This window comes from Lynx canadensis, chromosome B2, assembly GCF_007474595.2.
Source record: "Lynx canadensis isolate LIC74 chromosome B2, mLynCan4.pri.v2, whole genome shotgun sequence".
Taxonomy (NCBI): Eukaryota; Metazoa; Chordata; class Mammalia; order Carnivora; family Felidae; genus Lynx; species Lynx canadensis.
The window spans coordinates 11,922,826-11,994,914 of NC_044307.1; the positions used below are offsets into that span (position 1 = coordinate 11,922,826).

Below are 72,089 nucleotides of genomic sequence, written 5' to 3' on the forward strand. Positions count from 1 at the left end.
GACTCAAAGGGTGATTTGTTCTTTCTGCATCTTTTGGCTTTTATCTCCTTTTTGTTGACTCAAGATTTCTTCCCATCAGAGAGAATAGAGATCATTCTAAACAAATGAGTAGCAGCCCTGAGAATGAGGTGACAAAAGGTGGCTATTTGGACTTTAAGACTGTCTATTTTATCTATTTGTTTGTTTATAATTATGGTAAAAAAAAAAAAAAAAACATATGTCACAGGGGTGCCTGGGTGGCTCAGTCAGTTCAGAGCCCATCACTTGATTTCTGCTCAGGTCATGATCTCAAAGTTCTGGTTCCGTGGGTTCGAGTCCCAGGTCGGGCTCTGCGAGCTCTCAGTGCATCACGTCCTTGGGATTCTCTCTCTCTCTCTCTCTCTGCCTCTGCCTCCCCACCCCTCTCAAAATAAATAAATAAACTTAAAAAAAAAGCCCTGCAGACCATCAAATACACTATCTCATCCATTTTAAAGTGTGCATCAGTGACAGCTATGTTCACATTGTGGTGCAACAGATCCCTGGAACTTTTTATCTTGCAAAGCTGAAACTCTACGCCCTTTGGACATCATCTCCCTACTGCCCCCCACCCCCGCCTTGGCCCCTGGCCACCACCATTCTGCTTTCTGCTTCTGTGAATTTGGCTACTCTAGATACTTCACGTAAGTGCAATCATATGGCCCTTGCCTTTTCACGACTGGCCCATTTCTCTTTGATAACATCCTCAAGGTTCACTCACGGGTTGCATGTGCCGGAATATCCTTCTTTCCTAAGACTGACGAGACTCATTTGATGCCTTGCTTTCTTTAGCCTACAAATATGCTCAAGGATTCCATCTCATCATAACGGAAATAACAAAAATAATACTTTCCTCTCTTTTCTCAGATAAAGCCTCAAACTTATGTCTTTCCTCTTTTTACTCATTGTCATCATAAAACCCCAACTGACCTGTATTCAGTCCTTTCCTCTGGATTGAAGCTCACCACTCTTCTAAAACTATTTCCTTGAAGAGTGTTAGAACTTTCTGGCATTAAAAAAATTAAGAGGGGGTGCCTGGGTGGCTCAGTCAGTTAAGCATCTGACTCTTGGTTTCGGCTCAGGTCATGACCTCATGGTCCGTGGGATCAAGTCCCGTATCAGGCTCTGCGCTGACAGTGCAGAGCCTGCTTGGGATTTTCTCTCTCTCCCTCTCTCGGTGCTTCCCCAATTGGCACTCTCTCTGTCTCTCTCAAAATAAATAAATAAACTTTTAAAAAATTAAGAAAAAGAAAGAAGTTCTTCTATATCATGATGCACTCGTGGGAAATCTACTTCTGTTTCTCGGCTTATATTTTCTTCCAGATGAAGTTCTTTGTCCATTCCCTAAAACTCCTTTCCTTTCACTTTCCTACTCTTTTAGTTTAGTTTTGTGTAGCTTTGTCTTTAGCCACAGAATCATCTGTAGAGCAGACAGAAATTCCTCATGCTTTAAACAGACAACTCTTCTCAGACGTCTAATTGCTCTTCTGCACTGTAATGGATTCTACTTGACAGGTTCCTTGCCTGATCGTGAGGCCAGGTTATTATGTCTTTCCAATTTTAAGGTAGGTGTCGCTTTCAGCTCGGTTTTTCTGTAGGCTGGAGGCAGGAAGAGACATGGAGACTGGGGCTGACATCGGAGCCAGGGCGCATGAGTGCTGAAAGTGTTTCGAGATTCTTTCCTATGTAACAGAGTCCGCTCGACCCACTCAGGGGGACAACCAACCTCAGTAAGGTTGAGCTCATCACCCCAACTCAACACAATGTCTTGGAGGGTGGGAAGCCCTCCTGTGTCTTTCTAGCATCTCTCAGGACCCCACCAGAGAGAAAGGCGTCTAATCTGGAAGACTTTTCCACAGTTTTTCTGGGAAAGCCTTTCCATGCCCTTGGTCTACTTCTCCACGGATTTGAAGGCATTAGTGAGAAGGCTCGAGATTTTGCTGACTCATTCGTGTTCTTTCCTCAGTAACACTTTTGGGGGAGGAGAGAGCTGTCAGGAGCCACATGGATTGTATCACTCCAGAATCGTGCGTTCCTCTGCCCCTGTCTCTTTTTCCAAGTGTAGGACATGAAGGGGTTTCTTTTTTTTTGTTTGTTTGAATACTCCTGGTAAGTTTTTATTGTTTCTTTTTAGCTTTTGCGGTTGTTTTCAATGTTTCCCTCATTGCTTTAGCAACAGTCTATGGGTTGGCTTTGTGCGGCCATCTGTGCCTTGAAGTCCAACAGCAGTGTCCTCATTATGAAATGTAATGATCTTTTCTTGGTACTCACCCCCCCCTCCACCTCCTCAGCATTTTAATGTAGCTGACTATGCCCTTATCTGACCCAGGTTATGTGACAGGCTCCTCCGTGGCCCTAGGATCTCTCTTTTTTGGATTCCTTCTCCCTAAAACAAGGCTGTCGGACCACTTGCCAGTTTTTAGTGCTAGTTGTACGTTAGAATCACCGAGGGGGCATTTGAGAAATACTTCAGTCCCAGGAAATCTAATTTATTTTCCTTGAGGTTGAACCTGAACCTGAACATTTAAGATTTTTTTTTAATGTTTATTTATTTTTGAGAGAGAGAGAGAGAGAGAGCATGAGAGGGGGAGGGGCAGAGAGAGAGGTTAGACACAGAATCGGAAGCAGGCTCCAGGCTCTGAGCTGTCAGCACAGAGCCTGATGCGGGGCTCCAACTCATGGACCTCGAGGTCATGACCTGAGCCAAAGTTGGAGGCTCAACCGACTGAGCCACCCAGGCACCCCTCGAACATGAACGTTAAAAAATAACTCTCTTCAGGGGATTCAGTGAGTGGCCAGAATTGAGAGCCACAGACGGGTCTCTGCATAGCGACAGCCCCCCCAACCCCCAGCTCTGATGCCGTAAGGCTGTCTTCCCCTAGAAAGAAGGCAAGTGGGGGGCGCCTGGGTGGCGCAGTCGGTTAAGCGTCCGACTTCAGCCAGGTCACGATCTCGCGGTCCGTGAGTTCGAGCCCCGCGTCAGGCTCTGGGCTGATGGCTCGGAGCCTGGAGCCTGTTTCCGATTCTGTGTCTCCCTCTCTCTCTGCCCCTCCCCCGTTCATGCTCTGTCTCTCTCTGTCCCAAAAATAAATAAACGTTGAAAAAAAAAATTAAAAAAAAAAAAGAAAGAAGGCAAGTGGCACTTGCCAGAAATCCCCCCAAAGTGCAAGAGGTTGAACAACGTTAGCAAGAGGGAAGATTCCATGAACGGAAAACACAAAGTACAGAGAAGACCTAAGTACAGCGGAGGAAGAAGAGCCCAAAACAGGATACTGATTCTGTTTGGTAAATCAGGAGCAGGATCTGGAAGTTACAATTTTAAAAAGCCACCCAATTTGGGTAGTTGGTGAGCTTTGAGAACTGGGTATCTGGAGATATCCTTTGCCTACCTCCTGCCGAACCTTCAGAAAGGTCTTTCTAATGCATCCTGTCCCGCTTAAACTCACGCCCCTGGCTTTTTCTTTTTTCGGGCCTGAGCTATTTGGAACAATCTGTGCAGATTCGATCTGTCTCTCCCAAACTGTTACTAGACAGGCAGCTGGACGCCTTAATACCATACAGATTTCCAAGCTCCGTGACCAGAAATTCTGAATTTCTGACTCCGAAATCTGAACTGGGGGCCAGAACTTGGGTTTTTACCAGGTTCCCAGGTGAGGCCGCGGCCGCTGGTCTGGCCTACACCTCGGGGAGCCCGGGACTGGAGCCATCACCCTACAACCCTGGGTGCGTTCACCCATCGCCTAAAACCCTTTCGTGTTTACGGGATCGAGCCCAACCGTGGAGCAGGGCACACAGACTCTTCAGTGCCTCGGGACGTCTCTCTCCCCTCGGCATCGCAGGCTCAGGCACAGCAAACATTTCCGTGTTCCGCCGCCCTGCCTGGTACTTTCACACGTTCAGGCTTTGCATATCCTTTCCTCTGCCTGAAGTCTTTCCCTCCTGCTTCTATATTCGGTGGACTCCCACTCATCAGTCAAGATTCTGCCTAAATGTCACTTTCTCCACGAAACCATCGCAGAGCCCGTCAGGAATACACTGCCTCTCCTCTCTCGTCTGTGCTCTGATTTGGAATCATCACCTCGCATTTTGATGATCTATTTGCACATCTCTCTGATGCCTTGTGAGCCCCTAGGAATCAAGCTCAATTTATTCTCTTTATCTTCATCTTAAGACCTAGCACAGCGGCCAGCACAAAATATACGCTAAGTGAACATTTGCCACAGGAAACGCTGGCTAGTCAAAGACAAACTATATAGCAAAGAGGCGGGTGACTTTTCCCTTAAGGCCTAAAAATACTAAAAACGAAAAGACAGATTCACTCATGAGATGGGGGGGTGGGCGTATCAGAAGGACCCGGAAAATGTTTTCAAGGCTGGACGTTATGGAAAACATGTAGAGTTCCTGAAAGAATTTCCTGAGACCATTGTCTTCTCTACCCGGGAATTAATGCCACTTTCCTTAATCCTTACTCTGCATTCCAGAAAGGTGTTAGCATTTCAAGTCTCATCAGTACTAAAGAGAGTTTGGGTGTGGTCTCACTCTTCTGAGCAAATATAACTGCAATTATCTCAGTGACAAAAAGTGAGAGAAACGACTTGGTAACACCCTTCACATTTGAAATGTAGGACACACTGCCATTTGTAGGATAGAGATCCAAGGTTCTTCCCTTTATTAAGATTAATGCCAGTATCTTAGGGCTTAAAGACACTTAAGTGGCCACAGAAGAAATTTAGTGTCATTCAAACAAAATGAATTACAGTCATCTATTCTCAGGTTTCTAAAATACTGGCTGGGCTGCGGGGGGGGGGGGGGGGGGGGGGTGGGGGGTGGGAACCCTGCATTTATAGATGATTGTAAGGATGAGGATATTTTTCTGTCGCTGGCTGGTATTTTATAAAGCATGCCACTGTGTTCAGCTTTGCAGAATTTATGCCGTTAGGAGTTATGCCTTCAGACAATAGCTGGCCCCAGGAAAGGGAACTGTGGGCAGAGCATTTGTTGGGAAATGATTTACGAAGACATGTGGGTTGGTTTGTTCTGAGTTTTAATCTTTCCTTTCAGGAAAGCCTTGACCTTGAAAGGACTTGCAGATCTGCCTGAGCTTGTACTTCGGAAGGGCAAAGTACTGTCAGTCATGAGTGGTAGGTGGTATTTATTTGTGTGTCCAGACACATTCTGGGATTCGACCACTAATGTGGTCCAGAATAATTATCTGTTCACTCGTCATTCAGCAAGCTTGTATGGAGGGCTGGTCCCGTGCCAGGTGCTCCTGTCGGCCCTGGGGAGACAACAGTGAACAAAGCAGACACAAGTCTCAGCCCACATGGACCTTACACTCTAGTTGGGGAGAGACAGGCAAGAAACCAGATGGGTATCTGTATGTGTATGGTGTGTGTGTGTGTGTGTGTGTGCTTAAATCATTATGGAGAAGAAGAAAGCTAGAAGCAGGCTAGAGAATTATGAGGGTAGCCAGCCTGTGATTTTCCACCACGGGTTCAGGGAAGACCTCATTGGTGGGGAGAGGGTGGCCGAGGGGCCCTGCCACTGCTGGGGGAGGATCCTTCTGGGCAGAGGAAACAGACACAACTGGTCTGAGATGGGACCAGGCCTGGGGTGCTGAGGAACTGAGAGGTGCTAGTGAGACTGGAGCAGAGTGAGTGGGGAACGTACTAGAAGATGAGGTCCAGAGAGCTTGGTGTAGGGTGGGGGCATCCTTGTATATGGCTTTGCAGGCCATTGTGATGACTTGGGCTTTTATTGGGTGTGAGATGGGAATTCTTGGCAATGTCAGTTAGGAAAAGGATGGGGGGGGGGGTGATGTGCCTGGGTGGTCCGGTCTGTTAAGCGCCCAACTCGTGATTTCCTCTTGGGTCATGATCTCACAGTTCATGAGTTCGAGCCCACCTGGGGCTCTGTGCTGGCAGCGTAGAGCCTGCTTGGAATTCTCTGTCACCCTCTCTCTGTCCTACTTGTGTGTTCTCTCTCCCCAAAATAAATACACTTTATTAAAAAAAAGAAAAGAAAAAGGGTAGGATCTCTTTTATGTTTTAACAGAGTCACGCTGGCTGCTGTCTTCAGAATAGATGGGAAGGAGACAAGGCAGCGGCTGGGGGATGAATTGGAAGGTCATGACAGCCGTCCCCGTGAGAGGTGGCTCTGGCTTGGAGAGGGACGTGGTACACAGATGGTGAGAAGTGGTCATACCCTGGATATATTCTGAAAGAAGAGCCAACAGGATCCCATACAATATATTCTGTATGGGACAGAAAGTGGGAGAGACAGAGAGAAGTCAAGCGTGACTCAAGGTTTGGGGCCCAAGCCATGGAGGTGGAGATGCCATTCATTGAGAGGCGAAGGGCTGTGAGGGAAGCAGAGAGAAGCTCTTATTTGGAACATGTTAAGTTGAGATGCTGATGAGACACTCAGGTGGAGCCTGGTCTTAGAGAAGACATTGGTGTTGGATAGAAGGTCAACAGTCATCTGCATGTAAGTGGTATTTGAAGCCACTGGATTGGATATCACCAACCATGATGTAGGTAAGAAAGAAAAGAAGCCCAAAGGAAAACGTCCTAGGTTGTTAAAGGGAAGGGATCAAGGATACAAGGAAGTCAAGGAACTGAGAAGTCAAGATGTGGGAAGGGTATCCACGCAGATATTGAAATTGCCAAGAATTGGGGCAAAAAGAATGTTGGAAATCCAGGAGTGAAAGAGTCAAGGGATAGACTATCCAAGATTTTGATTATTATGCAATCAAGTAGAATAAGCCAAAATGCTCTAAAACCCAGTAGATATTTAGGGTACTATTGAGAGGCATAATGGCTTCAATTAACTATCCTTCAGCGCCACCTGCTGGACACAGACCAAAGCAAATGGCTATAGGATGAAGCCTCTAAGGAAAGCCTTCCACGTGATTTTAATAAGTTTCATGACAGGTGCAGAAAAATGGAAAAGTCCTTCGGGCACTCTGATTAATTAGCTAATCACTTTGGCATTTCACCAGAGGTAATAAATTTCACAGAGTTTGGTTTCTGAAATATCTAGAGAAGAGATAAAAGAAAGAGGAAGGTCATACAAGGGAAGCCCAGGCACACAAAGGGATAAAAGAAAAGGAGGCAAGGATGAGACAGAAGGTGTCTATTCTACAATTTGGCCTTTGGGACGTGCAGTCGCCATTTTTTCACGTGTACATGTATTTCCCCCTACCCCACCCCACCCTAGTTTGTTAACATTTTCTGTAATCAGCAACCCCATTTTAAACATTACTGATGATATACCCACCCTGCCGTTGAGTCTAGTACAGGTCCAGGTGAAAAGTAAATGTTTAATATTCGCCAAAGATTGGAGTAAGTGGAACTCAAGAGTGAAGCTAGCTGCCCAGCCATGTGAACATGCTTAACATATTAAGCTGTACCCTCAAAAATGTTGAGATAGTAAGGTTTATATTATGTGTGTGTGTTTACCACAATTAAAAATTTTTAAAATTAAGAGCAGTACAAAGGATGCTTGTGCTGACGGAAATATCCTCTATCTTGCCTGTATCAATGCCAATATTGTGGTTGTGCTAGCGTATAACAGTTTTGCAAGATACATCGATACATTTCTTTAGTGTTTAACATGGTGCTAGCTTGGATTTTTATAATTTTTAGTTGAAAGCATCCTAACTATGAAATGACTTGGCTAGGGGTTTACTCCAGGAGTGGGAGTATTGGTCGGTATTGGCAACGATGCTGGTATAGTTTGTTCCATTAGTAGGGCAGAGGAGAGAAACACCATATCCATTTTGGCATATATTAAAGAGGCATTTGGGAAAAGTCAAACTACATTTGTGAGTGAGAGATTCTCTATCATCAAAGAATAAGAAAAAACGAATACAAAAATACAAGCTCTGTCAGAGGATGCAGAAACATTTGGGGAACAGAGCCACCTAACTGTGTTCATTTCTCTCCCTTTACTCCTACCCTCATGTCTATGGGTTTTCTAAGCCAAACAGCTATTGGAGTCTGTAGCAAGCTGGAGGAAGGCAAGGTCTTAGGTTTTGTTGGACTCTGGCAGAGAGAACTAGAATAAGACTGTCTCTCCCAAGGGCAGGACGATTGCCTGGAGACCAGGCATTTGACAGTGGTATATCCTGGGAAGGATGAAGCTTTTGGAGATAAAGGGAGCCAGCTGTGATGATCACCATCTGAGCTAAAAAGCATGCCTGGCTACTGGGGTTCTATAACGTTAAAAAGTTAATAGGATTATCTAATCCCTCTTTGCCCATGAGATTGGTAAGGTACACGGAGACCAGCGTCAGGGAACTCTCCCCCATGTACATACAACATTGGGGGTTGTGGCCTGACTTGTATCCGTGAACTCCCTAGAATGGAAACTGGTTTTCTTCCCTCTTCCTGTCACTGCTGCCTCCCAGGGTATTTAAACAATCTTACCTGGGTGCTCCCATTGGACATCCAACAAGAGTGATGGCAACAACAAATCCCACCTAAGGATGGTCTGCAGTCAAAGACAGAATGACAAGTTGTAACAAATAGAATACATGCCCAAGGAAATGAAGCTGCTGGAGAAGACAGACAACAATTTAGTAGGGGGAAAATAACATCACATTGAGGGAATCATTCACAACAGAGACAAGAAATGCTGAAGCTAAAAAAAAAAAAAAACAACACATAATTTATCAATTAAGCAATTCTAAAGATAAATACAAACTTTCTGTTAAGACCCAAATTAGTGGCAAGTCCAAGAAATATCTCAATGACAAGGGGGAGGGGGATAGATAGATAGATAGATAGATAAGAGACTTGGAGGACAGGCCTAAACACCTAATTCTATAATGGAGCTCTAGAAAAAGAGGCAATACTTTAAAAAATAATAAAAGAACATTTCTGTAAGTTAAACAAATATTGGTGGCCTATAGACTGAAAGAGAATACTGATTTCTAGACTGTGTGTATGAAAAAAGACACACACCTAGGAAAATGCCAATAAAATTCCTGAATTCAAAAAAGAAAGAAAATCATAAAATCTTCAGACAAAAAGACAAAATCACTTCCCAAAGGAAAAGAATCAGACTGGCCATGGACTTCTCATATGTCATGCTAGAAAATGAAAGACGGTAGGTTCAGATCTACAGACTTCTCAGAGAAAAGAACTACAAGCCACAATCCTATACCCGGCCAAGATATCCCATTTCACACGTCAAAGAAACTTGAAGGTATGCATGAATTCAGAGACTGTATCACTTAAGTGGCCCCAAAGGAGGAATTTTCTCAAGCAAATGTTCTCATCAGATCACAAACCTAAAGAGACATGAAGATAAGGCAAGAAGATGACAGGAAACCATCATGGGCAATGAAACTTGAGATATTTACATCTGTGATATATCTATATCTGAGAATCTGTATATAAGTATACAGATTCTGTATATTAAATCAAAAGTACTAAATTATCTCAAAAAAAAAAACAACACACACACACACACACACACACAAAAACAAAACAACCCTGGGAGTTAGAAGTAGTAACTAAAACCATTCTTAGACATTCAGCTTAAGAACAGATGAAGAACGGGAGAGGAGCCAAGATGGCGAAACAGCATGGAAGTTTTTTGTGTGTCTCACATCCATGAAATACAGCCAGACCAACACTAAACCATCCTACACACCTAGAAAGCTGATTGGAGGATTAACACAACAATCCGCACCACCTGAACCACAGAATTCAGCAGGTACGTGGTGCAGAGAGGTGAACTTGGGGAGCGAGAAGCCACGGAGGGCAGGGAGCTGCTTTTGCAGGCAGAGAGAGGATGGAGCCTGGGGGTGGGGGTAGAATACGGGAAAAGCACCCCTCCCCAAAAGCAGCTGGAGAGAAAGTGGAAAATTGGAAATAGCCAAAGGGACTAAACTAAAAAGGGAGAAAAGAGAAAGGAGAGGGTCTAAATTCCATTAAGACTGTAAACACGGAGAGCGCAAAGGCTGCAACTCCGCAGCTCGATACCTGGCGGTGCTCTGGTGGGAAGAGCGAATCCCCAGGAACAGAGTGGGGTCCGGGAGGTTCTCAGGCCACACGGGGAAAAGCAATTCCACTGCTGGAAGGACATTTGGTAGAGACTGTTGAGGCCACCTGGTCCCAGCAGACCCCAGAAAAGGGCCACATTCGCTGGTGCTGGAACAAGGTCCTTAAGGGTGAAGCCTGGTGCCAGATGTGTGTTGTGATTTTCCATAATTCCTGAAAAGCTGCAGCTACAGTATCTTGCAAACTTTTGCTGGGGCAGGCTGGCACCTGGCCGCAGTCTCGGGGCACCGGCTGCAGCAGGGTCCAGCAAGCGTTCCTGCATGCAGCCACCATTTGGCCATTGCTCGGTGAGACCCTCCCGCAGAGGGGCGGAACAGGTCAAAGCCACAGGCCTTCAGAAGTAAGGGGCCGGAAAACAGCCCCATCTGAGACAAAACTCGGGAGAGAGGTGCTGCCCGGGGCCTGGTCACGGAGAGTGAGAAAGCGGGGAGTGGATGTGAGCTGAAGACAGAGGACGGGTGCGTGATTGCTGATCAGGGAGAACAGAGTTCCAATACTAGAGAATGGGTAGCTGGGTGAACCCATTTTCACCGCTCCCGCCATGCACATACCCACCTATGAGCACCGCAACTATCCGCCCCAGTAGGCTAGTGGTGCCATCTAGTGGAGAATGGAGCCATTACACTGAACCCCGCCCAACTGGGCCAACCTCGCTCTTCAAGACCACAAGTCTCACCGCCAGCTTAGTTTATGGACTATAAAGCGCTACATAATCTGACTTCTAGGGGAAAACGAAGTAATTTCAGCCCTATTTCAATCTGTTAGCAGGTCCATCTATTCAATTTTCTTTCTTTTTTTCTTTTCTTTTACACTACTTTTCTTTTTCTTGAATACAGAAAGAAAACATTCATTTTTATTTTCAATTTTTAGTAAAAATATTTTTATTTAATTTTTTACTATATTTTTTACTTTTGTGTAATTTTTTTTCAAATTCTTACTTCCATCATTTTATTTTAGTCTACTTCAGTGTATTCACATTTTCAAATTTTCAAACGATTTCTTTTTCTTTTTTCTCTTTTTCATTTCTTTTCTTTTGCTTGAATGCAGAAAGAGAAAAACTTCATTTTTACTTTCAATTTCTATTAAAATATTTTTATTTATTTTTTTCTATATTTTTTGCTTTTATGTAAATTTTTTCAAATTCTATTTTACTTCCATCATTTTATTTTAGTCTTCTACATTGTACTCACTTTTTCAAATTTTCAAGCGATTTCTTTTTTTTCTCTTTTTTCTTTTTCATTTCTTTTCTTTTTCTTGAATACAGAAAGGGAAAACATCATTTTTATATTTAATTTTTATTAAAAATATTTTTCTTTAATTTTTTCTACTATATTCTTTACTTTTGTGTAAATTTTCTCAAATTCTATTTTACTCCAATCATCTCATTTTAGTCTACTTCAGTGTATTCATTTTTTCAAATTCTCAAACAATTTCCTCCCCCCCCCTTTTTTTCTCTAATCTGTCAAGCCATTTTCAACACCCAGACCAGAAACACACCTAAGATCTAGCATCATTTATTAGATTTGTGTGTTTAATTTTTTAATTTTAATTTTTTAAAATTTTCATTCTTTTTAAATTTTAATTATTCTACCTCATTAATTCCTTTTCTCCCTTCAAAATAACAAAATGAAGGCGTTCACCCCAAAAGAAAGAGCACGAAGAAACGACAGCCAGGGATTTAAGCAACACAGATACAAGCAAGATGTCTGAACCAGAATTTAGAATCACAATAATAATACTAGCTCGAGTCGAAAATAGATTAGAATCCTTTTCTGCAGAGATAAAAGAAGGAAAAACTCGTCAGGGTGAATAAAAAATGCTATAACTGAGCTGCAATCATGGATGGATGCAGTGGTGGCAAGGATGGATGAGGCAGAACAGAGAATCAGTGATAGAGAGGACAAACTTATAGAGAATAATGAAGCGGAAAAAAAGAGGGAGATTAAGGCACAAGAGCATAATTTAAGAATTAGAGAAATCAGGGGCGCCTGAATGGCTCAGCCTGTTAAGCGTCCGACTTCAGCCCAGGTCACCACAATCTCATGGTTTGTGAGTTCAAGCCCTGAGTTTGAGCCCCGGGTCGGCGTCTGTGCTGACAGCTCAGAGCCTGGAGCCTGCTTTGGATTCTGTGTCTCCCTCTCTCTCTGCCCCTCCCCCACTCACGCTCTGTCTCTCTGTCAAAAATAAATAAACATTTAAAAAAATTAAGAATTAGAGAAATCAGTGACTCATTAAAAAGGAACAACATCAGAATCATAGGGGACCCAGAGGATAAAGAGAGAGAAAAAGGGGTAATAGGATTATGTGGAATACTTTCCTAACCTGGGGAAAGACAGAGACATCAAAATTCAGGAAGCACAGAGGACCCCCATTAGATTCAACAAAAACCGACCATCAACAAGGCATATCATAGTCAAATTCACAAAATACTCAAGCAAGGAGAGAATCATGAAAGCAGCAAGGGAAAAAAAGTCCCTAACATACAAGGGAATACAGATCAGGTTTGCAGCAGACCTATCCACAGAAACTTGGCAGGCCAGAAAGGAGTGGCAGGATATATTCAGTGTGCTGAATCAGAAAAATATGCAGCCAAGAATTCTTTATCCAGCAAGTCTGTCATTCAAAATAGAAGGAAAGATAAAGTTTCCCAGACAAACAAAAATTAAAGGAGTTTGTGACCACTAAAACAGCCCTGTAAGAAATTTTAAGGGGACTCTCTGAGGGGAGAAAAGACTAAAAAATATATATACATATATATACCAAAAGCAACAAAGATTAGAAAGGACCAGAGAACACCACCAGAAACTCCAACTCTATAAGCATCATAATGGCAATAAACTCATATCTTTCAGTACTCACTCTAAACATCAATGGACTCAATGCTCCAATCAAAAGACATAAGGTAACAGAATGGATAAGAAAACAAGATCCATCTATATGCTGTTTACAAGAGATCACTTTAGACCTACACAACTTCAGAATGAAAATAAGGGGATGGAGAACCATCTATCATGCTAATGGTAAACAAAAGAAAGCTGGAGTAGCCATACTTATATCAGACTCTAGACTTTAAAATAAAGACTGTATGAAGAGATGCAGAAGGGCATTATATCATACTCAAGGGGTCTATCCACCAAGAAGATGTAACAATTGTAAACACTTATGTGCCATATGTGAGAGCACCCAAATATATTAATCAATTAATCACAAACATAAAGAAACTCATCAATAGTAATACCATAATAGGAGACTTCAACACCCCACTCACAACAATGGACAGATCATCTAATCAAAAAATCAAAAGGAAACAATGACTTTGAATGACACACTGGACCAGATGGACTTAACAGATATATTCAGAACATTTCATCCTAAATCAGTAGAATATACATTCTTCTCCAGTGCACATGGAATGTTCTCCAGGATAGACCATATACTGGGACACAAATCAGCCCAAAGTAAGTACAAAGAGATCGAGATCATACCATGCATATTTTCAGACCACAACGCTGTGAAACTCGAAATCAACCACAAGAAAAAATTTGGAAAGGTAACAAATACTTGGAGACTGAAGAGCGTTCTACTAAAGAATGAATGGGCTAACCAAGAAGTTAAAGAGGAAATTAAAAAGTATATGGAAGTCAATGAAAATGATAACACCACAACCCAAAACCTCTGGGACACAGCAAAGGCGGTGATAAGAGGAAAGTATATAGTGATCCAGGCCTTCCTAAAAAAGGAAGAAAGATCTCAGATACACAACCTACCCTTATGCCTTAAGGAGCTGGACAAAGAACAGCAAATAAAACCCCAAACCAGCAGAAGACAGGAAATAATAAAGATTAGAGCAGAAATTAAATGCTATCAAAACAAAAAAAAAAAAAAAAAAAAAAACCTGTAGAACAGATTAATGAAACCAGAAGCTGGTTCTTTGAAAGAATTAACAAAATGGATAAACCACTAGCCAGTTTGATCAAAAAGGAAAAGGAAAGGGCACAAAGACATAAAATCTAGAATGAAAGAGGAGAGATCACAACCAACACAGGAGAAATAAAAACAATAATAAGAGAATATTATGAGCAATTGCATGCCAATAAAATGGGCAATCTGGAAGAAATGGACAAATTCCTAGAAACATATACACTACCAAAACTGAAACAGGAAGAAATAGAAAACTCGAACAGACCCATAACAGTAAGGAAATTGAATTAGTAATCAAAAATCTGCCAAAAAACAAGAGTCCAGAGCCAGATGGCTTTCCAGGGGAATTCTACCAAACATTTAAGGAAGAGTTAACACCTATTCTCTTGAAGATGTTCTAAAATATAGAAGTGGAAGGAAAACTTCCAAACTCTTTCTATGAAGCCAGCATTACCTTGATTCCAAAACCAGACAGAGACCCCACTAAAAAGGAGAACTATAGACCAATTTCCCTGATGAACATGGATGCAAAAATCCTCAACAAGATATTAGCCAACCGGATCCAACAATACATTAAAAAAATTATTCACCACGACCAAGTGGGATTTATATCTGGGATGCATGGCTGGTTCAATATCTGCAAAACAATTAACATGATTCATCACATCAATAAAAGAAAGGACAAGAACCATATGATTCTCTCAATAGATGCAGAGAAAGCATTTGACAAAATACAGCATCCTTTCTTGATAAAAACCCTCAAGAAAGTAGGGATAGAAGGAGCATACCTAGACATCATAAAAGCCATATATGAATGACCCAATGCTAATATCATCCTCAATGGGGAAAAACTGAGAGCTTTCCCCCTAAGGTCAGGAACAAAACAGGGATGTCCACTCTCGCCACCGTTATTCAACCTAGTATTGGGAGTCTTAGTCTCTGCAATCAGACAATACAAAGAAATAAAAGGCATCCAAATTGGCCAGGAGGAGGTCAAACCTTCACTCCTCGCAAATGACATGATACTGTATATGGAAAACCCAAAAGATTCCACCACCAAACTGCTGGAATTGATTCATGAATTCAGCAAAGTTGCAGGATATAAAATCAACACACAGAAATTGGTTGCATTCCTATACACCAACAATGAAGCGACAGAAAAAGAAATCAAGGAATCGATCCCATTTACAGTTGCACCAAAACCCATAAAATACCTAGGAATAAATCTAACCAAAGAGGTGAAAAATCTATACACTGAAAACTATAGAAAGCTTATGAAAGAAATTGAAGAAGACCCAAAATGATGGAAAAAGATTCCATGCTCCTGGATAGGAAGAACAAATATTGTTAAAATGTCGATACTATCCAAAGCAATCTACATATTCAATGCAATCCCTATCAAAATAACACCAGCATTCTTCACAGAGCTAGAACAAATAATCCTAAAATTTGTATGGAACCAGAAAAGACCTTATTAGCCAAAGCAATCTTGGAAAAGAAAACCAAAGCAGGAGGCATCACAATCCCAGACTTCAAGCTATACTACAAAGCTGTAATCATCAAGACAGTATGGTCCTGGCACAAAAACAGACACTCAGATCAATGGAACAGAATAGAGAACCCAGAAATCGACCCACAGACATATGGCCAACTAATCTTTGACAACGCAGGAAAGAATATTCAATGGAATAAATACAGTCTCTTTAGCAAGTGGTGCTGGGAAAATGGCAGCGATATGCAGAAGAATGAACCTAGACCACTTTCTTACACCAGACACAAAAATAAACTCAAAATGGATGAAAGACCTCAATGTAAGACAGGAAGCCATCAAAATCCTCGAGGAGGAAGTAGGCAAAAACCTCTTTGATCTTGGCCGCAGCAACTTCTTACTCAACACATCTCTGGAGGCAAGGGAAACAAATGCAAAAATGAACTACTGGAACCTCATCAAAATAAAAATCTTCTGCACAGAAAAGGAAACAATCAGCAAAACTAAAAGGCAATTGACAGAATGGGAGGAGATATTAGAAAATGACATATCAGATAAAGGGTTAGGATCTAAAATCTATAAAGAACTTCTCAAACTCAACACCCAAAAAACAAACAATCCAGTGAAGAAATGGGCAAAAGACATGAATAGACACTTCTCCAAAGAAGACATCCAGATGGCCAACCAGATGAAAAAATGCTCAACATCACTCATCATCAGGGAAATACCACCTCACAGTGGTCAGAGTGGCTAACATTAACAACTCAGGAAACAGCAGATGCTGGTGAGGATGTGGAGAAACGGGAACCCTCTGGCACTGTTGGTGGGAATGCAAACTGGTGCAGCCACTCTGGGAAACAGTGTGGAGGTTCCTCAAAAAACTAAAAATAAAACTACCCTATGACCCAGCAATTGCACTACTAGGCATTTAGCCAAGGGATACAGGTGTGGTGTTTCGAAGGGACACAGGCACCCCCATGTCTATAGCAGCACTATCAACAATAGCCAAAGTATGGAAAGAGCCCAAATGTCCATCGATGGATGAATGGATAAAGAAGATGTGGTATATATACACAATGGAGTATTGCTTGGCAATCAAAAAGAATGAAATCTTGCCATTTGCAACTACGTGGATGGAACTGGAGGGTATTCTGCTAAGTGAACTTAGTCAGAGAAAGACAAAAATCATATGGCTTCACTCATATGAGGACTTTAAGAGACAAAACAGATGAACATAAGGGAAGGGAAACAAAAATGTAAAAACAGGGAGGGGGACAAAACAGAAGAGACTCATAAATATGGAGAACAAACTGAGGGTTATGGGAGTTGTGGGAGGGGGGATGGGCTAAATGGGTAAGGGGCATTAAGGAATCTACTCCTGAAATCATTGTTGCACCATATGCTAACTGATTTGGATGTAAATTTTAAAAAATAATTAAAAAAAAAGAACAGATGAAGAAGGAGGAAAAGCATATTGAAAAGTATTCACTGATCTTGTTGAGGTGATGTGGGGCTATACTGGAGATGTGGGAGGGCTCAAGCTGGCTGGTTGTTGGGAGGTTCCAGGGGGCACCATGAAGGTCCTGGTGTCCCCCACTGAGCTGGGAATATTGTGCACACCCTGCTATGCCCCTTGAGCATATGAAATAGCAGACTTTTATCAGCCTGAGCAGCATGAAATTGCCAATGAATGGGCCATATTTAACCTCTGAGTTTTCTATTACAGACAGTGGAATGTAGTGTTTCAGCCAAGCCAATACTCCAAGGCCATCTGCCCAGGGCTTTACTTTCTTCCTTTTCGCCCTACAGCACGTCACATTGGAGATGTTAGTCTTTCTAGCAACCGATTCGCAGGCCAGCAATTGTTCCCCATGGGCCGAGGACTCAAGTCCACACGAACTTCTCTACCTCGGCTGCTGCAGCTGGCGATCAATTCGATTGTTTTTTCTGGTCCAGATTTCCAGCATGTAAACCGCACAGGTCACAGCAATGTGGAGGGATAAAGGAATAAGTGTCCCTCCTAGGAGAGTTACCCAAATGGTTCCAAGCCATCTGAACTAATCAAGCACTCAGTCAGTGCCATGGTATTTCTGTCTAAATGGCAATTTCCTGCATCGCCAAGTTTTCTGCAATGGGAGACACAAGATGCAAAACAAACATTTCCATGTTATAGAGCTTAGGAGATAAAACTGAAGGCATTCAAGACTAGTTTCATAAACTAGCACTTGTATGTTGACTGCAGAATCATTCATAATAACCTATAAAAGTGAGAAATTGAAACTAACCCAAACCTCCTATAACAGGGATGAATTAATTAATTAATAGCAGTCTCTTCCAGCTTTTTTGGAAATGCAATCCCCTTAAATATTTTCAGCAAAAATATTTTCAGCAATTTTGAATGGCATGCGAGAATGAACTGATTTTAAATAAAAAAATATTAAAAAAAGTTTTGATCCTAATTCCTTCAAAATGTAATAGATGTAGGGGTGCCTGAGTGGCTCAGTTGGTTAAGTGTCTGACTCTTGATCTCAGCTCAGGTGATTATCTCCTGGTTCGTGAGTCCAAGCACTGCATCGGGCTCTGCACTGACAGTGTGGAGCCTGTTTGGGATTCTTTCCCTTTCTCTCTGCCCCTCCCCTGCCCCCCCCCCCCCCCCGCCAAAACAAATTTAAAAACTTAAAAAAATAAAATATAATAGATGCAGTCAGGTCTGAAAGATTATTAGTTAATAAAAAATAGTCAATTTGACAGAAAGTCTTAAGAAATAATGCATATATGCGGTAAGCAGTTTATTTTAACTTAAAACAGTTACATAAATTTTCATTGAAAATATTTTGGCATAACACCAACAAAGCATGATTGGAATTGTTAACATGAACCACACCTGTCATGCATTATCTAGAGCCAAAGTTTTAGGTGTTTTAATTGGAGGGTGAAATTTGTACATTTTATGAAATGATGTGAGCGTAGAACCTTTGAAGTTTTTTTTTTTACAATCTTATCTATTCCTTTACAGACCATTTTTATTTTTATTTATTTATTACAGACTATTTTTATTTAAAATAGAGAAGCTATTGAAAATTAAATATAATAACCAGTACAAACGGCATTAGTAGGTTTTAGAAGAAATATCACTGACTTGGTAAGTATTGTTTTTAAGTTTATTTATTTTGAGAGAGAGAGAGAGTACAAGTGGGAGAGGGCCAGAGAAAGAGGGAGAAAGAGAATCCCAAGCAAGCCCACACTGACAGTGCGCAGCCCCACGTGGGGCTCAAACTCACCAACCGTGAGATCATGACCTGAGCGGAAACCAAGAGCCAGACGCTTCACCGACTGAGCCAGCCAGGCGCCCCTGACTTGTTAAGTATTTAACTCGATGCTAGAGGGTAGGGGTCCTTGAGCCTGCTGGAAAGTGGCCTGAACTGATGCCTACAAGGGAGTGAAAGAACAGGGCAGACTTCGGTGAGACTCAGAACTACCTGGAAGGCTTGAGCAAACCCAGAACGTTGGGCCCCACCATCTGATACAGAAGGGCTGGGTGGGGCCTGAGAACTTGCCTTTATTACAAGGTGGGGAAGGGGCACACCCTGAAAATTGTTATGCCCAGAATTCGTGATCCCCAAAGACCACCAGGGAGCCGAGTCCGATGCAAAAGCAAAAGAGCCTTTATTCGAGCTAGCTCGAGCTCAATCCCCTACCTGCACCGACGCAGATACCAGGGACAGAGAGCGAGTTTCAAAAGCACAAAGGTTTTATAGGGGTCTAGGGGCAGCCGATTGGCTGGGGAAGGGGCGTGGCCTCGGCCAATTGGCTGGGGAAGGGTCAGAGTCCTGCTACGCAGGTCGCTGGGCGTGTTTTGATCAGGAAGTTTGAATGGGTGAGAGGGAGGTTACTCAAGGGGAGGAGGCGTGGTCTAGGTGAAGGACACAGAGCAAGATGGAGTCGGCCGGCGTAGGCCCGCCCTTTCAAAAATCACTGGCATAAACCAGTCTGGAGGGTTGGTGAACAGATCTCCCTACCGTCTTTCTCCCACTTAGCATGTGAGCATTGCTGTTTGTTTTAAGCAAGGAAAAAGCATGAATTGTTTTCATATGCATTTTAGACGATACACTGTGTTTGCTTTAGGGATTGAGTTGTGTGACACAGAGAGAAAATTTATGTGTTAATTACTAGAAATTCGTAGGAATTGAAGTACAGCTTTCATGACCTTACTGTTTGGAATGAATGCATTCTGTGCTTAAAATAGCCAGTCGCTTTATTTTTAAGACTAATTTCTTGGTTCTGAATGAAGAGAGAAAAAGTTTCAGACCCTTAGCTGCAAACACTCTTCTGTCCACAACACTTTGCAAATACAGCTCATCTTTATTCCCGATCCACGGAAAGCCAACTCGGATATAAGATGTAATTGTCAGTCTTGTTTTCTCTTTAGCACACGGGCTTTTGAAGCAGACTTGAGGTCTCCGTGTGCTGAACAGCGTCTGTGATGAGGCGAAGTCGGGAGTGGAGTCTGAAGGTGGGTCTGTAAAACTGGCTGCATCTGATCTTGTGTTCTTTTGCACTGACCATCCTGCGGGGAAGGGCGTGGAACAGAGCGCGAGCCAGGGAAACCAGCAGGGCAGTTTCTGCCCTGCAAGGTGTTCAGACTGTGTCGTCTTCACGGGGGAAATGTTCAAGATGTTTGACTTCTCCACCTTTTAAAAACAGAGACTGAGCATGCGTTCTTCCCGTCCTTAGCTACGGGAACCCTTAGAAACCTAAGAGGAAAACCATACAGTGTTGCATCATTAAGAACGACAGCGCGGAAGTAGATGTGTTTACGAATGAGAATGAGAAGTTGTTGAGTGAAAAAAAGCAAGTTGCAAAAGAGTTTATGTAGCACGAGTCCACTTTTGCCAGGAAAAAGTGTTGAAATACATACAGCAAAATGCTCCCAGCAGTTTCTTAGCTGGAGGGAAGCACTTTGGTTTCCTGGTGTTTTTGTTTGTTTGTTTGTTTGTTTGTTTTGTTTTGTTTTTTTGCGTCTTAGCTTTTTCAGTGTTTGTAATTCCACATTGCTTAGGTAATTTAAAAGAAGGGGGGGGGAGGCAGCAAATAGAAGTGACACAGAGAGACCATAATGGTCATCTCCCGCAGTTTATTTTAAAATAATGCCCTTTCCTGACCCAAGATGCTCTAGAAAAAGGTGTGGTGTCTACAGGTTATGTGGGGGCAAAGCGATCTATCTGCTGATACCCCAAAGCACCGCACAGCTTTAAAATGCAGTATTTACCGTGTAATTACGACTTCAAATACTAGCTGTTTACTAGCAGTGGAGTAACACACAGAAATAGGCTCAGTCATAAATTACTGGTAGTCGCTATAGCAACACTGCGATAAGTTCTATTCTTGTTACTGTGATTGCACGATCACTTTTGATCTAACATAAATAAGAATCTTACAACGTGTAGTACTTTCAACATATGTGAAATATTTTAAACACACCTTTTATTTTTTTAAACTTTTTTTTAATGTTTATCCATTTTTGAGAGAGAGAGGCAGAGCGCTAGCTGGGGAGGGGGCAGAGAGAGAGAGAGGGAGACACAGAATCCGAAGCGGGCTCCAGGCTCCGAGCTGTCAGCACAGAGCCCGATGTGGGGCTCGAACTCATGAACCACGAGATCATGACCTGAGCTGGAGTCGGATGCTTAACTGACTGAGCCACCCACACGCCCCTTAAATATACCTTTTAAATATTAGTTTAGGTATAAATTATCCATAAGGGTTTTTTTGTTCACCCCCCTAAACTGGAGGGTTTACTAAACATCAAGTTTACCTCCTATGAGACTGGACCAGACCATCTTTCACAAGGACATCGATATGGGCGTTTTTCTGTTGCACCCAGTTAAAATGGTTATAGGGACATTTACCTAAGTTTGTCTTCCTGACTCATAACTTCCTGAAGGTTGTAGCTGGATTTGAGTTGAAATACCCTGGCGGCTGTTCAAAACCTTCTGCTTCAGCAATGAGAAAACCAATTAGGTTATTCTCAACACATAAAATTAGCGTGATCCCAGAGGCTATATTTTAGAAATCTCTTTCTTTTCTCTTACTCTTCAGTGTGAATCATCCTTTTAAATAAAAAAAAAAAAAATGAAAACAAAAAGAGGATCATGGGAAAAAGTCACATTTACATCTGAAGTTAAAAAATAGTACGTTGCCGGGATGGGCGGACTGGTCTGGAGGCAGTGGGAGGACTCAAACCCCAGCCGGACCCCCTTGATGCCAGGGTTCGTGAAGGTGAAAAGTCCTTAGAGCCTCTGAGCCCGTTTCTTCGTCCGTAAAGCCTCGGTCTGTTTGGTGAGTAGTAATATACTTAGAGCTTAAGAGCCGTTCCTTGTATCCAGGTGTCTATTTTCATCACCTCTCTTCCCACCCTGTTAAAGTGTTTCTTGCTAAGAAAATACATGGCTAGTCATTCTGGATGTGTTACTCCGCTGTATTTAACTCTATGTAGAAAGCTTTCCAAGCCAGGTTATCAGCGATGATGTTCACATCTGTAGTGCATATATTTGAACTCAACAAATGTGTCACCCAAGCCACTATAGAAGTTCAAGAGAAAGCATTAGTGGGATATTTATCAAATTGGGGGATTTAATATACAACAATTACTATAAAGGCACCTGGGTGGCTCAGTTGGTTAAGCGTCCAACTCTTGATTTCGGCTCCGGTCATCATCTCAGGGCTTGGGATCCAAACTGAGAGTGGGGAGCCTGCTTGGGATTCTCTTTCTCTTCCTCTCTCTCTGCCCCTCCCCAACCCGCATATGTGCTTTCTCTCTCTCTCTCTCTCTCAAAATTAAAGACAAAAAACTTTAAAAACAAAACAAATCAATTACTACACATTTGCACTCCGTGTATATTTGGGCCATTTAAATTTTTTTATTTACAGAGATCTGAATGATACCTAAATCCTTTCGAAGTGGCCTACTGCAATCATTTCAGCTACTGTAATATTTTGTAAGATTATCACATGTCACCACAAGATAGCTGCCAGAAAAAATCTCAGGACAATATGGAAAACATCATGTTGGCCACCTGGGATTTTACATAAATCGTATTCTATAATATTATGGCATATTCTAGTTTCCACAGTACTTTTAGACCCATTATTTCATTTGGGTTGATGGAAGCGGTTATCCCAAATTAACATATAAGGTAATGGAGACACAGACTGCCCTGGACCAGGGCTCTGCAGGTCACATTGTAAGAAGGAGATCGTGGTTCTTAAAGGTTTGGGTTCCGGAATGGGTTTTGAAAGAAGTCCCTCCATCATACCACCATCATACCTGGCTACCGGATCCCGAATCCTACAATATCCCAAAGGGAATGCATAAGCAGCAGGTGCCTCGTGGTCCTCCGGTCAAATTGCACTGTCCCCAGCCACTGGTTCCCATCTTTGGGGGCTGTCCTGCTTCTCAGAGATGTGTGGGGACACCGACACATCCACTAACAAAATATTTACACGGCACTTATGATGTGCCGTTCACCTTCGGAGGGACAAAAAAATGCAACTGTGAACAAGACACTCATCTCCTGCTCTGCTAAAACCGAAATATTTCGTGGTGGACCTGAAAACCTATCAGGCGATTTCAAGTGGGTGGCAAGTGCAGAGGTGAGTGGGCCAGGGTGCCGAAAGTCAACTGGAAGAGAGCGGCACCAACCCAGACCGGGAGCTTTGGACTAAGTGGTCTGAGTGGAGACACAAACAACAAGAAGGCATTAGTCGGCTCCAGCAGCGAGAGGGAGAGAGGGGAAGAGGGGAGCTGCACGTGCAAAGACCCTGAAGCGGAGGAGAAGCAGTGTGATGAGTCTGAGGGGCTCAAGTTCAGCACAAGTGAATTGTGAAAGCAGAGATCCTTACCAGTCACAGAAAGGGTTCTGGACTCTGCTTTGACCACGAAAGGCACCCAGGAAAGGGTTTTAACCAGAGGACTGTGGTATAGGGACCAAGAAAACTTTTGTAGAGATCCAGTTGAATGACAGGAGGGTGGTGTGAGGGGAAATGTGTGAAAATGGATGGGAGATCTTCAGGATGTAAACTCATCAGAGGCGCCCGGGTGGTTCAGTTGGTTAAGTGCCGGGCTCTTGATTTCAGCTCAGGTCATGATCTCACGGTTCATGGGATTGAGCCCCACATGGGGCCTGGGAATCCTGCCTGGGATTCTCTCTCGCCCTCTCTCTCTCTCTCTCTGCAACTCCCCTGCTTGCACACACGCTTTCTCTCTCAAAATAAATAAACAAATAAATAAATAAAAAAAAGAATGTAGACCCGTCAGACTCCCACGTGGGAGTTAGGCCCAGGGCCTCCTGTCAGTGTACCCCCCTCTGGGACATCCCCCACCCCTAGACCCTAGTGAAGTTTGTCTTTTTTATACTTAATTCTCCGAATTGGATATTGCTTCCTTAAGCTGTATGGATGAAAGTGTAATTCAAACAGCTTCAAGATATTGCTTTCCATCTTTCACAACACAGAATGAGAATAACGAAACATACAGATAAGCATACAGATCATTCAAACACGTAATACAAATCTGTGCAATTTGTCTGAAGGGACCCTCAGAGGGTGAACATAGCCAACGGGCAGGAGCAAAAAAGAAGGGTTTCATCTGGCACAAACACATTAACGTAAGCTGGAAAGTACTCATAAAGATGTCTTCATAGCGTCTGAAGCCCCACTGGAAGAGAATGCCAACTTTATAATGTGGAAGCCAGTCAGATCTTCCTGGGGTTTTTTTCCCCCCCTTTTGCTAGCTAGCATAGATATTGAATTGACTCAGCCAAGTTCAGCCCATGCACATTATACAATCGTTCCTAAACCCATGGCAAATCCCAGTGGGGTGAGATCAGGCCTCCAGAAAAACACGAGACAGACTAAAATTGTCACAATCAGGGAGAATGGATGTCTTTTCATGAAATCCACATAAGATGGCTTATTCAAATACATCATCTGCTTGGTTGTAAGACACATCTGACTCCACCAACCCAAATCCTTCATTACTGAAGTTTCTATCACTCGATGCCGATGCCGATGCCGTATGACTCTTCTTCCCTTTCAAAGGCTTTCCTCCCTGCGGGTCAGTCCGGCTCAGCTGCATCTGAATGATTGGCTGGGGACAAAAGTCGGTCACTCCTTAGCCTTTTTCTTATTTCTTCTTCTTTAGTCTGAAAAGCGGTATTAAAGAATGAAAATGAGCCCCAATAACTTCCTCCGAGTTCTCATTAATATGCCTGAAGTTAACCTGTATGATTTTCCATTTCATTATTCAGTCACTTCACAAACATGTGTTGAGGAACTACATAAAATCTTGGTTTGCGAGCATAATTCGTTCCGGAAAAAGGCTGGTAATCCACTTGTACATCAAAGCGAATTTCAGAACCACTGGCTCAGTTGTGATCGTGTGACGTTCAGGTACGACTCATATTGCAAGGCATGGCTTGTTTATAAGTTAATTAGAAACGTTTGCTCATCTTGCGGAACGCTGGCAGAACAAGTTACTCGCAATCCAAGGTTTGACTGCACTATTAAAGACACACGCATACTCCCTACCCTAGTGGAGCTGAATGGGGAGTCCCTGCTCCCTGAGAGGCCAGGTAAAGGGATGGAGACAAAGACTGCCAGACCACAGCTGTGAAAGCTGCTTCCGGGCAGGATGGGGGACAGAGGGTGATGGGGACCCGGGGCGGTAATGGAACAGGTGTTGGTCTAATGGTCTGCACGGCCTCCTCTCGGCCTCTATCCTCCACCCCACGCCCCCCTCCCCTCCCCACCCCAAATGAAGCTTTTCTTCTTCCAATGAAGAAAGCTCCATACTTCATTCTGAGAATTGAACAATGCTTCCTTAGGCTATTCAGATGAGACAATACTTCAGCCAGCTTCAAGATGTTGCCTCCCTCCTTCACCACACAAAGAGAGTTAAAGTAAAATTAAGCATCCTGCCTAGGAAGCACAGATCACTAAGACACTGGATCTGAATCTTCAAGCTGCAGATAGGAAAGGCCTACGTGGGCTCATTTCAGCAGGTAGCACACAGTGACACAAGAGCTCAGGTACCTTCTTGTGCATCTCCACCGCTCGCACCTTCTCTTCTAGATCGTTCGTTGTGAAAGCCTTTGCTTCCTTTTTGAGCTGAAGTTTTTTCAGCCTGGCTGGAGGCTTTCTCAGAGGCCACTCGGTCACGTTTGCCTGGAGGAAGAAAAGGGAAAAAACAACAAAAGGGAGAAACAGACATATTCACTGGTGGAGGAGAGAGATGGGAGAGGTAGAATCAACACAGTGTAAAAATGTCGATCCTGGGGCGCCTGGGTGGCGCAGTCGGTTGAGCGTCCGACTTCAGCCAGGTCACGATCTCGCGGTCCGTGAGTTCGAGCCCCGCGTCAGGCTTTGGGCTGATGGCTCAGAGCCTGGAGCCTGTTTCCGATTCTGTGTCTCCCTCTCTCTCTGCCCCTCCCCCGTTCATGCTCTGTCTCTCTCTGTCCCAAAAATAAATAAACGTTGAAAAAAAATTAAAAAAAAAAAAAATGTCGATCCTAAAAATCTGAACAGATACGTTGGCAGATTTAAAAATCACGATGTGAACGCTGGTCCCCACAGAACTAATTCTTCGAAAAGAGAAACAAAGGTCTATTAGATGCCTAGAAGGAAAGACAGGCTCTTTCTAAAACGCATTAAAGAACGCAACAACGTTCTGGAGCTGGAAGAAGGCTCCCGAGAAGAAAACGTTCTGGAGAATGAACACAGGTGGGAAAAGGTGGCAGACGAGTGATGAGTGAATGCTTAGTTCAGGGTCAAAAGTGAAACCTGATAATTTTGTAATATGCCACAGCTGGAAACACCTTTCCCTTGGGATCGAGATGGGTTTTGAGTACTTTGGGTCTCATGCAGGAGAAAATTAACCCGAGCAGCAACCTTGGGCTGGCCTTTGCCGTCAGGACTCTGTGAATGTTTTCAGGATGGGAGGAAAAATCCCCAACTATTTCGTGTGACTGACTACCCTTTCCAAAGTTCAAAGCAGCGATAATGACTTTCTGATGACAACTTCTAGTTATAAAAAAGGAAAAGTGTCGTGAAGGGTTTATAAAGAAAGTTTTAATGTACATTTTCTTCTTTTTAAAAATTAGTTTTCTATAACGTACATCAGTTAGGAAAAAGTAACGTGACACGTAAATAACTGCATAGTCTTCCGTTGAACCCCCTGGCCCCCAGTCCTACTCATCAGCATGAACTATGTGAAAGAGTTTGGTATGTGTGTTTCCAGGCATTCTCTACGCACACATATTTATGGACATATGTATGTGCAGTACAACTGTAACGCTAAACCAAACGTAAATGAAATGATACCCTCTACAGGCTGTGCAATTTGCCTTCTTTACTTAATTTGCTACGGACATCTTTCTAGTTCTATGACATCTTTCCAGTTCATTATAAAGTAAACTGATTGTTCTAGGTAATTTCTCCAAAGACTTTTAAAGGCAAAGGAGCCACTGATATCCATTGTAATATCTGAAAGGGTCTCTTTACGACACAAGCCTGCTGGTCCCGAGAACACACATCAGAGAGGCAGTCTAGCATGTTAGAAAAAGATGCCAGGTCAGGACTCAGACAGACCTCGGTCTGAGTCCTGACTTGGCCAAGGTGTGCTTTGCGTGAGTGCTTACGCTCTGTGAACTCGCTTTTGTCACTTAAACGGTGGGTTTAATGATACTTATTTCACAGGATTTTCTTTTTTAAGGGACTGTACAGTAGTCACTCGGGAAATGGTAATTACATTTCATTCAATGAAAGGAGTGACTGTTTTAATGAAGTTTTTAATTTTAATTGCAGTTAACACACAGTGTAATGTTCCTTCCAGGTGTACAATATAGTGATTCAACCATTCCTTACATCACCTGGTGCTCATCACAAGTGCCCTCCTTAATCCCCATCACCTGTTTTTCCCATGCCCTCCCCTCCCTTCTGGTAACCATCAGTTTGTTCTCTATAGTTAAGAGTGTTTCTCGGCTTCTCTCTCTCTTTCCCCTTGCACATCTGTTTCGTTTCTTAAATTCCACACATGAGTAAAATCGTATGGTATTTGTCTTTCTCTGACTGACTTATTTTGCGTAGTATTATACTCTCTAGTTCCAACCATGTCATTGTAAATGGCAAGATTTCATTCTTTTTTATGGCTGTATAATATTCCCTATGTAACACTCCGTCTATATACATAATATTATATACCCTACCACTTTTTTTTTAAAGGGAATTTTTTTTAAATTTTTTTTTTAACGTTTATTTATTTTTGGGACAGAGAGAGACAGAGCATGAACGGGGGAGGGGCAGAGAGAGAGGGAGACACAGAATCGGAAGCAGGCTCCAGGCTCCGAGCCATCAGCCCAGAGCCCAACGCGGGGCTCGAACTCACGGACCTCGAGATCGTGACCTGAGCCAAAGTCGGACGCTTAACCGACAGCCACCCAGGCGCCCCTACCCTACCACTTTTTTATCCGTTCATCCATCAATGGACACTTGGGCTGCTTCCATAGTTTGGCTATTGTAGATAAAGCTGCTATAAACATAGGGGTGCATGGATCTCTTTGAATTAGTGTTTTAGCATTCTTTGAGTAAACACCCAGCAGTGTGATTACTGGATCATAGGGTAGTTCTATTTTTAACTTTTGGAGGAATCTCCATACTGCTTTCCCCAGTGGCCGCACCAGTTTGCATTCCCACCAATGGTGCAGGAGGGTTCCTTTTTCTCTACATCCTCACCAACACTTGTGGTTCCTTGTGTTTTTTATTGTGGCCATTCTGACAGGTGTGAGGTGATAGTTCATTGTGGTTTTGATCTGTATTTCCCTGATGATCAGTTATGTTGAGCATCTTGTCATGTGTCTGTTGGCCATCTGGATGTCTTTTTTTTGGAGAAATGTCTGTAAATGTCTTCAAGCAGTGATTTTTTTTCCTTTTCTTTTTTAATGTTTATTTATTTTTGAGAGAGAGACAGAGCACGAGCTGGGGAGGGGCAGAGAGAGAGAGAGGGAGACACAGAATCCGAAGCAGGCTCCAGGCTCCGAGCTGTCAGCACAGAGCCCGATGTGGGGCTCGAACTCATGAACCACGAGATCGTGACCTGAGCCGAAGTCAGACACTTAACCAACTGAGCCACCCAGGTGTACCCAAGCAGTGACTTTTTTCAATGACAGCACACAGAATCATCACCAAGATAGAGTATTTGTCCTGAAGGGCAGGAATGGGCCAGCAGGCGGCCTGGGCTTTAATCCGGGTTGACCTCTAATACCCATGGTGTCCCCTGAGGCAAGACACCTCTACTCTTCAGACTTCATGTTCTTACATGTAAAAATAGTGAGGGGGCTGAGGACCGCTAAGGTTCCCTCCAGGTTTAAGAACCATGCTTCTCAGAAAGCCGTTTAGAGGGAACCATTTGTTGAAGCTTTGGCTCACTTACAGCCATCAGACAGTTTTATGTGGTGAGAAGTTTTTCACTACACGAAAACCGTGGAATGTCTGTCAAAGCAAGTTCCCCTTCCCCCATCACTGTATTATTTATATGACAATTGGCTGTTAGGCTCCCTCCTGGCAAAAGCCATTTGCTGCAAAGAGGGACGTACTTGCTGGAGTGGCTCAACTAAAGATACTGTGAAATTAGTATGAAAACAGTTTTTTAGGGAAGTTCACTCACAGAAGGCTAAAAACGTGAAATGGCAATCCCAGATTCAGTGTAGAAAGGCTCCATGAGGCTTGACACAGGAGTCTGAATCTTAACTAAAGGAGTAGGTGAGTGGTTCTGAGAGACTTGGGATTTCCGGTCTGGGTGGACTCTTCCTGTGGCTTTAGCTCAAAATGATGCCTAGGAAATCAAGTACTTCCTCCCGCTTCCGGAAGTTAATCCAACCTGGGCAACCCTCATCCTTTCCCGAGTTTGACATTTGAAGGAAAAGCCTTGGAAGACCTGAGGGAAAATATCTGTACTCTTTCCCACTGGATTTTATAAAGTCAGGCGTTACCAACTGTTGGCACTTAAAAATAACAATACTTGCATGATGCTTAGAGAGGGTGCTCCCTATAAAAACCCTAAACCTGTAGAAGTTACTGGTTCAATTATTTCCTTTAAGAATACCATCAGAAGACTGTCACACCCAAAGATGCTTGTTTCTGGCCAACCTGGCTTGTATATATTACTTCCTGTGGCCACCATGTAGCCCTCGGAGTTTCCCTAATTAGCTGTTGATCCACAGGTAAACCTACCGTGGCTATGTTCCCTCCCCAAAGTCTTGTGCATAGAACGGGTCAAAGCTTCCAGGAGACCTGCCGTTCTTGCTCTAGCCCCGTGAGACCTCCCAGCAAGGTCACAGCGTCAGCTGACATTAGTCTTACCCAGCCCACTTCCTCCTCCTTAAAAAACTCCCCGTGAGGTTCAACGAGTAACGGTAGGGACTCTGATGCAAGAGAGACGAACTCCCTAACTGCACTGAAGGTTACCAAGGGCAAAAGTTGCCCAGAGAAGGGGGTACCCTTTGGCCAGAGACAGAATGAGTCAACAGAGAAATCGGAGTCTTGTGTATGGAGGCCAAGGGGCAGGGAAAAAACGAGTCTGGGATAAAAGACACCTCAAGTGGATAATACCAATGTGGATAAATGAGAGCCAATTACACTTCTTGTAGAGATCTGTACCAATCCAGACACACAGCGACGTGTGCATATAAAGTCCATACACATTTATGATACAGCCACTTAAGTCTCTTTAGAATATTTAAAAATATACTAAAAAATTCATTTAGTCTGATACTTAGGTTAATATTATATCATTATAGATTATAATTAATTATATCAATCTAATTCTTTCTGAGTTACTCGGAGTAAATTCTATTAGTATGACTCTGTTTGAAAGCATGTTACCCCAGGGGCACTGTGAAATTGTTGTAGTACTTGCCAAGAAGCAAATGATCACAATTAAGAAAAAAGACGAATGGGGGCCTGTGGATAGATACTTCCCTGGACCTCCAGGGAGAGACTGACCCACAGGGGGGTCCCCCAATTCAGCAGATGAATGGAGGACCTCACTTTTCAGCATCTTGTCTTATTTTGCACTCTACATGAGAACTAAATTAAAGAAGGGGACAGATCTGGGGCGCCCGGGTGGCCCTGTCGGTTAATTGTCTGATTTTCGCTCACGTCATGATCTCACCATTCGTGAGTTTGAGCCCCGCATCGGGCTTAGCACTGCAGAGGCTGCGAAGGCAGAGCCTGCTTGGGATTCTCTCTCTCTTCCTCTCTCTCTGCCCCTCCCCTCCTCTCTCTCTCTCAAAACAAATAAACTTAAAAAAAAAAAAAAGAAGGGACAGATCTAGCATTCCCTGGTATTTATACTAATGGTATATGTTAGAAGTCTTGTTTTTAAAGTATTCTCACATTTATTGTTCTATTTTTCCCCCCCATAATATTTGATTTAAAAGATTTTGGGGGACCAATGAAGAAACCGTGTTACATGGCTTCATCACATTGTATAACTGCTGACATTACTAACATCCCTTTGGTTTGCATTTTTAGCCAATTTTATCATCTATTGTTTTTTTCTAAAAAAATCATTAAATATTGGATAGGAAAAGCATTAACTATCCAATAATACTTCTGTTCTTAGTATGTTCCCTTTTCAGTATTCACTACTCATCTTTTCACATTGGCTCAAAACTTTTGCCAAAATATGAAGGCACCTGGTGTCTGATATATGCATGTTCTCAGCTACAGCTGAACTGTAAGAGACTTTACCTGTGACGCTAAGCAATTATACCTCCCCCTCATTTCCCTATGTTCCTGGAGATACTCTTTGTCCTCTGCCTGGAAGTATGTTACATTTTCAGGAATCTTTTAGAATTCTCACACAATGGGGGATTTCATTTCAAAAGATTTAACACTTTCCAGCTTTATAATGAATTTGAGGGCTTTGTGTATGTTGGTAGAAAAGTCAGGGCAGTGATTCTTGGCCTGGGCTGCCCACTAGAATAACCCGGGAGCTTTCGAAAGCACTGTGGCCAGAACCCATCCCCAGCCACTGGTCCCAGGAGGACCCAGGCACTGGGATTTTCTTTCTTTTCTTTTTTTTAAACATATTTTTTTAAATGTTTATTTAATTTTGAGAGAGGGAGAGAGACAGAGCTCGAGGGAGGGAGGGGTAGAGAGAGGGAGACACAGAATCCAAAGCTGTCTCCAGGCTCTGAGCTGTCAACACAGAGCCCAATGTGGGGCTCGAACCCACGAACTGTGAGATCGTTACCTTGAGCCGAGGTGGGACGCTCAACCAACTGAGCCGCCTAGACACCCTGCGAATCCCAAGGAGGCTCCTCACTGTCAGCACAGAGCCCCATGTGGGGCTCAAACTCACAAACTGTGAGACCACGACCTGAGCCAAAACCAAGAGTCGGATGCTTGACCGACTGAGCTACCAAGGCGCCCCTGGGGTTTTCGAAAGCTTCCTAGGTGATTCGAATGTGCAGCCAGGTTAAGGACCACTGCTCTAGGTGATAAAACATACAGCTGTGTGTTACTGCGCTGGCTTTTTGCAAATCTAGATTATGCTGGGACATCGTGGCCCAAGTGCGGAGCAAAAAGCAAAAAACAAAAGCAAAGAGCTGTGTTATTCTTACCTACCTCTGCGGTCCTGTCACATTGAAATCCTTTTGAGAACAGTCCAACTAGGCTCCTGACAACTGTTCCATTTCTACAGAATATGAACACACTCATCATCTTTGGCTCACTTAATGATGTTACTGAAAGTCAAGCCTGTAGTTTTAATTTTTCAGATACATTTCTTTCACAAGGTGGCTTATGTTAATTCACCTTGTCGTGCCCTTGTAAGGTCTCAGTCTGGACTCCATTTCTGGCGTCTGAATCACTGGAAAATATTTTAATGCTATTCCCATTGCGGTTAGCATCAATTTTCTATAGCATTTCCCTGAAGAAGGCATCGCTTAGCGACTGAAAGTTTCCACAATTTATCCTCCTCCAAAGTGTTCTCTTGTCTTTTTTTCTTTTGACACACCTTCCTTTTTTCTGACCCCCAGAGACTCACCTATAGCTGGAAAAGAAACTCTCCCCCTCCTTTTCCATGTTAAAGACCCATCTTCCAGTACTTTCAAATAAGATACTGTACTCTAAAGTGCTATGCATCTCACAGATGTGAACTGTCATTATGTTGGTATTATCTTTTCCACTATATAATCTATTTTTACCTTCCCCTGTCCCCTACACCCTCTGATTATTCGCAGCCTGATAACATCATTCGTGAGGTTTAGCGATTTCCTCTCTTTTCCCCAAATACCTTCTGCAGGATGTATTTTCTTCTTCAAGAGAAAATGCCACTTTGGTTTTTATTCATGAGTCTTAAGCAATTCCTACATGCAGAGAAGGAAATTACCTTTGTTCAAACACTTAAGTGACTTGGTCTAGGTGGCATACTTGATTTAAATAATGTGTCTATTTGTCCGCAGTCGATTGTTTTCCCTACAAGACAAGGATGGGCGGCCATTGAGGAGCCTTCGATGTTATTTCTGGTCCCCATTTCCATCCTTTCTGTGTCTTCCTTGTCTTTCCCACTCATCTCTCCCTAGGCTTCTTTTCTCTGTTAATTCTTCTTTCCACCTTCGTTAGGCGATGGGGTTGCTTGGGAGCTTTGTTAACAAACGAACACCCGAGAAAGCAGAACAAACGACACCTGCCATCGTCTTTACAGGTTTAGACAGAACTTATTAAAAAATTAAGGACTCAAGACTTCGGCCACAACCAGTTAAAATCAGAGTAAAAATTCTGCTCACGCTAGGGAAACACTACAACCGATTAGTCAAGATGAATCAACAAAGAAAAAGAAGAGTGTGAGGAGTTTTATAACCGTATTCATTTCTTCCTGTTTGACCTTAGGGTCAATATCGAAATGTGTACATATAGGTGTATATATAAATGTGTAAGCATATCTGTTTTAGCTTTGGTATTTAGGCCTATTTTTTATTAGATAAATCAGAGTTCAGTTTTATATTCACAATACCTAGTCCACAGGCAATGCTTAATAAAAATTCTTCAAAGAACGAAGGCATGTTATTCAATGGGCTTACTGTCCCTCAATTTCAGTAAAACCGAAGATATGTTTTACTGGATTCCTTTATCATCAATGATTAGGGCAGTTGCTGGATGCCTGGCTGGCTCAGTCCATAGACTATGCGGCCCTTACTCTCAGGGTCGTGGGTTTGAGCCGCACGTTAGGAGTAGAGATTGCTTAAATAAATGAACTTCTCTTTTTTAAAATTGTCTATGAATTTTTTATTTATTTTTTTAATTTACATCCAAGTTAGTTAGCAAATAAATAAGCTTAAGAAAATGATTAGGGCAATTCCCGAGTCCGTGGAAAAGGATGATGTGGAGATGGGTGAAAGAATTGATGGGAGAGAAACCTGGCTTAGATAAATGCTATAATCTGCATTGTGACTTTGGAAATAGTAACTCATGATCAATCATATTCTATTACTATTTTAAACTATTACTATTACTTTCAAACTAAACTATAACTATTAGCTTATAGCTAATGTTTAATTAAGGAATACTTGCCATGACATCATACGATTCTCCATTTCTAAGTACTTTGCTGTGGCTTTGTATTATTCCTTGACCAATTAATTCCTCCAGAATGTCTGATGACTTTTGTCGCTCTCGGGTCTCGGGGGCTTGGGGGTTATGGATCAATCCACCGGTCACTAGGTCTTCCAAAGGAAAAGAAAAAAGAAATAGGAATTTAAGCATGAACATTTTATCAATCGGATGCTAAATGGATGCCTCATAAATCATGCCGCTTCATTAAATCTTGGGTGAACACTCTTACCTACATATCTGTTTCTATTATAAATCTTTGAATCCTTTGAAGTTGAAAGTCGTCACGTTCTTTTAGAGGATACACATCGCCATAATATACGGTTTGCTTAGCAAGCCCCATATTAACATAACAAAAAGTCTTTCATGTGCTGTTATGTACTACTTTTTTTGTTGTAACAACACTTATACACTGGGGTAGGACTACATGGGTTCTCGACACTAATTACCGAGCTAGAGCACAGCAAGGAAGGAGATCTTCTTTCAGTGACTCTTGTGAGTTGCAGTTTGGTTTCTATGCTTTGTATACAAAGGATAAACAGTGCGGTGTTGCCAAGAGACTTCTAGTTCCGCAACCTTGAGCTTACAATTACGCCATCTGCTAAATCTATGTAAGTAAAAGTAATGCCTTTTTGAAAAGAGTCTTTGAACCAAATCAGAACTAAGAGCAACTAAGACTAAGAGTCTTTGAAGCAAATCAGAACTGAAGTGATGTCAGCTAAATTTTTATTAATGATTCTAAAAATGGCACCGAAACGGTGTCTCCGGGAGCCTTTATAAACTGCACTAATGAGAGAGATCCCATCCCCCCATTACAAATTGCCCAGTGCTCCAAAGAAGCAAGCATCTGTTTTTCCGGACTCACATCATGAAATAAAGGTGCAATGAATCTTCAGAAATGAGCTATTTTCTATTTTGTAATCATCAAGAAGTGCTCACTGTAACCACGTTGATTCCGTCTAGTGGACGGAGTCTTTTAATGAAAATTTCTAACCTCGCTGGTTAACAAAGACAGTTTTTGTGAATTTGCAGTGGGAAGAGAGAAAAAATGCACACATACACACGAGCCAGATGTCTCTTACTTCAGAATATTTGCCTTCTTGTTATGAGAGACTTCTCTAATTGACCGCTGCAGGTAACTTCAACAAATTGCCTATACTCTCATTTCTTGTCCAGTGTTGTGTCTTCCTTCTACCTTCACATGTGTCTGGAATAGACTCAATTCCCACTGTAAAGAGCTATATACAGATTTTGGTACAGAGTGGTAAAGCATGTCTTTGAAGTATGTAACCTAGAAGCTTGAAACCACAGAGAAAAGTTAAAGCTAGAGGTAAAGAATTAGATGGAGTTTTTTTTTTAGAAGGTGGATTCACCTGGAAGGGCCAAAATAATAACAATTACTATTTACTGAGCATTTATGTGCCTGGCACCATATTAGGTACTTTATAGACTTTATAACACTGTGAATTCTGTGAGAGAGGTACTGTTATCCTTATTGTACAAATAAACTATATGAGAGAGGCAAATTAACTTGCTTAAGGTGACATGGGTAGGAAGAGAATCAACTAGGGTTTGAACTCAAGAATATCCGACTTCCACATCTGTGTTCTCTGCCACCCCCCCCCCCCCCCCCCCACTCCTTTCCCAAGGTCATGGAAGGAGGTCCACTGTATGATCCATTATTTTTCTGAATCCACCAAAGTATTTGGCTTGACATTGACAGTCATTAGCCTACAAAGAGAACCCTGAGCTATCATGGCCATTTCAACTAGTTCTCATGATTTCTTGGGATGCTGAAGACGATTCGGGAAATGTGTGAAAATGACATTATGCTTTTTTCTGATCATGAAAGTGATACATGGTTACATAGTAAACTTGGATAGAAAAGAATGAAAAAAGAAAAGAAAAATGCCCATACTCTTAGCATTCAGAGATTACCACTGTTAATATATCAAATTTTACTTTTAAAAATCAGACACCATACTGAACATAGTTATGTTTCCTATGCAGTCAACATATACACTAGCATTTTTTCACGAGATCGGAAACTCTTCATAAGCGTAAGTGTCAAAGGCAAAGTCATACGAGAAAATGTAGGTGAATTCATCTTAAACTCTGGTGTAGGAAAAAACTTTCTAAACATGACTCAAAATCCAGATTCAATAAAAGAAAAGATTGAGAAATCTTTGATTTTAACTACATTAAAAAGTGTTTGCAAGGAAAAAAAAGCAATAAATGTCAAATATAGATACCATGTACCTTGTGATTTGATGTACAAATGGGGTACAATGTCATTTTTGGTATTTTTGCTAAAAATGCATAACCTGAAGTTAATCATGGGGAATTCTCAAACACAAACTGAGGAACTTTCTACAAAATCAATGGCTTATATCTCCGAAATATCAATCTGATAAAACACAAGGAAAACCTGAGGGACTGGCTCTGGATTAAAGGAGAAAAACACATTATGTCTAAATTAAACGTGTGATTCTGGATTAGATCTTGAACCAGAAATTTATTTACAAAGGACATTTGTGAGACAATTGATAAAATTTGAATATGCAGATGAGACGATGTACTGCCTAAGGGGTAATTTGCTGATTGTGATCCCTGTACCGTGATTATGCAAAGAATATCCTTGTTTTAGGAAACACATATTGTGCTTAGGAGTAAAGTGTCATTATGTCTGCGATTTGCTCTTAGAAACAATCTAGGGGTGTGTGTGTGTGTGTGTGTGTGTGTGTAAGAGAGAGAGTGTGTATGTGTGTTTACGTGAGAGAAAGAGTGTGTGTGAGAGAGAGTGTGCCAGAGAGGGTGTGTGAGTGTGTGTGAGAGAAAGAGCGTGTGTGAGAGACAGAGACAGAGAGCATGTGTGAGAGTGTGTGTGTGAGAGTATGTGAGTGTGTGTGTGTGGGGGGGGGCTATGATAGGTGCAATTGTATCACATGCAAATGTGGTATAATGTTAGCATCTGGGAAATCTGGGGGAAAGAATATAGGCGTTCTTTGTTTTTGCAACTTTACTTAAATCTGAAATTATTTACAGTAAGTTTTTTTTTTTTTTTTTTTAAGAAGAAAGAAACTTGAGAAGTGTTAGAGTGAAACCTGAAGTTTTAATCGACTGCGTTCTGTAGCAGGGCAGGGCAAGGATGCAGAAAGGACACAGGAGGAACAGGGCAGAGGACAAATCTAAGCCTCGGGGCATTGGTTCTGCACTCTGGGGCAAGGTCTCTTCTGGAAACTAATCGACAACACATTTGGGGAACACTGCTTTGCTGGTTCACTCCCTCCCCAGGCTCGTGTCTCTTGGCTCCACCCTGCTGGCTGGACTGACGGGGAGGGTGCACCCAGGTGTCCCCTCCCGCCCAACAGTCTGTGTCTGCTAGGGCCACAGACATTGAGCATTCACGGCACTCCCGTCCACAGAATCATCAGAGAGAGACACACAGAGAGAGGAGAGGCGCCCCCCGCTCTATCCGCAGCCTCCTACCTTGTTCTCTGAGCTCACGAAGACCTCACATCAGAACCACAAGACGAAGGCTAATAGGCAAACTATCATAACTAGACAGTGCCGTCCAAGTCCAAGGAAAAGAATCTCACTTACTAACCCATCTCTTTTCCAGCTCTAACTTGTAGCTAGGGAAGAAACAACGGCCGCGAGGAATGACACACGAGGCGTCCCCCCAAATAAAACAGAACACTTTTGCTCGAGTTCTGTTGAACTCAATTGGTTTCAGAAGCTGATGAAATATAAACGGGAGCTCTCAAATCAACACCAGGGGGGGGGGGTAACTCAAGTAAAGCAGAAACACCCATAGGAAAAATCAAAATAGTTTCCAAGGAGCACACCAGGTCATGATTACTTCTTTTATGATTTTGAAAGCTGTTTGTTTTGTATATTCACTGATGCTTTGGATGGGAGACACAGGGGAAACAGTTTGACATAGGTTTTATTTATTTTTTCAAATGTAGAACTTTCTCTTGGAAACATGTTAACAACAGTGGAAGTTTACAGGAATTTAACCAAAGCCTGTGTGACTCCTCCTAAGGCCTGTTCCCAACCACCAGTAAGGGCTCTTAGTTAAAAAAAGGGGGGGAGGGGGAGGGAGAGAAAAAAAAAAGTAAGATAGTTTCAATTACTTGATCTACAAGAAGAGTAATGGTTAGCTTTATGTACGCACACAATGAAGGCTTAAGGCTACATCCTAATGTCTCAGAAATAGGGATTTTGCTATTTGGAGCACTGCTTCGCCCACAAAACTGTGATAAAGGGGTTGCTAGCATACATCATACTTTATATAACGTATATATGTGTTTTTAAAAAATATTTATTTATTTTGAGAGAGAAAGAGCACACGTGGGGGAGGGGCAGACGGATAAGGAGACCGAGAATCCCAAGCAAGCTCCCCACTGTCAGTGCAAAGCCTAATGTGGGGCTCGAACTCATGAACCGTGAGATCATGACCTGCGCAAACTCATGAACCGTGACATCATGACCTGCGTGGAAATCAAGAGTCAGACGCTTAACTGACTGAGCCCCCAGGCGCCCCTACATTTTACAATATATGTAGAGAGATAGTGTTTTGTAGAGATTAATATACATGGGGGGTGTTACCTGAATTTATTCTTCTGTTTCTTTCACTAAGAAATGGGGGACTTTCTGTTGTGGTTCCAGGTAAACTTCCCAACTGAGCCTGTATTTCCAGGCCCTCGGGGCTGCTCAAAGGGTCCTTGGGTAATTCAGCTCCAATCTGGGGCCCGAGGTTCTCCACGGAATAAGTCACACCGACATCAGCCTGTGAAGAGGGAATGGCTCCATGAGAGTCAGCATTTCTTAGAAAACAGTTTCTTGGAAAATGAAAACAATGTCACAAGGTCTGCTTGGCAAATATTTAGCCTACGAGTATCTGCGGCAGGCTGATTAGCCCCAGCCACCTGTACATGTTACCACGCATGCAGTGTGTGTTTATTTTTGAGAGAGAGAGAGACAGACAGAGAGACAGAGGGTGAGTCGGGGAGGGGCAGAGAGAGGGGGAGACAGAATCTGAAGCAGGCTCCAGGCTCTGAGCCATCAGCACAGAGCCCGATGCGGGGCTTAAACCCAGGAGCTGTGAAATCATGACTTGAGCCAAAGTCCGATGCTTAAACGAATTGCCCAGCTGCCCCCAGATATGATTAATTTAAGGACCTTGAGATGGCATGATTATTCTGGATGATCAAGGTGACCTATGTGTAACCATGATTGTCCTTAAAAGATGGAGGCGGAGGGAGATGTGGCTACAGACGTGGAGAAGGTGATGCGCCAGGGAAGCAGAGCCACATTCGAGGATGTTACCAGCAGCGGATGAGGGAGGGTCACCAGCCAAGGAATGAAAGAATGTAGCTCTAGAAGTCAGGATGGGCAAGGAAAGGGATTCTCTCCCCAAAGCTCATTCCTGAAGGCAACCCACCAACTTTATCCCCAGCACAGCTGACTGTAGCCCAGTGGAACTGATTCTGGACTTCAGACCCCCAGAATTGGAGGAGAATAAAATTGTGTGGTAGTGAGCCACCAAATTTGTGATCATTTGTTATAGCAGCAATAGAAGTTAATATAGTATCTACTAGGAATCTATCAGGTACAAGCTACTATGCTGAGCACCCCAGAGGACGCCAAGCTGAACATGTTCATCAAGTGTGAAGAGTAAAGATACTGCTGTGTAAGAATTTTTTTGTCTTTTGTGTGTGAGAGAGAGAGAGTGGGGGAGGGGCAGAGAGAGAATCCCAAGCAGGCTCTGCGCTGTCAGCACAGAGCCTGACATGGGGCTCAAACCCACGAACTATGAGATCATGACCTGAGCCAAAACAAAGAGTCAGCCACTTAACCAACGGAGTCACCCAGGCTCCCCTAAAAAAGTTTTCTTTAAAGAAGCAATAGAGACCCACTGAAGAAATAAATAACATAAAAGGAAACTGTTGATCAGTTTTGTGTCAACTAAGCTATGGTATTGTTATCCGATCCAACATGAATCTAATCATTGCCGTGAAGGTATTTGGTAGATGTGGTTCAGGTCTACAATCTGTTGACCTTAAGTAAAAGAGATTATGCTCGATAATCTGGATGGGCCTCATGCAATCCATTGAAGGCCTTAAGAGTAGAATTGATGTTTCCCTGAGGAAGAAGTTTTTTCTGTGGACTGTACCTTCAGCTCCAGTATGGTCCTTTCTGACCACCTATGCTATCGTGGGAATTGTGGACTTGGCTAGCCAGCTCCCATAACTGCATAAGCCAATTCCTTCTAATACATCTATCTGTCTACCTCTCCATCCATCTGTCCATCTGTCCATCCATCCAGTCAACCATTATACTGGTTCTATTCTTTTGGTAGAACCCTGAATAATACAGGAACACAGTAAAAAATAAGTACCATACTCTACACTAATAACATCTTAGTATATTACTTCTTAGATGTGTTTGCTCAAAGAAATATAATCTTTAAAAACAAATTGGAATTGGCTAATTAGCACATGAAAAGATGCTCAATATCATTAGACATTAAGAAAATGCAAATCAAAACCAGAATGAGATACGGCCTCACATTCATCAGGATGACTATAATGAAAAAACACACACACACACAGAAAGTGTGAGCGGGGGTGTGGAGACATCGGAGCCCTCGTACAGTGGAGTGGGAATGTAAAATGGTACAGCCACTTTGGAAAACGGTTTGAGAATTTCTAAAAAAATCAAACAGAGCGTTAGCGTATGACCCGCAAATTCCACTTCTAGGTATATACGCCCACACAAAATGAAAGCATACATCCACACAAAAACTTGCACCCAAATGTTCAGAATTCACATTCAAAATATCTAAAAAGTAGAAACAACCCAGACACCCATCAACTGATGAATGGATAAATAAAATGTGATATGTCCAGACCAGGAAATTTTATCTGGCAATAAGAAGAAAGAAAGTACTATTGCATGCTGCTCAGAGATGACGTTTAACAACATTCTGCTGAGTCAAAGATGCCAGACGCGAAGACTGTTCCAGTTACCACTCAGAATAGGCAAATTAATAGAAACGGAGTGTAGATTTAGTGGTTGCTTAGGAAGTAGGGGTTGGCCGCTAATGGGTAGTGGTTTATTTTGTGGGCGGGATAAAAATGTTCTATTAGATTAGATTGTGGTGACAACTGTGAATTGTATAATATGTGGATTATATTTAAGAAAGCTATATATAAGTAATATACATCAAGTTCTATATTAAATGGTATTTAATATTTCCATAACCTGTTTTTTCCATTAAGGGTATGTCAGGGACATTTGCTTACGTCAATATATATAGGTCTACCTCATTCTAGTTAACGGTGGGGAGTAGTCATTTATTTGATGACTGTAGTGTAGTCTATTATATAATATACTATAATTTATTCAACCAATTCCTACTGACGGCCATCTTGGTTGTTTCTATATATGCTTCTATATGTGTTTCTGTATATGTCTGCAATATAATGAACTATGCTGGCATAATATATGTGCATATATATATCAGTGTGAATTCACCCCATCATTCCATGAGAATAAATCCCTACATCTAAAGATGTACACATTTTCTATTAATATGTGTTTCCAGAGGGTCCTCCATAAATCTTGCACTGGTTTACAATTCCACCCCTTCCTTTTATGAATCTCTATTCTTCCATACCAGTTCCACTGATTGTAAATACATCAATACACTGTAAAAAGGGTCCGTATGTGATTTAGTAAACCACTGACTCCAAAATGCTGGCCCATGTCAAATTTTTCATGGTCCCACAGCAAAAGAAGAAAAATAAGAAAAATGTAGTGAGTGTTCCAAAACGTTAAATTAATTCAATTTAAAGAGTTGGCATTTATTGGAGAGGCAGCGTGTTCTAAATATTGGTATGTTCAGGAAAAGTTTTCTCCAATCCTCGCTAACTCCCCTGCCCCCTTTCTCCTAGTGCTGGCCTTTCCTTCCTTGCTTGGGTTGATCAGCCAACCTCTTCTCCATCACACATACCAGTGAAGCCCCCTCAGTGTCCCCAGGAGACCTAAGCACATAAGCAACTTCTACAGAGTTTCACCTTCCGGTTATTCTTCTCATGTCTATTGATTTCATGTTTGTTGGTCCAAGGGGTGCTTTTCTTCTCCCCTGAGCATTAGAAGGTCCCCAGGACTGTACCTCCAAGGCCCCATGGTTTCCAGTAATTCCCTGGTACACTTGTACCAGGTTGTAGCTTCTTGGGGCAGCAGAAGGTGTTCAAGAAGATGCTTGAATTGGCTCTTGATGAATGAGTTTCCAGTGGGCAAGGAGAAATTGTCATTGTAGAGAGAGGTTAAGCACACACAAAGATGGGTATGAAACAATATTGTGAGCATATGAACTTGAATTATTCCAGGGGAGCAGAAAGATGGAGATAGAACGGGGTAGATGCTGAGTGGGAAAAGGGAAGTCTTTTGTGATGAGTAAAGGGGCTTGATTTTATTTTGAATGCAACAGGAATCCTTTGTAGGGTTTTTGTGTATGGAAGTAAAATAAAATGATCAGTCATGTGTTTTAGAAAGATCACTGGGGTTCATTTAAGTGAGGGGGGCTGAAGGAAACAAGGAAGGGACAGAGCAGGGCGGCCAATTACAATGATTGCAATTGTCCAGCTGAGCTCTGATTGAACGTGACCTAGGACAGTGGCAGTGAAACTGGGGGAAAGAGATGGAAGAAACATTAGAAAGGAAGACAGCAGACACCCTCTCCCCCCCAGCTCTTCCATTTAAAGGAGGGACAAATAGGACATCAGCATTAAACCCTTGGTAATCTCACAATAAAAATCACACAGATTTTAAAACACCTAAGCACGTTTGTTGACTTTCTGAAAGCTCTCCATAGAGCTGTGAAATCCCTCAGAGGCTAAGTAGAAACCACAGTAGCCAGGTCCTGGCGGCTCCAACACCCACCCTCAGGTTCCTGTCATTCAATGACGATTTCTCGAGTGTTCGAATGTTCATGGGGAGACTCACGTAGCTCCTTATCACTGTGTTTACGTAACATGCTGGCTGCAGCTAATCAACATCAGTTCATTGTGCTGGGGGTTAATTAGCTCTGTGCTTCAGGGCTGCATGGGAAAGTACGAAAACTCGACCAACTGAACAAACAAGTCGGCCAACAAAAAGTCGACAGATCCGAAATACCAATGGCCTACGGAGAAAGTATCAGAGCTCTTATGTGCTCTTTCTATCTCTCTCCATTTGTCTTTCTTCATAGACACAGTTACTGCTATGTAGTCCCTGTACCGTAAGCCGACCCAGGAAAAGTCTTTATGTATATTACGTGCTATTATTTTATTATATAACAATAATCTTACTATATCAGACAGGGTCTCTCTCACGTGCACACACACAATTTAGAGATATATAAAATATATATTGTTATTATATATATATATAAATATATAATATATAAAAATATATGTTGTTACATATAACAAAGGACAAGGAGACTCTGATGGTTTTTTTTCAGGTGCTCATAGTCCATGCTGATGGGAAAGAGCAAAGATCACGGGGCCCCCGGTGGCTTAGCTGGTTAAGGGTCCGACTGTGGCTCAGGTCGTGATCTCACGGTTCATGAGCCTGAGCCCCGCATCTGGTTCACTGCTGTCAGTGCAGAGTCGCCTTCAGATTGTCTCCTTCTCTCTCTGCCCCTCCACCACTCGCACTTTCTCAAAAATAAAGAAACTTTTTTTTTTTTTCAACGTTTATTTATTTTTGGGACAGCGAGAGACAGAGCATGAACGGGGGAGGGGCAGAGAGAGAGGGAGACACAGAATCGGAAACAGGCTCCAGGCTCTGAGCCATCAGCCCAGAGCCCGACGCGGGGCTCGAACTCACGGACCGCGAGATCGTGACCTGGCTGAAGTCGGACGTTTAACCGACTGCGCCACCCAGGCGCCCCCTTTTTTTTTTTAAAAAGAACAAAGATCACGTTAGGTATTCTTGACCTCCTTTCCAAATAAACTATTGAAAACCAATATCTGCAATGGCGGTGAAGCAGGCAATTTCACAAGCTCATTGTGTCTTGCAGGCCTTCGTTTTTTGAACATAGCAGGGCACTGAGTTACACATAGGGACGAGTTTTGCCATCTAACGTTTCCCATCAGAGACCTTGGAAAATTTAGCAACAACAAACAAAAACACGTCCATATTGGAGCTGAGAGCACACACGAATATTCTCAATCTAAAAGGCGGCTTTTCACAAAGATATTCTGTCATCTACAAACCAGAAAAATAGATTTAATTTTTAAAATTTTTATTTATTTTTGAGAGAGAGAGAGAGAGCATGAGCACACGCGCTAGGGGGGAGGGCCAGCGAGAGAGGGGGACAGAGGACCCAAAGCAGGCTCTTCGCTGATAGCAGCCCAAAGTGGGGCTTGAACTCACGAGCCCTGAGATCATGACCTGAGCTGAAGTCAGACACTCAAACGACTGAGCCACCCAGGCACCCCACAAGTCAGAATATATTTAAATTCCACATTTAATTATGTGGCCCTCATTGGTTTCATCAAAGTGAGGAATCCAGGCCTTACCAAGAATCTTAACCCCTTTATTCTGACTTAGATCCCGTCTGCCTTCAAGCTCTGTTAGTGACCAAAGCTTAAATGGCAGCAAATGAAGCACAATCTTTGGGCGTAAGATAACATACACCAGGCTTCAGTTTCCAGAGCAGAAATGTAAGGTTTTTCTCTCTGAAAAACTAAGCATGTCTTTCAAATATCTTATCTATGTGCAACACATTCTGGAAATTTTAACCCAATTTCATAATCTAGACTTGAGAACAGACACAGTTCAGAGGCCAGAAATATTGACAAATTAATTATACCTATGCCTCTCGGGGGCATCGCAAAAACAGTTTTCTTATTCTTTCTATGCATGCAGGGTTTTTATTTTCACACCAATGAGAAGTCTATCTGCCGTGGAGGGGATCAGGAGGTGGGTGGGAGGTTTGGCTTTGTTTCTTGGAGATGAAGTTGTGCAAATGTACAGATTTGAAGGGCGTCTGGGTGGCTCAGTCGATTAAATATCCAGCTTCAGCTCAGGTCACCATCTCGCGGTTCGTGAGTTCGAGCCCCACGTCGGGCTCTGTGCTGACAGCTCAGAGCCTGGAGCCTGCTTTGGATTCTGTGTCTCCCTCTCTCTCTGCCCCTCCCCTGCTCGTGCTGTGTCTCCCTCTCTCAAAAATAAATAAGCATTAAAAAAAAGAAGTAGAGATTCGATATGTTTATATTTTGTCTCAATTCTATTTTATGCTTCATTGTCTTGGGGATACAATCTTATTAGTTTTAGAATTGAAAAGCTGTGAATTCTAAGCTAACAGTTATGCATGGGAATCATCAGCATTCCAAAAAAGGTATTATTTTAAATTACAGACAGGGCTGTTTTTTGTTTGTGTTTCATATATTTGTTTTCGGTCTGGAAGTGTTATAGGTTCTGTTCTAAAGCTTTTGGGAAACACATTTGCCAAATAGTTTGGAGGGAGTCATCTGTCATGTCTCCCTTGGACTGAAACCTTAATCACATTATTGGCAGGTGTATTTTATAAATATATTTGTCTGTAGACATATAGGAAAAAAATGCATTCTTCAGCATTTGATTTTCTAGTTTATGTCTAACGAATATTGTAACAACTATCAACCCTCCAAAAACACTCAAAAATACCCTGTTTTAAAAATTAGGACTTGGGGCGCCTGGGTGGCGCAGTCGGTTAAGCGTCCGACTTCAGCCGGGTCACGATCTCGCGGTCCGTGAGTTCGAGCCCCGCGTCGGGCTCTGGGCTGACGGCTCAGAGCCTGGAGCCTGTTTCCAATTCTGTGTCTCCCTCTCTCTCTGCCCCTCCCCCGTTCATGCTCTGTCTCTCTCTGTCCCAAAAATAAATAAACGTTGAAAAAAAAATTAAAAAAAAATAAAAAATAAAAAAATAAAAATTAGGACTTGAAGAAGTCATTTAGTCCCTTTTGCTGATGATAAGCCAGAACTTTCTTGTCAAAGGTTAGGGGGAAACTGTGAGGGGTCCTTAGGGATTGTCTATTCCAATCTAGTCTGTTCCCTTTCATCATAAGACAGAAACTCGGAGTTCATCATACAGAACATTTCCCTCATTGAGAAAAGTTCCCCATGCTTTTCTTATTATGCATTATTTTATTATCATGTCTACCTGCCATGTTAGACTAGGGTAAAAGTGAAGACAAAGTCAGTAGTCTTGACAAGTTTGATTCAGAATATTTTAAAAGTTGTGCCACTAAGACACATAAATATTTCATGCACGCAAACCTGTACATCTCATTTTAAAGACACTGGTGAACCACTGAACGTTCAGCCTATACATTTAGGAAGTTAGCAAAAATAGCACTGTCTGGTAGCTAGAGAGCGTTTCATTAGTGATTACGCCTTGGCTGGATCAGATTTCCAAAGTCTACCACTTGGGGTGGGGAAGGAGGTACATGCGTGAATCGACCCTGAGTCTATTTTCAGGCTATTTATTTTAATAATTTTTTTTAAGTTTTATTTAAAAAAATTTTTTTTTCTGAGAGACAGAGAGACAGAGAGAGAGAGAGAGAGAGAGAGAGGGAGAGAGAGAGAGAGGGAGAGAGAGAGCATGAGCAGGGGAGGAGCAGAGAGAGAAGGAGAGAGAGAGAAACCCAAGCAGGTTCTGTACAGTCAACACGGAGCCTGGTATGGGGCTTGAGCTGAGATCACCCCCTGAGCCGAAGTCAAGAGTCAGATGCTGAACCACCCAGACTCCCCTATTTTCAGGTGATTTTAATACTGAATTTACTCCTTGCTGACTGTCGTTGGTCTAGTTCTGCAACTAGGAGACAAGAAGATACCAAGGATCGGGGGGAGTGGGAGGGACACCGGGTCCCTCAAGAAATGGTCATTAGTGCCTGGTCTTTATCAGGCGCTGTAGTAAGCAGGGGGGATTGCAGAGACAAAGAACAGTTTCTGTCCTCAAGAAGATAATAACAACTCAGGATGGGAAGCAAACACAGACACGAATAAATACAATACGATGTTTTGAAATATGGTAGGAGAAGGTATAAGTTCTGCCAGTGTGGTAGCCTAGTGGGGTGGGGAGCAGGGTCAGGAAAGTGGTCTTGAGTTGTCTTCAAAGACGGGTACGTATCTGCATGTGGCCCAGCACGAAGGACGGGGAAAGGTCTGAAAGGAGGGAAGACAGCAGGTGCAAAAGCATGGAGATAGAAACGGAATGGATTTGGGGAGCCATGAGTAGTGAGGTTTGACCAGCAATGAGTGTGGGAAGAGATGAAGCTGGAGAATTTGCCGGGAGGCAGCTCAAAGATGGCTGGTAAGGGGCGCCTGGGTGGCTCAGTCGGTGAAGCGTCCGACTTCAGCTCAGGTCATGATCTCGCGGTCCGTGAGTTCGAGCCCCCGGTCGGGCTCTGTGCTGACGGCTCAGAGCCTGGAGCCTGCTTCCCCTTCTATGTCTCCCTCTCTCTCTGCCCCTCCCCCGTCCATGCTCTGTCTCTTTCTGTCTCAAAAATAAATAAACGTTAAAAAAAATTTTTTTAAAAAAAGATGGCTGGTAAGATGTGCTAAGGAGTCAGGACTTTATCTTACATAAATCACTGTAATAACAATTGTACTGACTCATATTGAGCACTTATTCTGTGCCAGGCATTGATCCGATCATTTTACGTGAATTGAATTCATCAATCTTTGTGACAACTCTGTAACATAACTATTATTCTTATTATTGCCCTCATTTTACAGATAAGGAAATCAAAGCACAGAGATGTTAAATAACTTGACCAAAGTCACACAGCTGAAACAAACAGTGAACCCAGAAATCATAACTGAGGTAGTCACATTCTTTGACCCCTGGTGTGTGTGCCTACCTAATGATTTGGGAACTGTTTTTTTTTAGCAGAGGATGACATTACCAGATTTTAGAACAATGACTCTGGAGGTCATGTGAAGCCCGGACCTGGAGCACAGGTGGAGGTGGGCAGAGGAGGAAGGACCCAGGGAGACCAGTTAGGAGACTTGTCAAAACCCCAGGAGATGGGGTGCCTGGGTGGCTCAGTCGGTTAAGCGTCCGACTTCGGCTCAGGTCATGATCTCGCGGTTCGTGAGTTCAAGCCCCGCATCGGGCTCTGTGCTGACAGCTCAGAACCTGGAGCCTGTTTCAGATTCTGTGTCTCCCTCTCTCTCTCTGACCCTCCCCCGTTCATGCTCTGTCTCTCTCTGTCTCAAAAATAAATAAACGTTAAAAAAAAATTAAAAAAAAAAAAAACAACCCAGGAGAGAGGCGATGACTTTCATGCCCAGGGAATTCAGGAAGAGACCCAGAAACCCTCCCAAACCCAGGGAAGCTTGGCTTCCAGGGACCCAGCATATCTGACACTCAGAGAGGATTGCTTTTCATCACTGTCTCCTGCTCTGTGCAACAGTCATTTTCAGTAATAACCTTGAAATGAAACAAATGATAATGGCCAGATAAGAAACACAAATGGTGAAAATGTCCTTCTCTGGAAGTCGCATGTGTAATCGCGCCAGTCAAGTAAATAAAAAAGATTTTTTTCGCGCAAAAAAGAGAAAAGCGCAATGGGTTAACATTTTAAATCATATTCATACAGTTTTTGGAGAAAGGGAGAAAAATGTATTCCTACATATTAATCAAAGCAGAAGTAATGAGCAAGTAAGAGGACCAAGTTGTTTCCAAGAAGCCCGTAAATCTATGAGGGAGGAGGAGCTTTAAACACACACTTGCTGTGTGAGAAGCGAGTGGTACAGCGGTGGTGTTTGGGCTCAGTGCTGAAGGACAAGCAGGAATTGCATCAGGGGACCTGGGAATGGGGCCTGAGGAGGGCATTCCAGGAGGATGGAATGGCATGGGGAACAGCACGGACTGTGTCGGTGACTGGTGGGACCGAACCCTGCAGATTCTCGGGTTGGCAGACGCGAGAGTCCTCTAGTGTGCAGGGCTGGACAGGACGACATTACAAAGCCTGGTGGGACCGCGGGTAGAGGGTTTTGCGTGCTCTGGAGAATTTTTTCTTAGGAAGACAGATGGCAGTGTGGGAGGCAGAGAGTACCCTGTGCTCACGGGGGAGGCAGGAAGACCCAGTAAGAGGGAATAGGGCCCGGAACTCAGACAGAGGTGGCTGGAACAGAAAGCAGGAAACAGGGGCACCAGGTGGCTCGGTGGGTTAACCATCTGCTCAGGTCACGATCTCACGGTTCGTGAGTGTGAGCCCCTCTTCGGGCTCTGTGCTGGCGGTGCTGAGCCTGCTTGGGATTCTCTCTCTCTCTCTCCCTCTCTCTCTGTTCCTCCCCTGCTTGTGCTCTCTCTCTCAAAGTAAGTAAGCAAACAACAACAACAACAAAAGCAGAAAACAGTGCCAAGATGGGTAGGCACCTGGGCACAGGCATCCACAAGGGCGCCAGGTCCTAAGCCTGAGTTTCAGCCTTTACCAGCTTCCAGTTTGTTTTTTGATGTACTCCAAGAGCCCAGCAGGTGTGCTGTGGGGGTGTGTGTGTGCATGCACCCCCCCCAACACACGGTAGGTGCTGTAAGTGGCACCAAATGGCACCTTGCACATTGTCTGCTAAAAAAAAAAGGTGTGCTCTTGAGACAGTAGCTCCAAAAATGCCCTTTAGGAAGGGTGACCGTAAATCCTGGTTTTCTGCCAACAATATGGGCTTAAATCAGACCAGGCAAATTTATTAATAGCGTTCCTTTTCGCTCCTAAAAGTATTCTGCTTTTGGTGATCAGTTATATGGTATTCCTACCTTTGGGTGACCCCTCTCCAAGGGGTACCATTGTGCCTTCCCAGCTCGGTTTGTGGAATACTGACCGTGGTGAGCATGGGATGAAATCCTGGACCTCATTTCTGTCTGGACCAACCCATCCCTCCATGCCCCACCCTGGAAAAAATTCCCCTTCAGGCCTGCAGAAGAATTACCGGGATGGCAACCTTGAGAGAGGGAGCAGAGAGAGTACTGGAATGAGACTCTGAAAATCAGATTCTATCTCTAGCTCTGCCCCCAAACAAGCTGTGCGGCCTCAGGCAAGGCGTCCTCGTCTCTGGGCCCCAGGGTCCTCAGGTGGGAAGCAAGAGGGCTCAGCCAGATGGAAGGCCTCTACCGTGTCTTTGAGCCCTTAAGTAATTCTCAAAGGGCCCACTTTCCGGAAGCGGGTAATATAAGGCACCTCCCAGGATCTCCCACCCTCCCCTGAGAATCCCCGCCGGCCCCAGCTCTGTGCGGATCGCATGGCTCTACTTTTTAGTGCCCCGGGGTGTGACCAACTTCGCAGGTTCCTGACACACAAAAGGCTCTCAAAGCTAGTCCTACAGCAGCGGGGCCCTGGACACGACAGCAGTGAAACACAGACCGGTACAGCTGCTCCCATCCCGCCCACCCTGTGCCCACCCACCGGGAGGGCTGCGAGGCCCCTGCGGACCCAGCTCCAGCCCACTCCAGTCGCTCCCCCGCCAAACTTGGCAAAAGGCCTTGTGCCTGCTTGTCTGTTTTGTTGGTTTTACCTTAAATCCCTCATCCCAGCCCTTCTTGGGCGCGGGGACGCGTGTCTGGTCCTCGGCAGCCTGGGAAGGTCCGCAGCCCATGCCGCGCGCTCCACCTCCGGCCGGGCTTCCAGGTGCGCCCCCGCGGGTCGCTCCCTGCCTCGCCCCTGAACCTCACCCCGACGCCCCCTCCCCTGCGCCCCGCGTCCTGCACCGTGCCCCTGCGCCCTGCGCCCGTGCCCCTGCGCCCCTGCACCCTGCGCCCCAGCACTCTCAGCCTCTCCCACCTGCCGCACTGAAAGCCTGGGCTGGAGGCGCTCGGCGTCTGGGCAGTTGCCGGGAACTGTTGCCACAATAAACCGCATCAGCGGACCTGGGACTTTTGTAACTGGAAACTGGAAGGCCGGAGGCGTCTAAATCACACCTGGGACGCAACTTGCAGCCCTCTCCGTTGAAAAGCGAAGGGTGAGGGGCGCTCACTGCCGGGCGATTAGTCTTTAGAGAACCGTAGTCTTAAGCATCCTGCGGGACCTGTTATTTGTCCCTTTCTAAGGCACCGTGGGACCCTCCTGCTTCTGTGCTGCGGAGGCTGGGGACTGTGTGGCCGGCCGCTGCTGAGCGAAGGGGGGCCGTGGAGCTGGCCGGACAGCCCCAGACGACAGTGTCACGGGCCCACCTCGGGGAGGACGGTCACACAAACAGAAACCCGCGCAGTGAAGAAAAGCGGGCGTTAGGACCCTCACAGCTCAGCGGCCCCGAAATGGGTCATGCAAATCATTTTTATGGAAGCCACATTTTGTGAGCTGCTACATGGTAAGGAAGTGCGTTCTCAGAGAACTAAATAAAAAGTGCCGCAACCCACCAGACAAGGCGGACCAGGAAGACTGCCGCACTGCGCAACAGGTCCTTTCCTGGATTTTCCCACCCCCCCCTTTTGTCCTATTTTTGATTATTTTTTCAGTTTTCAAAAATTAAAAAAAAAGTGAGAGGGATCTTAGACATCATCTACCAACTCCCTAGTTTACAGGCTGTAAACCTAGGCTGGGAGAGGCTGAGCGGTTCAGATCGGGGTGGGGAGGCTAGTCAACGAGGCATCTGGAACCAGGAACCAGGTAGCCTGGTGGCAGGATTCTGACACAGGGAGTCGGGACACGGAGGCCTTTCTTTCCAGGAAGCAACTTTATTTGAGCCAGCACCGCTCGGTTGGGTTCCTACCCTGAGAACTGAGCCCCCAACAGCCAGGTGGCCTAGTTTTTTTAATAGATTTTTTACTTCTTTGTCTCCCACATACGGTAACACACAAATATGTAGTCTGATTAAGTGGTCTCATGTTACAGGGTCGTGATGGATGTTGTCACATATGCGTATAACCAGGTTGCCTTGAGGTCTTTTTTTTTTTTTTTTTTTTAGTTTCCTTAGGGAGGGTTCCCTACAACAGCCTGACTCAGTCCCATGAATCAGCAACACCAGGAAAATCCTAGTAAGAATTTTTGGAAATGTAAAAATCCTGGATCCTTCCAGGGAAATTACTGGTCCGTTCTGTTATAGGCGTTGATTCTTTGGGTTATAGCGTTTAAACTCCTTTCGCTGCCTCTCTTTACTGGTTGGACGACGTTGCCCATCAATTTTCCTTTTGCTAACATTGAGAAAAAAGAGGAAATATGGGATGAAAATCAAGTCCAAGCCTTAGGATTATTGAGCAAGGAGCATTACAGATTTGTGAATGAAGAGTTGAAACAAGGCTCAGATGGCATTTGGTTCTTTCTCTGAAAGAATGAACTCATGGGTGTAACAAGTCACATGAAACGTTCCAGCTGGAAACTGAAAAACTCTCAACCAGAATAAGCCAACACAAGACACCAAAGAAATGTTCTCGAGAAAGTTTAGTGAAAGTTTACAGGATGAGCTGTGTGAGTTTTTTTTTTTTTTTTTTCTTTTAAGGCAACCTGTGAACAGAGACTTGATAGGACATGGGTGTGAATAAATGGGGTGGAACCCACATGTGTTGTGCAAGTGTGTCTGGAAGCATCCTCTAACTGCGGTCCACAGTTGTGAAAATTCTCTTTTTCTAGCAACGTGCGAGAGCTTGCGTGTACTGCCTCATGAGAGCTGATTGTCAGGAATATTTGGGCCTAGCTGTTAAAATACGATCATTATTAAAAATGAAGTTATGGGGGCGCCTGGGTGGCGCAGTCGGTTAAGCGTCCGACTTCAGCCAGGTCACGATCTCGCGGTCCGGGAGTTCGAGCCCCGCGTCGGGCTCTGGGCTGATGGCTCGGAGCCTGGAGCCTGTTTCCGATTCTGTGTCTCCCTCTCTCTCTGCCCCTCCCCCGTTCATGCTCTGTCTCTCTCTGTCCCCAAAATAAATAAACATTGAAAAAATAAAATAAAAAAAAATAAAAATGAAGTTATGTAATACAATAATAATATGTAATGCATACAATTAAATTAGTTGTATTCAAAATGAAGGTAACGAACACAACTCACCAGTTCCTAATTATTTTACTACAGTTTACTCTCGGGCGCCTGGCTGACTCAGTTGGTTAAGCGTCCCACTTTGGCACAGGTCATGATTTCACGGCTCGTGAGTTCAAGCCCTATGTTGGGCTCTGTGCTGATGGTGGGGAGCCTGCTTGGAGTTCTCTCTCTCCCTCTCTCTCTCAAAAAAATAAATAGACTTAAAAAAATAAAACAGGGGCACCTGGATGGCTCAGTCAGTTGAGCATCGGATTTCGGCTCAGGTCATGATCTCGCCGATCATTAGTGAGTTGGAGCCCCGTGTCAGGCTCTGTGCTGTCAGCTCAGAGCTTAGAGCCTGCTTTGGATTCTGTGTCTCCCTCTCTCTCTGCCCCTCACTCACGTTCTGTGTCTCTCTCCTTCAAAAATATATAAACATTAAAAAATTAAAAAAAAAAACCAATTTACTCTTACGCTTCTGAATATATTTGTCATATCTGTGTGCTGTGCTACTGTGGGTCTCTTTCCAACTCCACGTCCGGTGACATCACTTCCGTAGTTTGAAATCAGTCAAGGTGGGAATACAGACCCCGTGAAAACTGATAAAAGCTACCAATCAGGGCTTTCTGCCTCCCCACCTCCGGCCCCTGGAGTTGGCTATTAAACATCTATCAGCACACCACTGCCTTTTCCCTTATATTCCAGAACACCAAGGAATAGCTCTGCTCTGCTTATCCTTCCCTGATTTCTGCAGTGAAGTGACCTCGGTCACCCCCAGCCCCAGCCACGGGAGGTATGTGGATATCATTTCTCTGTCCCCCTTCACCCTGAGCTCTGCACTGAGGCTCTGTGCTGCTGGCCCATAATGATCATTCTCTGGTCTTGGATAACTTGTTTCCACTTTGAAGGCTGCCCGTGTGAGAAAGCCTTTGATTTTCAACAAAACAGGGCCATATCGCTTGCCCAGTTTTTTAAAGTAAGCTCTACCCCCAAGGTGGGTCTTGAACTTACCACCCGAGATCAAGAGCCACATGCCCCACAGACTGAGGCAGCCAGGTGCCTCGTCACGTGCCCATTTTAAAGTTTGACCACCAGCCTTGGTTTTCCTCTTCAGTTTTGAATAATCTGAAGACGGCCAGCTTTCCATTTCCCTACGGAATTTAAGCCTGAGGTTTGACCTGAGCTCGCTCTTCTCTGGGGTGTTGAGGATATTGGAAGGACTGGTTGAGGATATGGGAAGGACTGGTGCCTCTCAAACTATAATGTGCACACCCTGGAGACCTTGTCAAAAATGCAGATTCCTATTCGGTAGGTTTAGGGCAGGGCCCAAAGACCGCTTTTCTAACAAGCTTCCAGGACACTGTTGATGGAGGGTCACGCTTGGAGTAGGAAAGGTATAGAACACATGTGGATGTTGAGCCATTACTTCAGAAGACAGAAAGGAAAAATGGAAGGAAGGAGAAAGAATTGAAGAGGAAAAGGATGGAGGCAGTGACAACGAAGTCCATAGTTCATTTTACTCCCATGTGGGAAGGACCTTTACACATAAAGTTACAAACTAGGAACACGACCAGCTTCTTTTGTCTGTGAGTAACTGGGTTATGGTGAGGAAGAAAAGAAAATCCTTACTTGCTGTCACCCAAGCTCTGGAGTTAGATTTTTTTCCTCTTCTGTTCGTTCTGAGATGGTTACCTTTCCAGGGATGGTGGGTAAACCAGACGGGAGCGTTAGGTATCTCTCTGTGGCACTCAGAGCATTAGTGCATGAGGGCAGGGTCGGTACCAGGCAGCTGCAAGGTTTCAGGTTGCAGTGACTAGAAAAATTATGTGCGGACCTTCATTCCCAAACATGTCCCAAAGACTGATTAGTATAACCATAGCTGGCATTAAAAAAATTTGTTTTAATGTGTATTTACTTTTGAGCGATAGAGAGACAGAGCGTGAGCAGGGGAGGGGCAGAGAGAGAGGGAGACACAGAATCCGAAGCAGGCTCCAGGCTCCGAGCTGTCGGCATAGAGCCTGATGTGGGGTTCAAACCCATGAACCGTGAGATCGTGACCGGAGCTGAAGTTGGCCACTTAACTGACTGAGCTACCCAGGCGCTGCTGACATTTTTAAAAAAGATTTATTTATTTATTTTTGAGAGAGATTGAGAGAGAGAGAGAGAGAGAGAGGGAAAGTGGAGGAGGGGCAGAGAGAGAATCCCAAGCCAGCTTCACATGGTCAGCGCAGGGCCCCACATGGGGCTCGAACCCATGAACCATGAGATCACGACCTGAGCTGAAAGTCAGATGCTTAACCAACTGAGCCACCCAGGAGCCCCATGGTTGACATTTTTGAGTGCTTGCTAAGAATTAGGTAAGACAGGGAAGCTGATGGCTCTGTTGGTATTTCTATTTTATTGCTATTTTATTTGTCAGTTATTGGCTTAAAGTATGGATTGGAAAACTATGACCCACAGTCCAGATCTTGATAAAGACAGACACGCCTGTCTTTATCAGACATATGAGCTAAGAATGGCTTTTATACTTTTAAACAGTGGAAAAAAATATGGGAAACAATTTTTAAAAAGAAGAACATTAATTAGTAATTTGTGACAATTATATGAAGCTCAGATTTCAGTGGCCATAAATAAAGTTTTATTGGAACATAATCAGCCCCACTTGTTTACACATTATCTAGGGCTGCCTTTGTGCCATGAGTGACAAAGACCATACGGCCTGCAAAGCTGAAAATATTTATTATCTAGCCTTTAATGGAAAATGTTTGCTGGTCTATGATTTAAAATGATAAAGTAATTCCCACAAGGGTCTGAAATAACTGTGTGGGACCCTAATGGCCTGGAAGACTTTGTATCCCTTCCAGAAGGACAAAAATCTCCCGGGGGAGTAGATGCCACACAGGGGGAATTTATCTCATTAGCTAACAGAACTCCCAGGCCTCTAAACCATTTTGTTAAGTGGCTTCATTGGGCCACTAACCCCCGCTCCCCCACCCCCCATGCTTCGCCCGGAGCTCCCTGTTCAACAGGAAGGCTGTGAGGTGGGGAACACCACCTCGCTGTGTTGACGTGCTGTTTTGTATCCTGGGACGCAGTACAGGGAGCGTTGTGGCTTCTGGAAAAAGAAAAGAGAGCACCAGATTGTCAGAAACGAGGGGCGGCATTTTGAGCATATTCTGGAATGTAAAGACCTAATTCAAAAACCCCATATCGGTCTGGTTTTGCGGACTCCTTTGTCAGACACTCCAACCCAAACCCTGTGTATCTGGAAAACAGTCCCCTCTTGTACACACACACCGTGTCGCTCAGAGGTGAGGGGCCTCTGAAGTTCGTACCTCTGGCATCCGCTGGGACGGGTTGCCTCAGTAACAGTACCAAGCACATTTAGAAACCTCACGAACCTGTCTATGAACAGTTGTGTGATAAAGAAAACCACCACTAGGAAAGGAGAAAGAATTGGACCAGAAGAGCGTCACACACAAAAAAGACACAGCAACACATTTGCGTAATCAAGATTTTTGCTACCTGTGTACCGATGCTTGTAATAACACCAGCAATGAACGAACGGAGTTGCCCCAAAGTGCCGAAGACAGGCACATCTTAGGGATCCTTTAAAGGACTTGATGTGAGGGGCAGCACCTGGGTGGCTCAGTCGGTTAAGCGTCCGACTTTGGCTCAGGTCATGATCTCGTAGTTCGTGAGTTCGAGCCCCGCGTGCGGCTCTGTGCTGACGGCTCAGAGCCTGGAGCCTGCTTGGGACTCTGTGTCTCCCTCTCTCTTTGCCCTTCCCCTGCTCATGCTCTCTCTCTCTCAAAAATAAACATTAAAAACAAATAAAGGACTTGGTATGACAGGCTCTTGCAGAGTGCATGCAGAAATAAATAAATAAGCCCCCAAACAGGGGAAGAATTGTTTGCCAAACTTTGACATGAAGCCAACGATCCTGACGTTTGCTCGTTCAACACAAACTGGGTAAAAACAGAGAGAAAACACCAATCTCAGGGTACTAGCTCAGAGGACGGCCCCTTAACAGTAAATTTAGCAGTAATAACCTCATAGAATTATAAGACGTCGTTTACATCCACCTTAAGAACCAGGTCTGGAGCACATTTAGGTATTATGTGGATCTAATACGGGGCTGAGAGCTTAACGGGGATGTGTAAAAGTAGAAACAATACTCACTGAATGGCAGTTGGAAAGGAGAGCTTGCTTTTTAGAAAGCTGTAACAACTCCTGAGGTTACCCGTGACAATTTTCACACACTGATATTCTCACAAGTAAAGAAAAGTAATATTTAAATGATTTTCACTGCTTCCAACTTTGGCAGGACGTGGGCACAGAGCCCTGAGATTTCTCGGATTGGCGGTGTGATTTTTCCGTGCTGGCCTTGAACGTATTGTTTGACGCTCCAGGGGAGTTCGGCTGCTGGCAGACTAGGCTGCTGAAAGACTAGGCGGAGAACAAAGCTTGCTGAGAGACTTGGATTTATTTTCTCCACTGGAATGCGGTGGAAAGAATGCTGGGCGGGCTGGCTCCGTTCTGACCCAGGTCCCTCTCCGGGCTGGTGGACCACCCTCCAGGAAGTTATTTCATTGTTGGCGGGAGTGGGGTGGGGGGGCTCTCACTCTCCTAATAAAGGGGCCGGACCAGGAGATGCTGAGTAGTTGCCTGGAGCCCTGGTTCTCAAAGTGAGGTACCGTAGCACCTGTCTCAGAATGCAGGCTGCTGCCCGGTCATCGATGCAGATTCCCGGCGACAGGGACACCTGTACAGGATCAGAAATCTCCGAAGAGGTTGCCCCGGAATCTGTATCTTCAGGAATCTTCTTGGGTTGTTCACGTGTACGGGAAGGCTTCCCACCCCGCGAGGGCAAGAGGAGCCTGGGCTCTGGAGAGACCGACCTCTGACCTTTGGGAAATTATTTCTCACCTTTAAAATAGGAGAGAGCAATGGTACCTACCTCCGTAAGTTTTTCCTGGGAAAAAATAATCCTGAGGAAAAAAAGGCATGGGAAGTACTTCATGTACTTGCCGTGATTGTGCAGTAAATGGGAGCAAAGAGGACTCTGGCGACATTTTAGTAGTTAAGGTTGACCTATTTTTTTTAATGTTTATTTATTTTTGAGAGAGAGAGAGACAGAGCACGAGCGGGGGAGGAACAGACAGAGAGGGAGACACAGAATCCGAAGCAGGCTCCAGGCTCTGAGCTGTCAGCACAGAGCCCGACACGGGGCTCGAACCCACAGATGGTGAGATCATGACCTGAGCTGACGTCAGATACTCAACCGACGGAGCCACCCAGGCGCCCCTGATTTTTTTGTTTTTTTTAACCACGCGTTTGATTCCATCTCATTTTGACACCAGTGAGGACAGTTCAGCCGGCCTTCACCTGACGCATCAGGCCCCCAAAGCTCTAGAAAAACTAAACAAAGAGTACAAGTGTCACGTGTCACCTACCACGAGCCAGATGCAAGCATGGCTGCTGTGGATGTCGCCCGCGCTCTTTCCTGTGGCGAAGGCCCTTCTGAGCATGGACAGAGGGGGTTCACGTGAGTCCCACGATTCCCGGCTTCGCCTTCCCGCCCTCTGTCTTCCTTTCGACAGGCTCTGCAATTAGAGCCGCTACAGCAAGCTGCCTGTTCTCTGTTCTCTTACAGAGAGAGGGCGAGGGCCTCGCGGAATCACTTGGAGCGAAATTACAGCTCTTCTCCCAGAGGAGTCTGCTGAGTCTTGCCAGGAGAACCATCCCGGGGAGGCTGCTGTGGATTTCTCTCTCTTGCTGTGAAGACTTGAGACTCATGCACAAGCACAGTCGTTGGCCGTTGGGGACGGGAGAGGGAGGGAGGGAGACGGAGACGGAGAGAGAAACAGGGAGAGGGATCGTTGAGCCTGTTTATAAGGGCACAGCTCTCCCAGACAGACGAGGTGTTGGGTGTGCTCCCGGCCGGCCTCCCCTGGGAAAAGGGGGACTCAGTGCCTCGACCTTCCTGGGCCTGAACGGGTTTCGTCCAGGAGGGCACCTGCGTCATCGCTTGCCGAAATGGCTCGATTTCCTGGACTGGGGACCTGTGAAGGGTGAGGCGCTCTGCAGGGCCCACGGTTGGCCCGTGGAAACGTCGGTGTCAGGCCTCACCTCTTGGCTGTGCATTGCAGGTGGAGTTCTCATAGTCCCGACTGTTAGAAAAGAGGACGCGGGCAGAGGCTGTGGACCTAATGACAACATGGGCATTCTTTGGAAAGTCTGTGTTAGAAATGCCAGCGTGGAAGGGGAATGTGCTAATGCCAAACTCTAGCTCGGGTTTGTAAGTCGTCCCGAGGGGCGGCTGATAGCTTTTGATTAGCTATGTGACTTGTCACCATGCTTCCGGGTGCTATATTGGCTAACCGTGTGGGTCACAGAAAGGCGGTGCAGGCCCCCTCTCTGGGAAGCCGACAGCAGCCCGCTGCGGGCCGCTTCGCGGTATCTGCGGTTGAGGCTCTGTTCTTCCAGCGGCTGTTTCTAATTCCATTTTTTCCCAATGTTTATTTATTTATTTATTTGAGAGAGAGAGAGACAGAGTGTGAGCAGGGGAGGGACAAAGAGACAGAATCTGAAGCAGGTGTCAGGCTCTGAGCTGTCAGCACAGGGCCCCACACGGGGCTCGAACTCGTGAACCCCGAGATCATGACCTGAGCCAAAGTCGGCCACTTCTCTGATTGAACGACCCAGGAGTCCCTAATTCTTTTTTATTTTTATGTTTATTCATTTTATTTTTGAGAGAGAGAGACAGAAAGAGAGGAGGGAAAGAATTGCAAGCAGGCTCTGTGCTGACTCACAAACTCGAGAGATCATGACCTAAGCCGAACCAGCTGAAGGCTTGTTTCTAATCCTTTCTTTTGGGAGATTTTCAGGCCCCACCTGCCCCATTGTTATGGATCCTCCCTCATCACCTTCCTAGATTGCTATCTAGATATGCCCCTCCCCCCATACCCACGGATCCCTATAATATCTCCAATTGCCTGTCGTCTCACATTTTAATTTATGGCCAACATCGCTTGCTACTTTGGTCTAGTCAAGCCAATTTTCCAAAGATCCACTCACACTAGTTAGCCTGGTTCTGTTCTAAATGCTTGCATATTTATTCCTTCAACAAACATTTATTGGGCATCAGGCACTGTCCCATGTGCCAGGGGTAAGGAAGAGACCAAAACAAAGTCCCTGCCTTCATGGAGCTTACAGAGGGTCAGCAGAACAAACAGATAAGTAGATATAGACCACAGGAGGTGGTGGAAAGTGCTATGCAGAAAAAAACCTCAAACTTGGAAAGAAATAGAAACCACCTAGAAAGGTAGAGCAGAAATGACCCTTAGGGATGTAGGTGGGTAGAGAGGGGACAAGAAACAAAAATGCTCTGTGCTGAAGCATCCTTGGAACGCATGGAGGAGAGGGTGTGGGCTGGTGTGGTTGCCGAGGAGACAAGAGAGGGACAAGGTCAGAGAGGCACCTAATGTCAGCAACATTGCTCTTTGGACTGGGTGGCACCCTCTGAGAGGCATGCACCCTAGTTTTTGTTCTAGAGGTGGTTGTGTATTATTGCACCCATTGTATGGAGTGCTTGAGGGTCAGAAAGGGGGACAATATTTTTTTAAATTTTTTACGTTTTAAACAAAATCTTTAAATTTGAGAAGGAGAGAGAGAGAGAGAGAGAGAGAGAGAGAGAGAGAGAAGGAACACGAGCCAGGGAGAGGGGCAGAGGGAGATAGAGAGGGAGAGAGAATCCCAAGCAAGATCCATGCTCAGCATGGAGCCCAGTGTGGGGCTTGATCCCATGGCCCTGGGATCATGCCCTGAGCTGAAATCAAGAGTTGGATGCTCAACCGACTCAGCCACCCAGGTGCCCCAGAAAGGGAGATAATTTTTGGAGCTACAGGCCCAGGATGTGGTGGCCTCCAGGGCTTCCAAGTCTGCCTTGCCTACGTGGATCTTGCCGTTTCTTATTCCCTTCGTAGAGTTTCCCTGGCACTCAACGGAGGATGATATTGTATTTCAGGGCAAATGGCACACCCGGCATGCTGCTCAGACAGGCATGTGCCCCAGCAAACATTGCAGCAGGGAGCATTCTTCTCCCCTGACAGGTTTTACAGCTAACAGCACCATCGGCCCCTTTGAGCACAGTGTCTGAAGACCAAAAAGGAGGAATTGAACAGCCATCCATGGTGGGCAGGCCTAAAACCTTCCCAGTGAGCTTATTCTTGCTCACCTCTAGAGTTAATCCTAACTGACTATTAATTGGACTGAGTATTTACCAGCTAAGTGCTGAACAGTCCACACTGAGAGAGATATTTGGTGACATTAGCAAAGATACACTTTTTTTTTAAAGCTTACTTATTTATTTTGAGAGGGGGAGAGAGCGTGAATGGAGGAGTGGCAGAGAGAGAGGGAGAGAGAGAGAAAATCCCAAGCAGGTTCCATGCTGTCAGCACAGAGCCCAAGGCGGGGCTTAAATTCACAAACCACAAGATCATGACCTGAGCCAAAATCAAGACTCGGATGCTTGCCAGACTGAGGCACCCAGGCGTCCCAGGAGAATCGTACTTTTAAAGGACACTAAGCAACGTAGTCAAATTGCACTTTCAATTATTCGGAATAGATGTGATATCACTGAATACCGCTAGAAGGAATTTTTCAGCTTGTTATTCTCTTATCATTTTGGCGCTGGTTGAATTAAATTAAGCAACAATTTAAAAATTCTTTTAGTTTCTGTTCTGTTAGAGAAAAAAAAAAGGAAAGAATGTTTTAAAGTTGCCATAAAAGAAAAAAAAGAGGAATCTCACCTGTCCTCTTTCCTCAATCTGTTCTATAAAAGGAAACAGAGTGAGACACAGAAAAATGGTATGATTATCCTATACCTAGATAGCTTTAAGAATTTCTGGAAAATGATATCTATCACCATCTTCCCTTTTTCCTGATGTAACATCGTCCTGGGAGACTCTGTTTCTGGTCACAATGAATGGTTACAGGATACATAAAACTACCCAGGACCCAACAAGGCAAAACTGATAATACCAGACATCTAATAATAATAATAATAATAATAATAATAAACTTACCAGGCATGCAAAGAAACAGGAAAATATGATCCACAATTACGAGAAAAATAAATCAGTCCACACTGACTTAAAATGAATGCAGATGTTAGAATTAGCAGACAAGGACATTACAATTTAGGGTTGCTGCATTCTGTGTGTTCAAAGAGCTAGAAGAAAGACAGCATATTAAGTGGAGACATGAAAGTTATTAAAAAGACCCAAATTACACTTTTGGAAACAAAACTATAATGTCTGAGAGGTTTTTAAAAAAAATTTTTAATGTTTATTTATTTTTGAGAGAGAGAGAGAGCATGCATGGGGAAGGGGGAAGAGAGGGGGAGACACACAGAATCCAAAGCAGGCTCCAGGCTCTGAGCTGTTAGCACGGAGCCTGACGTGGGGCTTGAATTCACGAACTGTGAGATCATGACCCGAGCTGAAGTCGGACACTTAACCGGCTGAGCCACCCAGGGTCCCCTGAGAGGTTTTTTTTTTTAATGAACTGAATGCGGTTACTGCTAGGACTAGTCTGTTCAGGCTGCTGTAACAAACCATCACGGGCTGCATGACTTAAGAACAGGAGGCTTGTTTCTCGTGGTTTTAGAGGCTAGAAGTCTGACCTCAGTGTGCCCACGTAGTTGGGTTTTGGTGAGAGTGCTCTTGTGGGTTGCAGACTTCTTGCTGTGTCCTCTCTGTGGAAAGATGGTGAGAGGGCTTTCTGGGTCCCTTGTATAGGGGACTAATCCCACTCACAAGGCTTGACCCTCATGACCTGATCACCTCCCAAATGCTCCACCTCCTAAAACCATCCCATCGTGGGGTTAGGGTTTCAAGATATGAATTTGGGGCAGGCGGTGGGTGGGAGAGGGGAATGTCAGCACTCAGTCTACTGCAATGGGCAATTAGACATTGCAGAAGAAAAGACTGGTGAACTTGAAGACAAGCACTCAGTCTATTGCAATGGGCAATTAGATATTGCAGAAGAAAAGACTGGTGAACTTGAAGACAAGCACTCAGTCTATTGCAATGGGCAATTAGACATTGCAGAAGAAAAGACTGGTGAACTTGAAGACAAGCATTCAGTCTCCTGCAATGGGCAATTAGACATTGCAGAAGAAAAGACTAGTGAACTTGAAGACATAGCAATAGAAACTATCCCAAATGAAACATACAGAGAAAAAAGACTAAAAAATAAACAGAGCATCAGAGACAACCTCATATAACCTAAAATACCTGTAATTGCAGTTTCCAAAGGAGAGGAAAGAGAAAGGGGTAGGGGAAGATAGGAAGGATAATTGAAAAAATAATGACTGAAGAAATTCCAAATTAGATGAAAACTATAAACCCACACATCCGAGAGGCTCAAAGAAACTGGCACAAGAAACATAAAACTACCCTCAAGTATGTTATAATCAACTGCTTAAAACCAGTGATAAAGAGGGGGCACCTGGCTGGCTCGGTTGGTGGAGCATAGGACTCCTGATCTCAGGGTTGTGGGTTTAAGCCCCGCATTGGGTGTGGAGGTTACTTAAAAAATAAAATCTTTAAAAAAGCAGTGATAAAGAGAAAATCTTAATAGCAGATGGAGAAAGAAAACCTACTATGTGCAGAGGAACTTTTAAAGTATATTGGAAGTACTTTTAAAGCATCTGAAAATATTGCAAGCAAAAGTGGTGACCTATAATTTTATACCCTGTGAAAATATCCATCAAAAACAAAGGCATGGGACGCCTGTGTGGCTCATTCGGTCCAGTGTCTGACTCTTGACTTCAGCTCAGGTCATTGTCTTATGGCTCATGGGTTCGGGCCCCGTGTCAGGCTCTGCGCTGCTGACAGCGTGGAATCTGCTAGGGAGTCGCTCTCTCTCTCTGCCCCCTCGATTTGTGTTCTCTCCCTTTAAAAATAAATGAAGAAGACAACAAAAACGGAGGCAAAACAAAGACCTTTCAGGTGTACAAAAGTTGAAAGAATTCATCATCAGCAGACCCCTTTGTAGAAATGTTGCAGGAAGTCCTGAAGGAAGAAGGCAAATGAAACCCAATGGAAATATGCATCTACACAAAGGAAATGGTAACTACATGCATAAACAGGTAAGAGATTTTATTACTGTTTACATTTCTTTAAGGTATAATTGAGTGTTTAAGCAAAAATAATAACAATGCCGTGTGGGGTTTATGTTGTATGTAAAAGTACCATGTATGACAGCAATAATAGCCCAAAGGCCAGGAGGGGAGAAATGGAAATATATTGGGCGCATTTGGGAAAAACTGATAATATGGTCTCTGGATAAGCCCCCAGATATTTGGAAACTAAATAACATTCTTCTAAGTAATCCCTGAGTCAAAGAGGCAACCAAAGAACTAAAGGAAAGATGCTTGACATCTGGTTTCTTTACCCAGTTCTTTGGGAAATTAAAACATCAGTGAGTATCATGATAGTATTTTGGGCAAGTAATTATTAACAGTAATTGGGGAGTGTGTTAGTTTTCTATGGCTCTGTAACTGATCTCCGCAAATTTAGTGGTTTTAAATAACACATATTTGTTATCTCACAGTCTCCATGGGTCAGGAGTCCATGCATGCCTTAGCTAGATCTGCTGTTTAGGATCTCACAAACTGTAATTAAGGTATTGGCTGAGGTCTCACCTGGGACTCAGGATTCTCTCCCAAACTCATGTGGTTATTGGCAGAATTCACTTCCTGGCAGCTGTGGAACTCATTTCACCTTGCTTCTTCAAGGCTAACAGGAAAGACTGTGCTGCTACGTCTATCTCTGACCCATAGACCCTCCTTTAAATGGCTCACCTGATTTGGTCAGGCCCACCCAGGATAATTCCTGTTCTGAGGAGCTCAAAATCAACCAATGTGGAACCTTAATTATATCCTCAAATGCCTTCACCTTTGTTGTATTACATAACTGAATCATGACCTCGACATCCCATCATAATCACAGAGCCCACCACATTCAAGGAGAAGGGATGATATGAGGGGTATCCACCAGAGTCCTGGGATTTTAGGGGCCATCTTAGAGTTCTGCCTGCCCCACTGAGGGGCAGCATAGGAAAGGATATGATTTGTCAATCGTTTGTTACTCATAATCTCTTGTAAGTGACAGAATATTGTTCCTGGATGCAAAGAATTAGCTTTGATTGGCTTCATATTATTGTCTTCCTCGAGACCATTCAGAAGGTTTTGAATAAACTTAAGAATAATTATAGTAACAATAACAGCGACCATTTCTTGAATGCTTAAGCGTGACATTTTGCACAGTATTTTACACACAATATCACATTAGATCTTCACAACAAGCATATGAGGTAGGTGTTATCATACCCATCTTACAGATAAAGAGAAGATTTTGAAGTTTAGAAGTCTTATATAACTTGCCGAAAGTAACACAGCTAGTAAGGGAGGAGTCAAGATTCGGACCCAGAGCTGCCAGATTCCTTTTTTTTTTTTAAGTTTATTTAGTTATTTTGACAGAGAGACCAAGCAGGGGAGGGGCAGAGAGAGAGGGAGAAAGAGAATCCCAAGCAGGCTCCGCACTGTCAGCACAAAGCCCACCACGGGGCTTGAACTCATGAACCCGGGAGATCATGATCTGAGCCGAAACCAAGAGTTGGATGCTTAACCAACTGAGCCACCCAGGCACCTCAGACTCAAAGCTAATTCTAAATCCAGTGCTTTGGAGGAAAAAAAATGGGAAGGCAGATATCAGCAGAATCTGTGTTTCCACTGCTAATTCTGCTTTTTGAACAGCTTGTCATTTCTTATTGAATTGTTTCCATTAAGGATAAATGCAGCCGTCTTCAGCTTTTGGGAAATGCTCTCATTGGAAAGAACATATAGCAAAAACTGGTATATCTACCAGTGTTTAAGTGTGTGTGTATACGTGTGTGTGTGTCTATTCCAACTCTGCCAAACCGTTTTCTATCAATTGGAAACATTGTTCCCCATACCCACCTCTCCCCTACTTTGTCTTAAAGGCTGGAACCAGGTTGCATAGTTGTGAGCGGTTGGATTGTGTTTCATGAGTAAGTTTCTGATTTGGGGAGTGAAAATGCACGGAGACATGAAAACGTGTACAGGTGACATGCCTTAGCATGCAATTATTATATGCAATGAATGTACCTAACTTCATGTCTGATTGTCAGCAGTGGTATACTTTTATACATTTGACAAATTTTTGTTCCTGAATGTCTAAGACCCTGAATATTGCACAGATATTCTCTAAAATGGGGGTCCCCTTTGTTCTTTGAGACCAAATGGTTTCATGGCTCTGGTGGTTGCCTTCCTAAGACGGGACAAAATGTCTCCTAAGGGATGGGGAGCAAAACGAGTAGATTGGTAGGTCCTAAAAAGAGGTGTGGGTGGAGTCAACACAGAAGTTTTTATCAAGAACATACTCTGATGCTTTCGTCTCTAGTTTAACTTGGAGAGAAATAAATACCAGCATCTCCAGGAAAATCTGTGCACCTCTCTTAAACAGCAGCTTCTTCAAACATACACAGCTATGTAATTATCATCACCACCAGGGGGCAATAACACCACAGCGATGCTGGAATAGTATTAAACTTGGCATTGTTGTGTCCAAATCATCAAGAATAGTCTTAGGTGAATGGATTATATGCTACTCATGGTCTTGGATACAATTAAGTACTGCTATACTAATTACATTTCTGCTTTAAAGAAACAATAATTGGGACGCCTGGGTGGCTCAGTCTGTTGAGTCTCCAACTTCAGCTCAGGTTGTGATCTCATAATTGGTGGGTTCGAGCCCTGCCACAGGCTCTGTGCTGACAGCTCAGAGCCTGCAGCCTGCTTTGGATTCTGTCTCCCCTCTCTCTTTGCCCCTCCCCTGATTGCTCTCTCTCTCTCTCTCTCTCTCTCAAAAATAAAATAAACATTAAAAAACAATGAAGTAACAATAATAATCAGCCTTTGCAACGTGTATAGCTGGGCAGGCTCTTTTGGGGGAAAGCTTTTATTCCTCTCTGCTGCCTTCCCCCTTAGAAAGAGATCTTAGCTTTAAAAGAGATTATAGTGTGAATCATGGGGTGGAGCGGGGGGCTGTAATGGACGAGAGTAGGGAAGCTTCCAGATGATGAAAACGAGGGCCAGAGGCATGAGAGAGTGAATCGTCCAACATCAGCCTCCTAGAAACACGATCAGGGCCCCCAGAGATCATGAGTCACATCCACTGGGAACCCCACAAGGCTATGCAGCCTTCTCAGTGAGGAAACGGGCATCATTTCCTCCATGGGCCCTCAGCATTTACCATGGGCTTATTGAGTTCCTAGTATGGGCAAGGCACTGTGCTTGGCCTGGGCTGTCCTGAGGGGAATAATAATAATAACAATAATAATAGTAATGGCACCAACATACATATAATAATAGACATAATCCCTGCTCCCAGGAACTCAGGGTCTGGTGGGAATATAGATAATGAGTTAGTGCTCAAACAAACATCTAATCTCAAAATGCGTTAGATGATGTAAAGGAAAGTATATTAGTGTGAGATCATGTAATGGGGGTAGGGTGTCAGAAATTAGACACTTATCCTGAGAAGTGAGGGAAGAAAACACAAACCACAAACCTGGAGAAGAGTATTCCAGGCTGACTCTAAGGTACACTGGATTATATATAGAGAGAGGTGGGGGCCATTTCATGCCAAGTACCCTGTCGACCACGTCCAGGGATTGGGATTTCATCCTAAGGACGATAATAGTGTTGAAAGCTTTCGTACAGAGGATTAACATGGATCCAATTACATTTTTGTAAGAACAGTCTGGCTTCCATTTGGAGAAATAAGTTGAAAGAGAACAAGAGTTAAAGCAGACAGAATTGTTAGGGGGCCATTACAGTCATCTGTGATAAATAGTAAATGCTTAATAGTGACAATACAGAGAAGCAAACAGATTCCAGGTGTGAGACTAGGTAAGACTTGTTGCCTTGGATGTCAGGGTGAAGGGAGAAGGATGGGTCAAGGATGAACCCTCAGAGAGGTGGCGTATGACAGGGCAGATAGGTGACATTTACTGAATTGGGGAAGGCAGGATGAGGAACAGAAGGCCAACTTTCAGCTTTAGATGTGATACCTTGGACTGCCATGGAGATATCCAAATGGGGATATAAGGTTGGAGCTCAGGAGGAAGACGTAGGCTTGGGATCATCAGCATAAAGCCCCGAGAGTAGACGAGACTGCATAGGAAAACAGGGTTGAGAGAGGCAAAAGCCAGGAGGAGTCCCAGGAGGATGCCAACATTTAGAGGTGAGGCAGGAAATGGATTCATGCCAAAGCGAGTGTTGGATACGTTGAAGAAAAATGAGGAGGATGTGGTATCATGGAAGCCAAGGCAAGAAGATTTTCCAAGAAGGAAGGAGTAATTCACTGGGTCATATGCTATTGAGTGATTACTAAGTAACATAAGGCCTGTAAAGGAGAATTGGATTAAGCAATATGGAAGCCATCAGTTACCTTCCCTAGAGCACGTTTCAGTTGAGTGATGGAAATGGAAGCCAGATCAGAGTATTTGAAGAAATGGGCACACACAGTACTCCAGAGTAAACTATAGATGGTTTGGAGACTTAAATGTGAAAGGAGAAACTAAAAACTTTGAGAAGAGAATGTGGAGGAATTATTTTCATGATTCTAGAATGAGAAACAACTTCTCCAATGATAAAAAAGTACAAACCATAAAAGTTACCACTGACAAACTTGACTACTCTAATGTTAATTGAACATTAAGAACTCTGCTTCATAAAGAATACAAAAATTCAAGTTGCATATCTCATGATCCTCCCATGTTCCATATTTAGGAATGTGGAGAAAATCTTGCCCACGGGCCCAGAGAAATGTTTAAGAATGTGCACGGTAACATCGTCCATAGAGCAAAAACCCAGAAACAGTTCTGATGACCAATCTCAAAAGAAAGGATATGTACACTTGTGGTATATTTATTGAACAAAATGTTACACATCACAACATGTAATGAAAATTATTGCAACTACATGGGTGTCTCTCACACATGTAACAAAGAGCCAAACATTCGATGTGCAGAAGATTATGTACTGGGTCCAGTGAGACCAAGTGTAAGAAAATTATTTAGAAATATGAATATCAATATCCAAAGAAAAAGCAAAAAGCATTGAAGGTATTTGTCCTTTCTCAGCAGACTTGAGTGTAGAGAGTAGTGCAGAAGATTACATTTTCAATATACTTGGTAATATTTGAATTTTTGAAACTATGTACATGTATTATTTTAATTAAAAAGTGTAAAGGCAAGTGTAAAAGTCAAGGAGAGGTGAGAAAATGGAGTTTCTATGAGGGACAGCTCTGAACAACTTTGGATCCGAATGGAAATATGGAGAGGGTAGTTGGCTGACACAGCAGATGGGGTCAAGGAAGGGTTGTTTGTTTTGATGGCTTTTTAAATTATTTTTGTTTTTTTAAGTTTATTTATTTTGAGAGAGAGGGAGAAAGAGAGTGCATGAGCATGCACGAGTAGGGAGGGGCAGAGAGAGAGAGAGAGGGAGAGAGAATCCCAAGCAGGCTATGCACTCTCAGTACCGAGCCTGACACGGGGCTCAGTCTCACAAACTGTGAGATCATGACCTAAGTCAAGGCCAAGTTGGATGCCTAGCCAAATGAGCCAACCAGGTGCCCATTGACTGCTTTTTAAAATGAAATATATTTGGTACTGTAGGGGCCAAGGGCAGGCCACCCTCAAAAGTGCCACCTTGGTATATTTATTATTTCAAATAAAAGTTACTTAAGCACAGCAGTGCAAGAAAGACACTCAGACTCTTCTCCGTCCCCTTGAGAACAGAAAATAAATCTCCCATATGATACTCTCCCTGTACTAAGAAGTAAAAAGACATCCTTACCACCGGGATAGGAAATTTAAAGCCGAGAAAGCTGTAGAAACAAGTTTTGCTACTTTTTTTTTTTTAATCTGCTACCTCAACCCAAATTCCACTTCGAATTCCTTACTAAATAAAGCTCCTAAACATCTGTTTTCTTTATCCTATTAATTCCTCACAAATTTGATGTCTTTGTCTAAAAGGTATGACAACTGCCTGCCTTCCCTGGTCATTTCCTTGGGTCTCAATTTCAATACTAGGCCTCCCTATGTATGTAATAAAAATGTGTTTTATTCTACTGTGAACCTGTCTTATGTAAATCATATTCTTAGTCCAACTGAAAGATCTTGAAGGGTAGAGAAGAATGTTTCCTTCCCTGCAGTATGGAAGAACCCATTCAAGATGGGGAGGTCAAGGATGCAGAAGATTAGGGAGATGATAACCTTGAGTATGGTCCTTGAGAAGGCAAGAGGAAGTAGGGTCCATACCATTTCAACAGGAGGACAAACACTTTTGTATATGATGACAAGAAGGAGGAAGGAGGGACTGAGATAGATACAAGTAGCTGGGTGAGTTGCATAGAGAAACTATGAGGAAGTTCCTTTCTGATGGGTTCACTTTCCTTTTTTTGAGTGAGAAAGGATCATTTGTTCAGAAGGATGGTTGGGTGGGGGGTGGTCAGAGCTCGAGAGTGGGGCCGTGATGGATTTGTCATTGTACACTTGGTGGTGACGAGTGTCCACTTAAAGATGAGGATCATGAATTTATAGTGATATCAATTCTGTCATTTATATAGTCACTTTGACCAGAATTAAAATCAGGGAGTGTGTACTCCCTCATACCGACCCTGAGATATATGGTAACGTGCCAATGGCTACTCAAGGTTGAAGGATGAGCACGGTATACTTTCTGGAAGGTAAATTTTACATGATAATAATTCATTTAGAATATTTTTGTTTAACATCCAAGAACACATATAATGTGATTTGTATGTGTAACCTATAATGTGATTATTAGAACACAAAGTTCAAATAGATTTTAACAGTTAATCAAAATGTTTAAAAAATTTTTTAATGTTTATTTATTTTTAAGAGAGAGAGAGATTGAGTCAGAGCACAAGCAGGAGATGGACAGAAAGAGAGAGGGAGACGCAGAATCTAAGGCAGGCTCCAGGCTCCAGGCTCTGAGCTGTCAGCGCAGAGCCTGATGCGGGGCTTGAACTCACAAGCCATGAGATCATGACCTGAGCGGAAGTCAGACACTAAATAGACGGAGCTACCAGGGTGCCTCCAGAATGTTTTAAATGGGATGTTATGATTGTAAGAGATGGCTCTCCCTCAAATTCCTGGGCAAGCGACTTGTTTGCTCCCTTTTGCAGATGGGGTACCTGGGTCAAAGTTTGAGAACTAATGACTTAGGCTGTAGTGGGTAAGGAAGTCGCACAGAAGCCAAGCAGAGATTAGGAACCGTATTTTTGGACTCAGAAGCGTGTGATTTTTCTACCTTGCCACACAACATCTAAAGATTGTTCTTTAAGGTTGCTCATTTCTGCATTAGAATCTTCTCTGAGACTGCATTCTAGATGATGCATACAATAATCTTGTATTTCTTTTATTTAATGGACAATTGTGAATGTGGCTCCAGGATTCCGGCTGTAAACAGAATGGTATTAAAACCCATGTCAATCTCTGCCTGTCACTTGGCTGGTGGACCACCTGACTATTTTGGGTCTTTCTTTGGGTAGAATTCAGAGCTGTACAAATTGGGTTCCAAATTGTACTAATTCTGGACTCTGTTTAGGGAAATGCATTTGCATCTATATCGTCCTTGCTGTTTGACAGATGAGTAAAAGGAGTCACAGAGGTGTTGCTTGCTCGAGATCCTAAAACTCACAAGCAGAAGCTGCTAGTTTCCTATTCTGTCAGAGTAAATGGTGCTGCTATTTTTGGTTCGGTGTTCTTTTCCATTTCTGGTTATCGTGATCAGAGAGAGACAA

General features: G+C 43.7%; 1 protein-coding gene and 1 long non-coding RNA gene across 2 annotated transcripts; both read right to left on the bottom strand.

Annotated features, from left to right (window-relative positions):
• Positions 1 to 4,659: 4,659 nt before the first annotated feature.
• On the bottom strand, positions 4,660 to 18,043 carry LOC115513558. The gene is made up of 2 exons (XR_003968736.1): positions 17,407 to 18,043; positions 4,660 to 5,296 (listed from the first exon to the last, which is right to left on the bottom strand). It is a non-coding gene; the product is annotated as an uncharacterized LOC115513558 (long non-coding RNA).
• Positions 18,044 to 23,740: 5,697 nt separating this feature from the next.
• Positions 23,741 to 50,818, bottom strand: STMND1 (stathmin domain containing 1). Its single transcript, XM_030314792.1, is given in 6 exon segments — positions 23,741 to 24,614; positions 24,616 to 24,698; positions 25,588 to 25,719; positions 34,129 to 34,280; positions 38,782 to 38,962; positions 50,728 to 50,818. Coding segments are annotated over 6 exon segments (777 nt in total). The 5' UTR covers positions 50,809 to 50,818; the 3' UTR covers positions 23,741 to 24,466.
• Positions 50,819 to 72,089: the final 21,271 nt, after the last annotated feature.